Source organism: Microtus oregoni, unplaced genomic scaffold, assembly GCF_018167655.1.
Source record: "Microtus oregoni isolate MIOR12 unplaced genomic scaffold, Mior012 000006F_ref0000085, whole genome shotgun sequence".
NCBI lineage: Eukaryota > Metazoa > Chordata > Mammalia > Rodentia > Cricetidae > Microtus > Microtus oregoni.
The window spans coordinates 51136669-51199504 of NW_024543065.1; the positions used below are offsets into that span (position 1 = coordinate 51136669).

Sequence of the window (62836 nt, forward strand, 5' to 3'; positions counted from 1 at the left end):
TTTAATTTTAATTCTGTGTCTATGTCAGGGTATGTATGACGAGTGTGGGTGCCCTCGGAGGCCAGAGGATGTCGTAGAAACCACTGGACATGAAGTGACAGGCGGTTGTGAGCTGCCTGAAATGGGTGCTGGGAACCAAACTCAGGTCCTCCTGAAGCAAGTGCTGTCAACCACAAGCCATCCCTCCAGCACTCCTCAACACTTCTTGCTTTGTTTTGTATGAGACAAGGTCTTCTGCATTCAAACTGGCCTCAGTTTCACTTTGTAACTGCGGTAGTTTGAATGTAATTGGCCCCCATGATCTCATAGGGAGTGGCACTATTAAGCAGTGTGGCCTTGTTGGAGTAGGTATGGCCTTGTTGGTGAAAGCGTGTCACCGTGGGGGCAGGCTTTGAGGTTTCCTAAGCTCAGGATACCACCCAGCATGTCAGACCACTTCCTGTTGCCTGCAAGATGTAGGACTCTCGGCGACTACTCCAGCACCACATCTGCCTGCACACTGCCATGCTCCCTGCCATGATAATAGACTGAATCTCTGAAACTGTAAGCAAGTCACCTCAATAAAATGTTTTCTTCATGACAGCCAGCGTGGTCATGGTGTCTCTTCACAGCAACAGAAACCCTAAAACAGTAGTCAAGGACGACCGAACCTCTCATCCTCCTTGAACCTCTCATCCTCCGGCCTCCACTACTTGAGCTCAGGGATATAGGCAGACACCACCATGCCCAAATAACAAGGTGCTGGTGACCCACCTGGGGGCTCTGTGCACATTAAGCAAGCACTCCACCCTGGAGCCACACCCCCAGCCGTACAATCTCAATTTTCTATGTGAAAACAACTGTCACCTGAATCATAACTGATCACTGGCATTCAAAAGAAGGTCTGAAGGCCAAGCACCCTGCACATACGAGGCAGCCCGTCCACAGCCTCTCACCACAAACTCTGGGCAACAGAAAGCTCCCGGTCCTGATGCAGGTGCCTACCTGGGTGAGGGCCGACTCCAGCATGTTACAGAAAATGCTGAACTGTTTGAAGTTCCCCGTCTTATGAGTCAAATCTTCAATGACTGGGTGGGAAGAAAAGTTCCTCCTGAGATCTGACCACCTACCCAGCCCAAAGGCAATATGCTCAATTGCTCCATCTCTGCCCAGCCCTCATTGTCTCTGGCCAGCTCCATGGGGCCCACACTCCTGCCCCACCTTGGAGAGCTTCAGAAGAGACAGGAGCACAACTGAGCTCAACCTCAGCCCTAAGCCTAAGAGAGAGCTGGTCTCAGGGGAGGGGAGGGAAGCCCACCCCAGCGGGCACACTCACAGCTGGCATCGAACTCGCCACGCCACTGGTCAGCCGTCATCCGGTCCTCCACCTCCAGCTCCAGCACCTGCCCCGAAACCACCACCCGCACAGCATGCTCCACACCCCGGAAGATGTAGTCCACCTGCAGGCCAGCTGGCTGGTCCATGGCCAGGGTCCCTGAAGAGGAAGAACGAAAGAGAGACCTAGAGATGGATGTCCAGTGTCTTCAGAGTACAAAGGACTGAAGTTACAGACAGTTGTGAGCTGCCGTGTGGGTGCTGAGAATTGAACCCGGGTTCTCTGGAAGAGTAGCCAGTGTTCACAACCACTGAGCCATCTCTCCAGCCCCTCAAAGCCCCTCAACCTTGGTCTCTCTGAGACTGGGTCTCACTCTGTAGCTCTGGCTCAGAACTCAGGATTCTCCCCCACAGCCTCCAGAGTGATGGGATTGCCACGCCCAGCAGTTCTTTGAGCTTTTCATGCGTTATCGGGTTTAACCCTCCCAATAGCTCTGGGAAGAATGTGTCAATTTTTAAACTCATCTTTCAGATGAGGAATGAGGCGCAGAACAAAGAAGTCATTCTCCTGAGATGAACAGTGGATCCAGGAAGTAGCTCTCAGCTCGCCATGGTGGTGTACCCAGTTACCCCAGCACTCAGATGGAGGTAAGAAACGTAGCCAACAGAGTGAGGCCAGCCTAAGCTACGTAATGAGACCCCATGACAGAAACCCTGTCCTCCAAACAAAACGCGGCACAGCACAGAGTTCCCACTTGGGGTTTTGTGGCGGGAGTTTGCATTTTGGTTGTGGTTTAGTTTGGTTTGGGGACAGAAATTTTGGGAGCACACAAGCAACCCATGCTGTCTTGGGATTCAGGTTTCTGGAACGTTTTGGAGGGCTCCAGAAAACCTAAAAGACCCCACCAATTATGCTTCCATTTTCTAGTTCTTAAGCCTGAAGTACTAATTAATCTCTGGTGCTGCCCTTTCTAACCCACAATCCAGTGCCAGAGCTCCAGGCCTCACCCACAGACCCTGCCCCTCAGCTCCGCACACCAGTCAGGGCCACCACAACATGGTTACTAGGACACTGGAGGTGGAATGCCTGGGAAACTGTGCTCAAGGTACTGCCTCCCTTGTCCCCACTGCCAACCTGGCCTAGTCCTCCACCCTGTACCACCTAGGCCCCATATCCCTGCCCAGCACCCTGTGCCCACTCCCACCACCACCTCGGTCCCAGACATTCAGCCTCTGAATAATAGACCTATAATCGACTCTTCCCCCAATGCACGCCTTCCTCCCAACGCCTCTTGAAGGCATAGAAACCATCCCTTAGCTATTGCCAGACATGAATCCCACAAATCCTACACTCATTCCTCCCCTGGACTCAGGACGCCCTCCCCTGTGCAGACCTCCACTTCCCTGGTCCGTGTGCTCCCTGTCAAAAGCAGAAACCAACCCCCATCTCCACAAAGATCCCTGCTCCATCCTATCCTCCCAGCACACAGCTTCTCCCTACATTGGCCCCCACTTTCACAATCTCCTAGGACCCCATCCCCTGCATTTTCTATCTGGATTGTCATGCCCCCCTTTATTCTGTTTCAAGTCAGCTCACATGTTCAAGGTAGCCCACGTACACCCTACTTTCCCCGTGTTCCATCTCCTCCATATTTCACCTGGATTCTGCCCAAACTGTCTAACACCCCTGTCCCATCCCCACGCTCATTTCCCACCTCTCTTCCCTTGGACAGCCTCCCTCTGAGTCTCTCGCTCCCCTCCAGACCCCCTTCCTCTATTTGCTCACTAAAGGACCCACAGTTCATCCTGGTGGCTGACTTCAAGCCGTGTCCCAAGTCTCTCCTTGCCCCTCTTCTTCTACTCAACTTCTGACCAGCATCCTAGCATAGAGGCTCTACCCCCGACAGCCCTTGATGCCACATCCCAACCCTACACAGCACCTGGAACACCCCAGTCACCCCTCCCCTGGCGGCCATAGGACACTGAGGTACACACACCTGGAGCACCCCAGTGACCCCTCCCTCTGCAGACACTGAGGTACACAGCACCTGGAGCACCCCAGTCACCCCTCCCCTGGCAGCCATGGGACACTGAAGTACATACACCTGGAGCACCCCAGTGACCCCTCCCTCTGCAAACACTGAGGTACACAGCACCTGGAGCACCCCAGTAACCCCTCCCTCTGCAGACACTGAGGTACACAGCACCTGGAGCACCCCAGTGACCCCTCCCCTGGCAGCCACAGGACACTGAGGTACACACACCTGGAGCACCCCAGTGACCCCTCCCCTGGCAGCCACAGGACACTGAGATACACACACCTGGAGCACCCCAGTGACCCCTCCCCCGGCAGCCACAGGACACTGAGATACACACACCTGGAGCACCCAGGTGCCCGCTCCCTCCGTAGCCACGGGACACTGAGATACACACACCTGGAGCACCCAGGTGCCCACTCCCCCCGTAGCCACGGGACACTGAGATACACACACCTTGAAGACCCCGGTGCCCACTCCCTCCGTAGCCACGGGACACTGAGATACACACAACTGGAGCACCCAGGTGCCCGCTCCCTCCGTAGCCACGGGACACTGAGGTACACACACCTGGAACACCCCGGTGCCCGCTCCCTCTGTAGCGACGGGACACTGAGGTACACACACCTGGAACACCCCGGTGCCCGCTCCCTCTGTAGCGACGGGACACTGAGGTACACACACCTGGAACACCCCGGTGCCCACTCCCTCCGTAGCCACGGGACACTGAGATACACACAACTGGAGCACCCAGGTGCCCGCTCCCTCCGTAGCCACGGGACACTGAGGTACACACACCTGGAGCATTGCAGTGGCCCACATTCCTCCGCAGCCGTGGGAAATTGAGGTCACCCTCACAATCGCCAAGCCTCCAGCCCTCTCCTTACCATCTTTCACTAAGGGAATCCTAACTTTTTTCCCAGGGCTAAGTCACTGCCACTGGCTCCTCCTCCCAAACTGTGCTCCAAACTTTCAGTCTTCACCCAATGCAGCAAAGAGAACCCTCCACACTGGGCTCCCCAAAGAACCGTCATATCAGCACTCCCCACCATCACCATGGAAAAATCACTGTCCCCAGCCCACCAACCACCTCACACTTCCCCATCTCTAGCCTCACTGAGCTCACAGGACTATCACACACTGTGACACAGAGCCCGACTTCCGCCCCCACTCTGACTCGACCTCCCAACGCCGGATGAATAAAAGCTGGTCAGAGCTCCCTCCTCCTTCACCCTGTTCTTCCCCTTCCACTGTCCCCCAGGAGTATACAACAACAAAAGCCCTTCAGGCCACTGAACATGATATCTCTGCCTTCTGCTAGAATCAATTATAGGACACCCCACAATCTAGACCTCTACGGTAGACCATGCAGTTCCCCCAGCACACCCGGTGTGTTCCGAAAACACACTTACCAATGCCTCATCCTAATTCTGCACTCTGGTAGGTATTACAATCATACCCCATTTACAGACCATGAAACTGAGGCTCCCACAGCTAGGCACAGCAACCATCCCCTCCTTCTCATGGTCCAGCTATGCATCCCAACACATCCCTTCCCTCCCAAGGTGCTAGGACATTGATTCACTCCTGCAATCAGGGCTGCAGGCTGGGAACTCACAGCTTCAGACCAAAGCTCCTCACTCCCCAGTGTATATATTTATATATATTGTGTGTATTATAAATATATTTATACACACACACATAAAATTGGGAAAAAGTATGATGACCTCATAGGACTATCATGAGGACTGAGTTAGTCAATGCACCTAAGGTGCTCCCTACAGGGCCTGCCACTTCCCCTTACCACCACTCTTAGTTAACAGCCCAAAGGCCACTTAATCTTCATCCCAAAAGCCTGCAAGCAAGGCTCAGCAGAAGGCAGCTAGCTTGCCTAGAATCCACTAAGAGGCTGGGGCAGTGGTGGTAAACGCCTTTAATCCCTGCACTCCGGTTAGAGAGGAAGAGAGGAAGGTGGATCTCTATGAGTTCAAGGCCAGACTGGTCTACAAAGTGAGTTCCAGGACAGCCTCTACTACACAGAGAAACCCTGTCTCCAAAAACCAAAAAAAAAAAAAAAAAAAAAAAAAAGTCGGGGCCAAGGGTCCGTCATACAGCACTAGCCCATGTTCAATTCCTAACAATACAAATCAAACAAAAGCAAACTTTTCTAATTGTCGTTCTTACTGTCCCTTCAGTGCCAATCTAAGGGACACCAAGAAACAATGTCTTGGCCCAGTCATTCTCACTCTCCAGGCTCAGCTCTAAGGCCCCAGGGGAGATACAATGTGTCCAGTTTATTACTTCACCTGACCCAGGCCACCAGCTCACGGTCCACCATGGGAAGACCAGAGGAAGGGTAGTTAACTGTAGCATGGTATCTATTTCCATACCTTTGTGCTCTTCGGGAGCACAATGGAACCACATGGAACCCAATACTAGTGGGCAGATCTGAGAAGCCCACAGGTGGAACAGAGGACTTAGTGGCTTTGACAGAGACAAAGGAAAACCAGGTGACTGGACTGGCGGTCAGCAAGGGCTTATAATGCTCCTACCTGAACTGAGACAGATGAGGCGGAGAGGGTAGCCACTCAGACAACTGAGGGAAGCCAATCCAGACGGAAGGGCAGACAGCAGTAGGAAACATGTATTTGCAATGTCCAAAGGACACCAAGACTTCATGGCCCCAATAGCACAAGCAAGGCCCTTCCAAAGGTATGGGGCCATGAAGGGGGAGAGCGACAAAGCTCCAGACAACCTGGAGATCCTGTGAGCAGATGGAGACTATGGAAGAGTGAGTAGGAGACAGGAGGGGGTAAACAGAGGAACATGATCTGACCTTTTGCTAGCTTGCAAAGAGGTCTCATATAACCCAGGCTCTCCTTGAATTCCTGATCCTCTACCTCCCAAGGTCTGGGATTATAGGGGTTCATCACATACCTGGCCTATCTGGAGCTGGGGATCAAACCCGGGACTTCACACAAGCCAGACAAGCATCCATCCTTGGAGAGACAGGTTCTCACCAAGTAGCCAAGGCTGGCTTTGAACTCACAGTCTTCCTATCTTAGACTCTGGTGTGCTACGATTATGATAGGTGTGTACCACCAACATCAGTACCAGACGAGATTTACTTTCCAGACCATGTGTGTGTGTGTATGCACACACACACACACACACACACACACACACACATTTAATGGGAGGGAAAGGAAGGAGTGATGGACAACTAACTCCTAAGTACCTGAAAGGAAGGGTCTGCCATGCTGAATGGGGACAGCAAAGGATTGTTTGGGGATAATTGCATGTCAGCTGGGCTTTCAAGCAAAGAAGGGCTGGTCTTTGGATACAGCGTAGTGTTCAGGGCAGAGATAGATGCTGGAAAGAAACATCAGGGAGTCACTACTGAGTAAACAGGGTGATGGAATTGGTATAGAAAAAGTGATTCCACACAACATGAAGTTTGAGCTCCAACAGATTAAACAACTTGCCCAAAGTCATAGTGATTTCAGTGGTAAGAACAAGAGAGAACCAGAACTCCAACTTGGGCAAACAGATACCAGACCCCACATTCTTCTCATTTTGTTTTGCTTTGCTTTGTTTTGTTTTTGAGACAAGGCCTCCCTATGTAGTCAAGACGGGCCTCAAACTCACTCTGTAGCCCAGGCTGGCCTCAGTCTCTCTAGTACCTGGGACTACAAGTGGGTGTCACTGCACGGTTTGTCAAGATGTTTCAGAGTTCCTTAGGGGCTGTCCACATGACTCAATGGATAAAACTCGGTACTGTACAAACCTTGAGACCCAAATGTAACCTCAGAATCCAGGGTCTAGGGTAGAAGGAGAGAACCAACTCCACAAAGTTGTCCTGACCTCTACACCCATCCTGTGGTACGAATCACCCCCCCCCCATCACCAAACACACAGTTGAGTACACACACAATTTTTATGCATTCGAGACCTGCCTGCTCTAAATTGGGCTCCAGGCCGTCCAGGCGCTACATAGTAAGACTCTGACTCAAAACAAAAGTTTATTCTTGGGCATGGATATAGCTCAGTAGTACTGTGATAACTCCTGACTAACACGCACAAGGCTGGATTTGATATCCAGCACCGAAAAAAAAAAAGCGGGGAAAGTTAAAAGTGACTGCTCGTAAAATAACTTGCTCAGCGCACACTGGGAACACTACTTGCCCGTAGGACACACCCCTCAACCCTGGAGAGCTCCTACCCCCACCTTCCAACCCGAATCAAGTTCAGAATCCACGGCATCACGGGTAGCACCCCCTTCCACCCCGCGTGGTGTGCGCATAATAATGCTCTACCTCACAAACTCGGGTGCAGTATTCGACACGGGACCTCTATGTTCTAATCGCGTGTCTCGCGAGTGACAACATGACTGGCACATGAAAGACCCTGTGAAATCTCCAGCTTGCACAGGACCAGGCGCGCACCTGTGTGGAAGTGGCGCTCCGGGGGTCCCCACTGCCCCCGCCTGGCGCCCGCACCTGTACCCGTGCTGCCGCCGCTCACCTTCTCCGCGGAGTCCCCACTTCACGAGCGGTTCAACCGCCGAAGTTTCAGCTCCGCCCCAGATCCGGCCTTCTCACTTATGATTGGTCTGACCTTACCGGCAGTCACGTTTCCATAAGTCAAAAATGACGCCCGTCACTCTATCCCGCCCCCACAGGAGAACCCGCCTTCCCGAGCTTGCTATTAGTCTATTTGCGAGAGGCGTTCCTAACCAGTGTAAGGAGCCCTCCATAGCGTCAGTGCCCTTTCTGGTGGTTATTGGCTATACCTACTGCCAATCATATAAAAAAGGGTGGTTCCTGCAGTAGACGGAGGGAGGATCCCGGAAGTGGCATCTTGACTCCGCCTACCATGCCCTCCCTTCCCCTCGTGGCCACAGGGAAAGTTCTTGCGCAGAGGATGTCCTAACCTCCGAGTCCGGAAGCTCCAAAGATATTCTCAACTCCGAGAACAAATGTAGATTTTTCAGCGCTCAGTGTATGCCTAAACCTATCCTGATCATTTTACTAGACTTGATTTTGTTAGTGCGTGTGTTTGGTGGTTTTTGAGACAGAAACTCAAGTAGCCCAAGCTGGTCTCCAACACTGATCCTGCTGCCTCCACTTCCCCAGTCCTGGGATTACCGGAGTATACCAACATGCCCGGCGTGGCACTGGCTTCTTTAAAATTCAAACAACATAGCAAAGTAAGCATTTAAGTTTTTAATATTTTTAGATTTATTTCTTTTATGTATATGAGCCTTATGCCTGCTTGTATGTCTGTGCACCACGTGTGTGCCTGGTGCCTGCAGAGATCATAGAGAGCGTCAGATCCCCCTTGAACTGTTGTAGTTACAGATAGTTGTGAGGCACCATATTGGTGCTGGAAACTGAACCCCAGATCCTCCAGAAGAGCAGCCAGTGCTCAGTGCTCTGAGAGTTGTGTGTGTGTGTGTGTTTCTGGTGTTATTTAGCCTTGGCTAGCCTCAATTTCACTATATAGATCAGGCTGTCATCAAACTCACAGAGATCCTCCAACCTCAGCCTCCTGAGTGCTGGGATTAAGGCACATGCCATCACCTCAGGCTCAAGTAGTTTGTTTTTATTAGTTTGTAAGTGTATGTTTCTGTGTGTGAGTGTCTACCACAATCACAGCATTTATAACCCTAGGCCTGACAAGGCAAAAAAAACAGAAAGATACCAGGAGTTCACTAACCAGGCTACCTAACCAGTCAGTGAGCTCCTGGTTCAAGGAGAGATACCATTCTCAAAAATTATAGTGTGGAGACACTGAGGAAGGTACCCAACATACACCTCTGGTCTGCACACACACATGTACACATATACTATATGTGCACAATAAAATAAGTAAAACTAAAATAAAACAAAAGCTCAGTGGTAGAGCCCCTGCCTAGACTCCCCAGTGAGGGGCTGGCGTGTGGCTCAGTGGTAGAGCCCCTGCCTAGAATCCCCCAGTGAGGGGCTGGAGTGTGGCTCAGTGGTAGAGCCCCTGCCTAGAATCCCCCAGTGAGGGGCTGGAGTTTGGCTCAGTGGTAGAGCCCCTACCTAGAATCCCCCCAGTGAGGGGCTGGGGTGTGGCTCAGTAGTAGAGCCCCTGCCTAGAATCCCCCAGTGAGGGGCTGGGGTGTGGCTCAGTGGTAGAGCCCTGCCTAGAATCCCCCAGTGAGGGGCTGGAGTGTGGCTCAGTGGTAGAGCCCCTACCTAGAATCCCCCCAGTGAGGGGCTGCCGTGTGGCTCAGTGGTAGAGCCCTGCCTAGAATCCCCCAGTGAGGGGCTGATGGCATGTCTTAGTGGTAGAAAAAAATGTAAAGAAGACTCTGACATCAGACCAGATGCCTAGAAGAAGCAGAAACCAGCCAATTTGCCTGGAAGAGGCATAGATCAGAATTAATAGGGAATGACACTCTCTAGCCTATGGAGCTGCCTGCAGGCTATGCTGTGTGCTCCAGGTTCCCAGCTTTGTGAGCTGTCACCCATGCTGGGGTGAGCTTTGGTGGAGTCATTTCTGCTCCTGTAAACAACCCTAGTAAAACTCACTGGTTCACCAAGTTGGACTTTGGAGGTACTCATACTTTGGTCTGTCGTGGCTTCCCTATCTAGGTTAAATAAACATGTGTGTTGCATCTCCCCAGAAAAAGTTTTGTCACACAACATCTCTGCATATGCACGTTTGTGTGCTTACACTACACACATACACACACACACACACAAACACAAAAATTTTACAAATAGAGCCAGCCGGTTGTGGCGCACGCCTTTAATCCTAGCACTCGGGAGGCAGAGGCAGGCAGGCCTCTGTGAATTCGAGGCCAGTCTAGTCTATAAAACAAGTTCCAGGACAGGCTCCAAAGCTACAGAGAAACCCTGTCTCAAAGAAAAAAAAAATGTTGCAAATAGAATAATCCCATAACGCAGCAATTCTACTCCCAGGACTGCACCCAAGAAAGTTGAATACAGACGGACAAATATTGATACATGAATGTTCACAGCAGCAGCATTTATTTCAGCCACAATATGTAAAGAACCTGAATGCTCATCTAAGGATGAACATGTGAACCAAATGCGGTATATCTTTACAATGGAATATTATTTGGTCATAAAAACGGAATACTGATACATGCCTTAAAATAGATAAACCTTGAAAACAGGATGCTATGTGAGCGGTGTGACACACAAAACGTCACATGGTCTATGAGCCCGTTCCATGAAATGTCCAGAGCAGGCAAGTCCTCAGAGAGAAAAGGTGGACCCTTGGTGCCAAATGCTGCAAGGAGACAGCGATGGAAACACCTTAGAACCGAATGGCCTTGCAGAACATGTTCCCATGCTAATACACTTCAGGATGACTCGTTGTATGCTGTGGAAACTTCACCTCAACAAAATGATGTTAAGCGAAGGACAAAGAAATAATTCCAAGCCAGGCTATGGTGGCACACGGCTTTCATCCCAGCACTTGGGAGGCAGAGGCAGGTGGATCTCTGTGAGTTCTAGAACAGTTGGGGCTACACAGAGAAACCCTGTCCCAGAGAGAGAGAATTCCAGTGAGAATGATGGTGGCTTTTGCGGAGGTGGCTGCGGTGGAGATGGCTGGAATCTGCACATATTCTGGAGGTAGCAATGGCAGAATTTACTGAGGGATCGCATGTTGGAAGGGAGAATGAGAAAAGTCAAAAATAATTCTCAAGGGGTTTTTGTGTTTTGATTGTTTTTTTTTTTAATCTGGAAAGTAGCTGTCAGGATGAAACTTCCACTTTGTGAGATAAAAGGAACCTGGAGGGGGAGGCAGAGACCAGACATGAAGACATGGGGAGAGCTGGGGTATCTAGTAGATTTCCAAGGAGAGTCACAGAGACCAAAGTGGGGATTTGAGTTCTGAGGTGAGGTCCAGCCTAGAGAGAGAGAGATGAGACGGAGACGGATGATAGAGTATATGGAGAGATTACATAGAAGACAGATAATAAACTTTAAACATATTAATATATGAAAGATGAGATAGACTGATGATAGATGACAGGAGAATAGATAGATGACTGATTGGATAGATTACTGACGATTGATTGGTAAATGATGTATGGTAGATCTAAGAACTAGGTAAGAGAGATATATAATTGATAATGGTAGGATATATACTAGGGACGGATGAATAAATAGGTGAATTGTGAAAGAGGGAGATTGCCAAGATGAATGGAGAGACTAGAATGGATAGACTGATATGTGGGTGGGCAGATGGAAAGAAAAGGATTGGAAGGATGGGTGGGTGGTAGATGGATGGATTAGATGAATCAATATTTGATACAAAGATAACTAACATTGGGACTGGATAGACAGTCCAGTAGATAAAATGATTGCAATCTAAGTATAGGGACCAGAGCTGGATCCCCAGTATGCACATAAATACTAGGCATGGCAGTACACACGCACAGTTCCAGAGACCAGGTGGCTGAGACATTAAGGTCCTCAAAGGTTGGTGGCCAGCCAATCTAGCCAACTTGGCAAGCCTCGGAATCAGTGAGAGACCCTGTTTCAAAGAAATAAGGTAAAGATGGCTCACCAGTTAAGAGCACAAACTGCTTTTGCAGAGGACCTGGGTTCAATTCTCAGCAACTACATGGTGGCTCACAACCACCTGTAACTCCAAATCCAGGGGATCTGCTATCCTCTTCTGGCCTGCATGGGCACTGAACACATGTGGTGCACATACATACATGAAGGCAGAACACCTTATACACATAGAATAAAAATAAATCTTAAAGAAAACATAAGGTGGAACATGATAGAGGAATTCACCCAAAATTGACCCAGCTTATATGAATGTGAAAACATACATGAACATACACACACAGTTAGGATCAGCTGGGCAGTGGTGGCACACACCTTTAATCCCAGCACTTGGGAGGCAACCAGTCGATCTCTGTGAGTTCAAACCCAGCCTGGTCTACAGAGCAAGTTCCAGGATAACCATGGCTACACAGAGAAACCCTGTTTTGAAAAACGCACAAAACAAAAGATATGATCAATGAACAGACAGATAATAGGAGAGATAAATGATACGTGGATAAATTAGATAACGATAGATGGATAAATATGAATAGATGATGACAGAGAGTCCATCACTAATGAAAGGAAGGAATGAAGACAGGAAGTAGCCAGACGCTGCCCCAATGCTGAAAGACCCCCAAGGACAAGGTGGCAACATCAGAGAAGCCTGCAAAGGTGCTAAAAGGGGGTTTTGAGTTTGGGTGTCTCAGAATCCGAGGGAAAACAGTACACCAAGGAGGAAGGCTGCACAGAGAGCTTTCCCCTGGGATTTGTAGCTTGGCAACATTCTTTTGCTCACATATGACACTGAGGTAACACAGGAATCTTAATAAAGAGTCGAGGACTGAAAACATAAAGATTAAGCACTCTGCAGGAATACCTATGGAATGCACACGAAGAGAAGAAGTTGCTAAAATTAAATTTACCAGGGCCATCAAGATGGCTGAAGTGGTAAAAGTGCTTGCAGCCAAACCTGACGACCAAGAGTTCAATCTCCCAGGCCCACATGGTGGAAGGAGAGAACCAACTCCCAAAAGCTGTCAGCAAAGATCATAGCATAAACTAAACATCCATGGGTCCTTGCCAGGGAGACAAGGAGGTCCACCAAGGGGAAAGGAGACTGAGGGGACAGGACCAGAAGCAGGGACACTGTCTCTCCTGCAGTCAGGAAGAGTCAAAGGTTAATTCTGCAGGTGCCTAATACACCAGAGACCCAGGTTCAATCCCTAGCATTGCAGAAGGAAACAGAAAAGAAGGGAGCTGGCCTGCAGGGGAGCGTGAGGGGGGTCAGGTGGTAGTGTGTTTGCCTAGCGTGCACAAAGACACGGATTTGAATCCAAGCACTATAGAAATCTGGCATCTTCCTTTGCTTTCTGTTACTGTGCTAGACACTGTGACCAAAGCAGCCACACACGAAATGACACAGCAAATATACAATGGGATGCCAGTTAGAAATGTGAGAAGCAAAATCCAGGGCTGGAGAGACGGCTCTGCGATGAAGAACACTCACTGCTCTCGCAGCAGACCTGTTTGGTTCCCAGCGCCCACGTGGCAGCTCACAAACGCCTGTCACTTCAGTTCCAGGACATCTGAATGCACATGGTACACATCAACTCACGCAGGCACACACCCCCACGAATGAAAACTAAATAACCCATTGAAAAGAAGAAAGGAAGGAAGACCTAGGTATTATGCCACAAGCCTGTGATCCCAGTATTTGTCAGGTGGGGCCAGAGGACCGTGCAACAAGTTCAAGGTCAACCTGGGCTTCCAGAGACCTGGTCTCAAAAAAAAAAAAGCAAACAAGAAGAAAAAGATGAGTATGGCTGCAGCCTGGGACTGGTGGGCCAGCGTGGAAATAGTCAGCCGAAGGAGAAGACTCCTGGCAGTGCCCGTGGGGGAAGGTACAGAGGACCTGACGCTGTGAGGGAAGTAAGGAGAAGGGAAATGTGTGACCTTAAGGCCCAGCAGCAAGGGTTTGTGCTGATGGCTTGGCTTTGAGTATGGGGAAAGCGGGTGTCTAGGGCAACGGCCTGGCCTGAGCAACTGGCAGAGTTTGGAATTGATCCCAGTGGCAGTTGCAGAGTCCCGGGGAGATGTTAAGGCTGGGATGGGGGTGGGGACTCAGTCAGATGCCAAAAAAAAAAAAAAACGAAGGTGGCAACCAGCGCTGGGACACAAGCTTAAGAGATGAGAGACAAGAGAAGGATTGGAGCTCTGGCTCTGCCTCCAAATTCCTGTGGGCTCCAGGGCAAAATAAGACCCTCTACTCAAGCCTGTAACCCCAGCACTTGGGAGCTGGAGGCAGGAGGATCAGGCATTTAACGCCAGCCTTTGCTGTGTATCAAGATCCTGCCAGCCAAAGCTGTGTGAGACCTTGTCTCTCTGGACCCCAGTTTTTCCATCTTACAAATAAGACATTAGGACTAAAAGACCCATGGAATAGGGCCAGCGTTTGACTACAATCCACTTCAATAGTAACGATGTTTGTCTGGTATATGCAAAGCCCTAGGTTTCATCCCCAGGACGATTTAAGGAGATGGACGCTGAAGAGATGGCTCACCCATTAAGAACACCGGTTGCTCTTCCAGAGGACCCAGACTCAGGGCCTTGCACCCACAAGGGGGCTCACAAACATTTGTAACTCCAAATCAGGGTATCCGCCCCCCTCTTCTGGCCTCCTTGAGCACTCCTTGCCCTTGGTGCCCAGGTACACATGCCAGCACACACCCATACAAAAACAATTTTTTTTTATGTATACAATATTCTGTCAGTGTATGTGCCTGCAGGCCAGAAGAGGGCACCAGACCCCATTACAGATGGTTGTGAGCCACCATGTGGTTGCTGGGAATTGAACTCAGGACCTTTGGAAGAGCAGGCAATGCTCCTAACCTCTGAGCCATCTCTCTGTGGTTTTGGAGCCTGTCCTGGAACTAGCTCTTGTAGACCAGGCTGGTCTCGAACTCACAGAGATCCACCTGCCTCTGCCTCCCGAGTGCTGGGATTAAAGGCGTGCGCCACCACAACCCAGCCATACACATACAATCTTAAAACAGTCAAAGAGGAGCCAGGCGAGAGCGCGACGGCTAAAGTGCCTGCTGCGCACGTGTGAGGGTCAGAGTCGGATTCCCAAAACCCACGCAAAATAGCCAGGTGTGGCTGTGCACATGTGAGGGTCAGAGTCGGATCCCCGAAACCCACGCAAAATAGCCTGGTGTGGCCATGCACATGTGAGGGTCAGAGTCGGATCCCCGAAACCCACGCAAAATAGCCAGGTGTGGCCGTGCACGCGCCTGCTGTGCACGCGTGTCAGAGTCGGATCCCCGAAACCCACGCAAAATAGCCTGGTGTGGCCGTGCACATGTGAGGGTCAGAGTCGGATCCCCGAAACCCACGGAAAATAGCCAGGTGTGGCCGTACACATGTGAGGGTCAGAGTCGGATCCCCGAAACCCACGTAAAATAGCCAGGTGTGGCCGTGCACGTTTGTAATCCTAGTACTAGGGGGACAAAGGCAAGAGGATCCTTGCGGCTTGTGGAGCAGCCGGCCTAGACTAATCATAAAGCTCCAGGCCAATGGGAGACCCTGTCTCAAAAGCACAAGGTAGATAGCTCCTGAAGAGGAGGCAGCTGACCTTTGGACCACGCACACACACACACACACACACACACACACACACACACACACGACAAAATCAGTAAATGAATTTTGTCTTAAAGGTAGAAACAGAAAACCGGGCAGTGGTGGCCTATGCCTTTAATCCCAGCACTCAGAAGGCAGCGGCAGGTGGATCTCTGTGAGCTCAAGGCCAGCCTGGTCTATAGAGCTAGTTCCAGGACTGCCAGGGCTACACAGAGAAACCCTGTCACCAAAAAAAAGTAAGACAGAAATTCCAACCATTTCTGAAGCAGCCCCAAACACACTTCCATCACTTCATTTTCTTTTGCTTTTGGTTTTAGAAAGGATTTCGTGTAGTCCAGGCTGGCCTCCAACTCACTATATAGCCAGGGCAAGCCTAGAGCTCTTGATTCTCCTGCTTCAGGCTCCAAATACTGGGATTACATGTCTGTGCCCCACACCTAGCTACTACTTATATTTTACAGTACATACTTAAGCTGAACAACATTCTGGGCATCGATGATAATAAAATTAAAACATCAGTCAACTCTGAAAAATGGTGAAGATACGCGATCTAATATTTGGTCAAGATTCATTATGTAAAAATAAACAAACATGCCGGGCGGTGGTGGCGCACGCCTTTAATCCCAGCACTCGGGAGGCAGAGGCAGGCGGATCTCTGGGAGTTCGAGGCCAGCCTGGTCTACAAGAGCTAGTTCCAGGACAGGAACCAAAAGCTACGGAGAAACCCTGTCTCAAAAAATCAAAAAAAATAAATAAATAAAAATAAATAAATAAACAAACATGTCCATGTCCTCAGTATATGAATTTGCTTTCATCTTTAATAAGTGGTAAAAATGATATGCATTATTTTGAAATAATCAATTTTAGAGTTTAGTATCTGTAAATGTTTACATGCATATTTTATACTACTATATTTCCAAGAACACATAAAAATTCCTCAAACCCTGTAATCCCAGCACTTGGGAGGCAGAGGCAGGTGGATCTCTGTGAGTTCGAGGCCAGCCTGGTCTACAAAGAGAGTTCCAGGACAGGCTCCAAAGCTACAGAGAAACCCTGTCTCGAAAAACCAGAAAAAAAAAATTCCTCAAACCTTAAAGCATCACTAGTGTTAAAAGTTTTGAGAGTCTCAAGACTGAGCTGGGCATTATAGCTCATGCCTGTAATACAAGGGCTGGGAAGCAGAGGCAGGCTGTCAGTCTGAAGCCAGCCTGGTCTACATGATGCCTGTAATCCAAGGGTTGGGAAGCAGAGGCAGGCTGTCAGTCTGAAGCCAACCTGGTCTACATGATGAAACTATGTCTGAAGAAGAGGGGGCAAGAGAAAGAGGAAGAGAAGAAAAGGAGGAGGAGGAAAAAGAGGAGGAAGAGGAGCAGGAGGAGATGAAGAAAAGAAAAAGAAGAGGAGGAGGAGGAAGAGAGGGAGGAGGAGGAAGCATCTCTAGACTAAACTAGATGTAGTGGTACATAAACCTGTAGCCCCAGATTGAAGGATCTGGAAGTTCAATTGTCATCCTCAGCTATATAGGGAGATCAGGCTGGTCTGGGCTGCATTAGACTCTGTCTCAAAAATCAGCACACACACACACCTGGGATAAGGTAGAAGGGACCTATGTCTTCATGGACAATTTTTGTGTTCAGTTTTATGCCTTGCATTACAAAAAAAAATAATTCCTTGAAAATTTTTAAATTAGGGTGTGGAGCGATGTCTCAGAAGTTAGGAGCATTTACTGCTCTTGAAGAGGACCTAAGTTCTCCCAACACCCACAGAGTGGCTCACAACCATTCCTAACTTCATCCAGATCCACGGGCACCAGGCATATATGTGGTATACATACATACAGGTAGGCAAAACGTGATGAGCATAAAATAAATATTTTTAAATTAAAGATAAATGCATTTGTGTGAAGTGTTGGGGTTCGTGGAGATCAAATGACAGTCTCGGGACTTGGTTTTCTCCTTCTGTCGGGAGAGTCCAATGGATCACACTTGGCCACCAGGCTTGACTACCAGCGCCTTCGTCTGCTGAGCCACTTTGCAAGCCCAAAAAACATAATTTCTTACAGCGAGTTCAGAAAGTTTGCAAAACCCTGCACCACACAATCCTGCCTCTCCTAAATCCCGAGAGGATGTGTGCAACTCAGATTGAGCTCTTTTGTTTTCGTGGCTTGGACCGGTGGAATCCTCACCACACCCTCAGCTCTGATTCCCATTTGACAGATGGTGACAGACTAGAGACAGCCCAGGCTGGATAGAGGTCACTCAGCTGGGAGGGAGGGGTAGAGGGCGGGGCCAGTCTCTCCTGAGCCTGCGCACTTGATACCTGCCTACTTACCCACTGGTCCTGCAGCTCTCTATCTGCTTTTTTCCACCTATGCCGCCTTGCGAGTGCTCAGAGTCAGCCAATCCTTAGATGTCCCCCAGAACTAGTGGCACACCCTCCTTACCCCCGGCCAGCGACGCCGTGTCAGCACCCTTTTTGCTAGACACAAAAGCTGCAAAGTCTCTCCAAGAATCCACCACCACGTTACCCCCTCCTCCAAACTGCCTCGTTGAGAAGCAGAGGGGAAAGATGGTTAAGAATGCGTCCTTGACTTCCTAGGTTCAAATGCCATCTTTCAATACAGGCTCGACGGGACCTGGTGGCACAGGGCAGTAATTCCAGCCAGGTACGTAGGAAGCAGAAGCAAAGAAGGATTGTGAGTCTGAGGCCAGCCCGGGTAACTTGGTGAGATCCTAAATCAAAACGAAAAGGAAGCTGGGCATAGTGGCTCATGTCTGTAGTCCCCACACTAGAGAAGCAGAAGCAGGATGCTCTCTGTGAGCTCAAGGCCAACGTGGAAGAGAGAGAGAGAGAGAGAGAGAGAGAGAGAGAGAGGCTGTATCGAAAAAAATAAATAAAAAGTAAAATAGGGATAGAGATGGTGGCCACACTCCTTTAATTCCAGCACTCAGGAGGCAGAGGCAAGGGGATATAAATTCGAGGCCAGCATGGTCTACAGAGTGAGCTCCAGGACAAGCTCCAAAGCTACACAAAGAAACCCTGTCTCAAATAAATAAATAAAATAAAAAATAAAAGCCAGGCCATGGTTCCACAAGCCTTTAATCCCAGCAGAGGCAGGTGAATCCCTGTGAGTTCAAGGCCAGCCTGGTCTACAAGAGCTAGTTCCAGGACAATTAGGACTGTTACACAAGGAAACCCTATCTAAAAAAAAAAAAAAAAAAATGGAAGTGTCATTCAGCTATAGAGTACTTGCCTAGAAGTCCCCAGTGAGAGGCTGTAGGTATAGTCCAGTAGTGGAGCCCCCGCCTAGAATCCCTCAGTGAGGGGCTGGGGTGTGGCTCAGTGGTAGAGCCCCTGCCTAGAATCCCCCAGTGAGGGGCTGGGGTGTGGCTCAGTAGTGGAGTCCCCTCCTAGAATCCCCCAGTGAGGGCTGGGGTGTGGCTCAGTAGTGGAGTCCCCTCCTAGAATCCCCCAGTGAGGGCTGGGGTGTGGCTCAGTGGTAGAGCCCCCACCTAGAATCCCCCAGTGAGGAGCTGGGGTGTGGCTCAGCACTAGAGCTCTTGGCTAGAATGCACAAGGTCATAGATAAACTCCCTAAAAAAGCTTTAGTATCTAGGTGACAGCACACACTCCAGGCCTGTTTCCTTTTCTGCAAAAGGGAAATCATAATAATAACCTAACCATACGGCTATGGTTAAGTCTTAAATTAGTTAGTACCTACAAAATTCTTAAAGCAGCGAGCCATGCCTCTCAGTGTTGGGACATGTTCCCAGCAGCCCTGTGTGATTGGACTCTTTACCCCAAGTTTGTTTCAGGGAAAGACAATCCATCACATTCAATCATATTAAGTCAGAAGCTGGGAAGGTTAGACTGCCCGCCTATACTTTTATTTTTTAGTTATGTTTCATTTGTGTGCAAGCGCACGTGTGTGCTGAAGGTCAAAGGACAACTTGAGGAGTCATTTCTCTCCTTCCACAGTGCGGGCTCCAGCGATCACATTCAGGTCCTCAGCTGGCTGGCAATACCTTTACCCGCTGAGCCCGCTCACCAGTCCAGACATGGACCTCTTGCCACTGAATCACAGAGTGATTCTTCAAGGAGTTAAGCGTGAATGGGACACTTTCTGAATTAATAGCGTAAGACTCAGAGCAGTAAGGATATGCCTAAGTCACCCCGCATGTAAATGACAGAGCCAGGATTCAAATCCCGGCTCCTGTGTGTCCAAGTCAGAGCCTACCTGTGCGACAATGAACTCCCGCACACAGCAGTGGAGAGAGAGAAGGGGTGAAGCTGCCCTTCTTTGCATGGGCTGGGTCTCTGGTGGCCCTGGTCCTGGACCCTGTCCAGACTGAGCCATCCCCCTGAACACACTGGGGTGGCACGGATGAAGGGAGAAGGTGCAGCCCCCTCCACCACCTCTGATTGGGGCCTTACAATCCCCCAGGATTTGGTGCTTGGAAAGCTGACGTTGGGTTGCTATGGTGATGGGTTTGGGGCGGTTGCCATGACAGCAGAACTAGCCTTGGTTTAAAAATATCTAGGAGGAGGTTTGTGTTTGTGTGAGTGTGAGTGCCCGGCCGACCATGCTGTTTGGTGTGGGTCCAAACGGGAGTGTTTGGGAAAGCTGGGTGGAACTGGGGCTGCAGGCATGACCTGGGGAGAGGGCTGGGAGCTTCATAACACACAGCAATCCAAGTGTGTTGTGCACTTGCCTCTGAGTGGCCCTTGAAGTCCAGTCATCGTGGGTGCCAGACTTTGCTGGTCCTGTGTCTAACCACACGCAGTACCCAGTTTATGTTGAGCTATAATGAAGGCCACTCAGTTTAGACTTCCCATGTCACCAACCATGTCTTATATAAGCGAGGTTGTATGTTTCTTGTGGCTTTGATCACATATGTGTAACTTCTGGGAGACGAATTTGGAACTGTGAGTCTAAATATGCCTTCGTGGGACATATTTGGATATTAGATGTCACTGCTTTGATATTAAATACACATCTATCTATTTGTGTGTAGGAGCCTGTGCTGTGGTTTTGGTCTGAATGACCAAGTGTGCATTTTAGGGGCGTGTGCGTGTGTGTGTGTGTGTGTGTGTGTGTGTACACAAGCGTCTCCTTAGTCCTCTCCTGTCAGTCTTTCTAAATCAGCATAAAATGTGTGCCCCATGTGACTGTGTATGTATTTAGGGAAGAACTTTACATGCAACTCCATGGATGCCGGGAGATGTCACCTGTGTACCCTGGGTCTGTGACATGCTAAGTTCCTAAGGTGTGGATCTGAGCCCAACCTCAGTATTTCCCTGCATCCCCTCTTGCCTCTTCTCTGTCTCCATGGCAACCAGCTCCTCAGCTCCCTCCAGGAAGATAGAGGGGGAGGATCCAGACTGCAGTGGACCACAACCCCCTCCCATCCCCCTTGGCTGAAGGGACAATGGGGGGAGGGGACAGATGGGCATCCACCTCATCCACCCTAGGCCATCTGCTGCCTTTACTGTCCTGGGGACCTGAGAGCACAGCAAGGGAGGGGCAGGTGGAGTGGAGCAGATCCTAGTGTCACAGACCCCCCCCCCCCCAGCTGCCACAGCTACCCCTTCCTGAACCCTTCTGTGACTAGACTTGCCTCTGACCAAGCTAGAAAGGAAGAAAGCCCTGGAGACCAGACAGCTAGGGAGCAGAAAACGCATATATCTGAGAACACAGAATATTGGCAACAACCCACTCCAACGAAGCGCCTCCTATCTCCTATGGCTTCAGGCTTTGGAATTAGGCTTGTCCTCCGTCCAAATTCCAGTTTTCTCCCTGTCTATCCGTGTGCCCTTGGAAAAGCCTTTCTGAAAGCGGCCTCCACTCTGTCATCTGAAAATCAAAAATTTCTATCTAGTGACCAGAATGAAAATACTTACTCTACAAAGCAGTAAGGCTGTTTTGTTCCGTGCTGTGTCCCAGGGTCTAGGGCAGTATCTGTCACTCAGTGGGTGGGCCATCAGTACTGTTGATAGAACTGAGTGCCAGTTGGCTTCTGTGACAGCTACTTGTTTTAACTTGATTTCAGTCCTGTGAGCCCAACAGTAGCCTTATATCCATTCTTCATGGATAGATGGACAATCCAAAGGGGAATTTTCTTACTGACAGTCAGATGGCACTTGAAGGGACATTTCTTGTTGTGACCAAGTGATAGGGACCACTTGCCATTGTTCCCTTTTCTTCTTTCTTTTGTTTTGTTTGTTTGTTTCGTTTCTTGTTGCTTGGGTTGTTGCTTGTTTTTTAACAAAAGGTCTTACACTGTAACCCAGTCTGACCTCAGACTCAAGGCAATTCTCCTGCCTCCTCCCATCAAGTGCTAGGATTATGTGAGTGAGCACCCACGCTTGGCTGTTTCAGGTCTTTGAGGCTCAGTACCCTCAGCTGTAAGACAGATTAATAAATAAAAGTACGTCCCATCTTTGTTTCCCTGTAGGATTAAATGAAAATTAAGAAACGCTCTTTAGAAGGGGCAAGTAGCTAGGGTTGTCACGCACATCCCCCTAATCCCAGCACTTGAGGGATGGAGGCGGGAGAATCCAGAGTTCAAGGGTAGCCTGAGCTACAAAGTGAGTTCAAAGTCAGCTTGGGTTACATTTGACTCTGTCCTGCCCTGCCCCTCGGCAAATAAAAGGGTGAAGGGTAAGGAAGGAAGGCGTGGAGGAGGCTCACGGTCCTTATTATACCCTGCAGGGGCGGGAGTCAGGTCTCTCGCGTCTAAGAGTGATAGGCGTGGCCAACCCGGAGGACCGTGGCCCAGGCTTCAAAAGTGGACCAATGAGGGTGCCTAAGGGCGTGGCCCTGTCTGGCATGGGCGTGACCTTGCGCGAGTGGGAGGGGCCAGGACGCTGTGGGAGCCTAGGCTGAGAAGATGCTCGGGCCGGCAGCCACCACCACCAGCCCCGTCGCCGCTGCCGCCCGCGCCCGCAGCCCCCCAGGCCCCCACTAGCGGCCGCCTCCGCTTCTTATCTCCGGCCCCCCACCCTGAACAGGGCCTTGGGAGGGGGGTTCGGCCCTCCGCATCTGTGGGGAACCACCAAGAAAGGGCACAGAGAGGGTGTCCTGTCCCCTCTGCACCCCACTGGCTCAGCCAAGTGCCGGCTTCGGTGATCTTTGAGAGACCAGGACCCCACCCCTCAGTTCTCCATCCCATATCCCCCCCCCACACCCTCTCCACCCTGCTCTTCCCCGTCCTCCCAGCTCTGTCAGCGCTCTCCCCCCCTCCCGCTTCCCTCCCCGCCGCTCCCCTCCCCCTCCTCACCGCCCCCTCCCCTCCCCCCTCCTTCCCCTCCCCCTCCCCCGCCCCCCCACCATGAGGATGATGGCCGCCGGCGCGGTGCACGGCCTCTTCACGGCCTCCGCGGCCCCGCAGCCGCCGCCGCCCCCGCCGCCGCCGCCGCCGCCGCAGCCCCAGCCTCCCCAGCAGCCGTCCCCGCCGCCACAGCAGCCGCCGCCGCCGCCGCAGCCGCCGCAGCAGCAGCAGCCGCCGCCCCAGGCCCCCCCCATGGAGCCCGAGGCCCCGGATTCCCGCAAGAGGCCCCTCGAGACGCCCCCCGAGGTGGTCTGCACCAAGCGCAGCAACACGGGAGGTGAGGCAGGGCTGCGGGACCGCGGCGTGGGGCGTGGGGGAATCGCGCGCCGAAGGGGGCATCGCCGTCCTCCATCATCCCCCCCCCCATCCCTGGCTGGCAGGTGCAAGTGCTCCGGAGAGGGGAGGGGCGGTCCTCCGCGAGGAGCTGGGGACCAGGACGGACCCCTTTCTCTTGTCGCCGAGGCCCCTGGGGCTGAGAGCTTTGTCTGCGACGAGAGGGACTGGGGGGGAGGGGGGTGGTAAGTGTCCTTGTGGGGTGGAGGGGAGTCAAGGATGAGGGGCGTGGGTCCCTTCTGGAGCCAGTGTGTCCTTGAGGGGTGTGTGATGTGACCCTTTCGGGACAGGGGTGTTCCCCCGGGTTTGCGTATCCCGGTTGGGGGAGGGGAAGGAGTAGAGACAGGCCTGTGGACCGGGAGCTTCTGAACCTCCCTCCCTGGGGATGTCCTGAGCAAGGGCTGTCCCGGAAAGGGGCGGGTGTGGACTGTATGCGAGACCATGCGTGGGGACAAGCTGGGTGGGTGTGTTGGGTGACATGGAGGAAAGGGTGGGTGTGTAAAACTGGAGGGGAAAGAGATGAAAGGCCAGGACAGGTGTGTGTATCTGTGTGGGTCCTGTGGGGCCTGGATATGCGACATTAAGAGACCATGGATATGACAGGGTAGTGGGTGTGAGTGTGTGTGTAAAAGACACGGCTGGATATGAGACCCTCCAGTGTGGGTGTGTGACACGGGAAGGTATGTGCTTGTCACTCCGGAGGGGGTTCTTGTACTGTGACACATGAGTGAGAGGGGTGTGTGTGACATGCAAGGGGGTGTGTAGGGAGGCAGAAAGGATGGACTCGGAGTGTGAACCATGGGAATATGTGTGGATTGGGGAAAGGTGCTACATGTGGGTTACCGATGCGTATGGGGTGGAGTGGGACCAGGAAAAGCTGATGCGGGGATGTGACAAGGAAAAGGGTGTGGGTGTGACTCCAGAGAGGCTATGGTTGGGTGTGACACATGGAGGTGTGCAACGGTGACATCAGAGGGGGTGTGTGACTGGGGGTGGTTGAGGGTATGAAAAGAGAGCTGGGGCTTATGGTTCAGTGAAACCCATTGAGGGTGTGTTCACAAGGAAAGCCAAAAATGGACTTCCAAGTGACTAGGGATGTGTGCTTAGGACAGACACCCTGGATCTGGGAGATGATGTGTATGTAACACAGGGAGGTGTGTGTAGCATAGCTGGGTGTGTTACACCAGAGCTGCGGGGAAGATGTGGGGTGTGACAACGTGTGTGCGTGTGTGTGTGAGACAACACCTCAGAGACGTGTGGGCAACGCAGAACGGACAGACCCTCTATGTGTATCATCTGCGAGAGGTGTGTGTGCAGAGCAGAAAAGGCCACGCTAAGCAGGGGACTCGAGGTGCTACCCTTGATGCTAGTGGGTGCAGGAAACGTGGGCCATGAGAGAAGGGGGATCCTCAGAGCTCTCCGGCTCTCTGATCGGAAGGAGACCCCAAAACAGATAGATTCTCTCACGTGATCTTAAAATCCCCTCTTCATTTTGTCTTGAGCAAAGAGTGTCTATAACCTTCCTCTAGCTTGGCTCACTGTCAGGTGCCGACTCCCCACTGCCTCCCCTGGAATACAGGGAGCCCCCACTTCTTTCTCTCAACCCAGGCCACCTCACCTCAAGTCAGGTGGGTCAGGATTCCAAGATCCCTTGAATGCCTGGGAGGGTGCTCAGCAGAAATTGAAGGAAAGGGAAGTTGGGGGAGGGTGGGAGAGAATTTCCTGCCCAGTCTTCCTGCACCCACCCCCAGCACACACATGAAAATGTCCAAAGCCGGCTTCCTTTCTTCCTTCCTGCCTGCTGCTGTTGCCAGTCCCAGAAAGGATCAGGAACCCAGATTTGGCTAGGCGGCAATTGTCATGAGTGACTGCTAACGAAGGTCCCTTCCAGTGCTGCTTGTGGCGCTCACTCCCACCAGGCAGGCTCTGAGATCTGGGTGGATTTCTCAATACAACCCCTGAAGAGATTATTGAAGGTGTGTGGGTCTCTCTCTCTCTCTCTCTCTCTCTCTCTCTCTCTCTCTGTGTGTGTGTGTGTGTGTGTGTGTGTGTGTGTGTGTGTGTGTGTGTTGACCAGTGAGGGAAACCGAGGCTCAGTGAGATGAAACAGCTTATCCAAGGTCACAGGGCTCTTAAGTGGCAGATCCAGGATTTATTGAACTCTGGACTCACCGGCTGCAGGTCAGGGAGACTTGGGATTTCATGTTTCCTTCTACAGTGGCAAAACTAAGTGGAGTCTTTAGGGATTATAGCCTGCAGACCCTTCTCCACCTCCAGACTGTATTTGGGGAAACTGAGGCCAGGAAATACAAAAGAACAGTTCTCTATTGAGAAAAATACCCTAAAGCAAGGCAAGTATTGGTGACTTTGATCTCAAAATTGCCGGTTCTTTTTTGTTTTGTTTTGTTTTTCGAGACAAGGTTTCTCTGTAGCTTTGGAGCCTATCCTGAACTCCCTCTGTAGACCAGGCTGGCCTCGAACTCACAGAGATCTGCCTGTCTCTGCCTCCCAAGTGCTGGGATTAAAGGCGTGCGCCACCACCACCCAGCTCACTGGTTCCTTTCAATGGAGGACAGTGGTGACTGTGAAATGCTTGGCTAACCCTTTCTGAGCTTCTGTGTCCCCAGCTTCCAAATGCAGACTTAACAATAATGACACTGATGTCATAATGGCTAGCATATCATTGCTTAATGCCTGACATGCAATTCCATCTCATTCTCCCCACATGCTATGATGCAGAAATATCAATAAATTATAGTCACGGCTAACATTTATGGTGCCAGGAAGTATTGTGGAAACTATTGGGCATGGGTCATTGGATACTTACAATTCCGATACCCATCTTTCAAATGAACGGCTGAAGCATAGAAAGGCTTGGGAACTTGGGCAAGAACACTCAACTAAAAAGAAACAGGATTATGACTTGAACTCGCGAGGCTGGCTCTGCTGTGTGGACAGAGTCTATGGCAGATACCCTGTTAAAGAGGACACTAAGGTTCACAGAGGTGAAGGGCTCGACCAGGGCATCACAGGTGATAGCAGACCAAACAAACCTCGTTAGGGCAATGGGGGTGGGAGGGACAGGAGCTCCTCTGACAGGTGTCTGAATACCTGGCTGGGTGACAAATGCCACTGGGAGGAAAAGGATGTTACTCAGGGCAAGAAACTGGAAGAAAATCCAACCTCGGGAGTTATTTGAAGACGTTAAAAAAGAAACTGCCTGTAATCCCAGCTGTAGAGAGAGAAGTTAAGGTGAGATGATTGAAAGTTCAAGGCCATCCTGAGCTGCATAGCCAGACCCTGTCTCAAAAATTAAAAAAAAAAACAGTAAAATGAATAAACAAATAAAAATGGGTCTGGGGATGTAGCTCAGCTATGCAGCCTTTGCCTAGAATCCTCTAGTAGGAGCCTCGGTGCATGCCACTATGGTAGAGCTCCTGCCTGGAATCCCCCAGTGAGGGGCTGGGGTGTGGCTCAGTGGTAGAGCTCCTGCCTGGAATCCCCCAGTGAGGGGCTGGAGGTGTGGCTCAGTGGTAGAGCCCCTGCCTAGAATCCCCCAGTGAGGGGCTGGGGTGTGACTCAGTGGTAGAGCTCCTGCCTGGAATCCCCCAGTGAGGGGCTGGAGGTGTGGCTCAGTGGTAGAGCCCCTGCCTAGAATCCCCCAGTGAGGGGCTGGGGTGTGACTCGGCAATCAAATACTTGCCTAGCATGTCCAAGGCACAGAGGTTTGGGGCAGGGGACCTGTCTGGTAGACTTTAGTGCCCCCACAGAAAGCCTCAAGTGGCTCAGCTGGTACAGGTGCTTGCTGCATAAGCCTAATCATGTGGTTGTGATCCCTGTATCCCATGCAAAGGTGAAAGGAGAGACACACCTCCAAAGAGCTGCCCTCCGCCCTCCATGCATACATCATGGCCCACGGGCCCACACATACATCATGTGCACACACAATAATAAAAAATGAATTTAACAGAGTGTCACTTGTAGCGCAGACTGTAATTCTTCAGCACTAACTATAGTGACCTGATAATCTCGTCTGGCCCCCCATCTGCAGGCACAGACCTAACTCATACTCCAGGAGCTCCTCACCCAGATCTCAACCCCAGAATCCCTCCCCACCACACACGCGCGCACACACACACACACACACGTACGCACACGCCACCAGGACAAGAGCTCTGAGCTCTGGGTGGATGCGGACTGGAAAGATGGCTCAGCAGTTAAGAGCACTTGTGTTCTCACAGAGGACCCTAGTTCAATTCTCAGCACCCACACAACCAGCTGTAACTACAGTTCCTGGGGACCCACTGCCCTCTTCTGACTTCTGAGGGCACTAGGCTCACATGTGGTCCACATACCAACAGTGCCAGCAAACTTTTTTTTTTTTAAGATTTATGTCTCTGAGTGTTTTTCTCGCATGTGCTCCCTTAAGCAAATCACTTATACATATAAAATAAATAAATCTAAAACTTAAAAAGAGTCGTGAAAGGAAACCTTGCAAGGTTCAAGGCATTCTGCCACGGTGTATTTGGCATGGGACTCTCAGCAAGGGCTATTAATGCTCCAAGCCTCAGTCTCCCCTCTGGAAAATGGGGTCAGTAGGATTTACTGCTCTAGATAAACTGACTGAACTGGGCGGAACTGGGCGGTTCTGTCTAGTTACTGAAATTCCCTGTGAGCCTAGACATGATAACTGCCCCCACATCCGTGTGGGTCCTGGGGATCCAAACTCCAGGCTTCTTGCTGGCGTATATTGTCACAAATGAGCCACCCCATCTATTGTGCTTGTGATTCTACCTACTGAGAATGTGGAAGGATAATCCTTTTTTAAAAAATAGCTTTATTGTTTTAAATTGTGTGTGTGCATATGCTTGTGTGTGTGTACCCTCAGAGGTGTGAGATCCCCCCAGAGCTGGGGTTGCTAGCAGTTGTAAGCTACCAGATGTGGGTACTGGCAATGGCATTCCAGACATTTGCCAAGACAGAATGCCCTCTTAACTGGCTTGCCATCTCTTCAATCCCAGAATAGCCATTTTTGTCTGGTTTTTTGTCAATAAAGGGAAAGTCGCCTAAGGGGGCTTCACTGTTGCTTTTTGTTTGATTTGTTTTGTTTACAATCTTATTATATTTATTCGTTCAAGTGGATGGGGCACATCAGGTCAGCTTGTGGAAGCTGGTTCTCTCCTTCCACGGTATGGGTCCCAGGCATCAAACTCAGGTTGGATTTGGTAGCAGGCTTACCTCCATTTGGTAAGCCATCCTGCCAGCACCGCCCTTCTTCCCTCCGCCCTCCTTTCTTCTGTTTTGGTATGCTATAGAATTGGACCCAGGACTTCACATACGCTAAGCAAGTGCCCTACCCCGTGTCTCCAGGCCCACTACACCGGTCTCTTGGTCTCTCTGATAGTGTCGCATCTTCTGGATGTCACTCTGAGCAAGTACAATCCAGATAACCTGCTCTTCTGCACAAATTGGCACATGATTGTGTATAAGGGGACCCCTCCCTAGCACATGCTTCCATACCATAACCTTGATGTCACTTGGCTTTCCCTGGTAACATCCTCTCCTGATGTTTCCAGTGACATTCCCAACCCCCACCAAGAACAGGTACCATGAGGACAACACCCCAACTTCGGTTCCCTCTAGACCTGGTATCACCCAAAACCACCTCTCTAAGATGTGTGCTTCTTTGTTTTTGTTTTTGTTTTTTTTTTATTTATTATGTATACAATATTCTTTCTGCATGTATGTCTATAGGCCAGAAGAGGGCACCAGACCTCATTACAGATGGTTGTGAGCCACCATGTGGTTGCTGGGAATTGAACTCAGGACCTTTGGAAGAGCAGGCAATGCTCTTAACCTCTGAGCCATCTCTCCAGCCCCAATGTGTGCTTCTTTGATACCATGTGCATGCTATGTGTGTGCATGTGTGCGTGCTTGTGTGCACATGTACATGCATTTGTGTGTGTGTATGTGTGCATGTGTGTGTGTGTGTGCGCGCACGCGCGCGTTAGAGGAAGATCTCCAATGTCTCCTCTGTCACCTTCTGCCTTATTCTTTTGAGCTAGGGTCTTGCTTGAACACGGATCTTGCTTTTCTCAGCTAGGCTAACAGCAGGCAAGCACCAGCAAGCCTTGCATCTCCACCCACCACAGCACTGGGTTGAAGGCATACTGAGTGTGAGACTTTTTGTATAGGTGCTAGAATCCAGACTCGGATTCCCATGGCTGCACAGCAAATACTTTTAACCACTGAGCTGTCCCTCTCAAGTCTCAAAAGCTTTTTGGCTTGTACACGTGTGCATGTGGTGTTTTCTTTTGTTTTGTATCAAGACAAGAGTTTTGTGGCCTTGGATAGTCTAGGTGTGTAGCCCAGCCTGGCTTTGAACTTGCAGCAATCCTCCTGCCTCTGTCTCTTGAGTCTTAAGATTAGGAATGTGTAGCACTACCTCAGCCTGGGCTCTAATTTTGTCACTGGTGATCCCCTAGGGAACTAAGTCACCTTACAGGATCCACTCTGTGACAGTGAGTTCACTCTTATCTCTCGGGTAGACAAACTGTATTTGTAAGGCAGTGGACTGGTTGAGTGGACTGGAAGCATCATGGGGGGGTTGGACATGAAGGGAAGAGTTGGCCAGGGGCATAGTAGACAGGAGTCAGCTGAACCAGCTTTGTCTTGAGGTGGCCATGCTTGACATTGCAGCCCTGGAGGAGATGGGTGCAAAAGAGGCATGGAGGCTTTCCTCCTCAGCTTCCCTGTCACTGGGCTCTGGGAACTGCAGGAATCCCAAAGGAGCTACTTAGAATAGGCTGGGAGTGGACAAGGGCAAGCTCTGGCCTCTGGCAGAGCTTCCTCGCAGGCACAGAAAGTTCAGCGTTGGCTGTTCAGACAGGGAAAGAAAGGCCTGTGAAGTCTGGGGGTTCCAGGTTCAGCCAAGGTCAACGACTCTTCCTTTGTGGTAGCAAACAGAGGCCTGGTTCCTTCCCAAAAGAGGTGGGACTCCATGGTGTGACACACCCCAAGCAGGAAGGCTAGGTGGAAATTTCTAGAAAGGACAGGTGCTAGCCTGAGGTCCACAGTGGGAACTCCTGGAGTTAATGTTTTTGAGTTTCTACAGTCAGGAGGGCTCATCACCCGCGAGTGCTTTTATTTTCTTTTTGACTATTGTGAGTTATGTTGAAAAGAGGAAAAGCCATTGCCACCTGCACAACTGTAATTATTGGCAGGGGTTTTAAAATCTCATCCCAACTACTCTTTCGGTGGATTATTTTCTTTCAGGTTTTTTTTTTTTTGTGGGTGAAGCAATGAGTTTTATTGTGAATTTTTAACCTTTTAAATTTATACTTTCATTCATTTTGTGTGTGTGCACATGTGCACACATGAATACTAGAATGTGTGTGGATATATGTGCGCATGTGGAGGTCTGAGAATAGCGGTTCTCTCCTTGCATCTTGTGGGTCCCAGGGATTAAGCTCGAGTTGTTAGGTTCGGTGGCAAATGCCTTTACCTGATGAGGCATCTGACTGGCCCCTTGTTGTGACATTTTCATAAGTATACCGTTGTGCTCTGTTCATTCTTACCCTCAGTTACCCTCTCTTGTCCTCCCTTTCTTCCCCAATACCAATGGTTCTTCTGACTTCATGTCTTACATGGATGATGGATGTATGGATGGATCATACATACATCCACACATATATACATACATACTCTTTTGAGACAGGGTCTTATGTAGTCCAGGCTCCCCTTAAGCTCTGTAAGTAGCCCAGCATGACCTTGAACTCTCGATTCTCCTGTTTCCACCACCCAAATGTTAACATTACAGGTGTGTGCCACTGTGCCCAGCTTCCATAGTGCTGGGGATTGAACATAGGACATCATACATGCTAGACAAGCAATTACCTCTGAGTACATTCACAATCCCAATAATTAGGTGGATTCTGCATCTGAGAGAAACTTGGCTATATTTTGTTTCTTTTGGGTTTTGTTCTTGTTTTTCTTTTCGGAGACAGGGTCTCATGTTGGGTAGGTAGGCCTGCAGCTCTCTCTGTGGTCCAGGCTTGTGTTATCCTGACTCTCCTGTTAATGGTTCTTGGGTGCTTGAATTACAGGTGTGTCCCATCATGCCCTGTTGTGCTGTCTGTGTCCCTTCCACCACCATTGTTTGTTTTCATTACATTTATTTAGTTAATTAGATATTCACTAAGGATGTGTGTGTGTGTGCACGCGTGCGTGTGCATGTGTGTACCTATGAGGTGATGCACAAGCGGGGGTCAAAGAATTCAAAGAACGGCCTGAAGAGTCGATTCTCTTCTTCCACACAGTGGAACTGAGGGATGGAACCCCAGTGGTCACGTTTGGGGTCAGCACCCTTACCCACTGAGCCATCTTGCCAGCCCAGGTTTCTTTGGTGGGTTTTTTAAAACAGAAACTCTCTCTGCAATCCAGGCTGGGCTGGACATTTCAAATACTTCAGCTTCCTGAATACTAAGATACAGGACATGCACAGCCATACCTGACTTGAAATCTCTTGAGCCATCTTGCTGGTCCAGAATTTGCCCCTTTAAATAAATGTGTTTCTGTGTCTTAAAAGTTTAAGGAAAAATGATTTGTCTGTGTGGGTCTCCTGCTCTATCTCCAGGATCTAATGCAAGCATGGGAATTGGGCAGCTGTTCAAGGGTTGCTCCTTGCAGAAAGTGGGGGAAAGAAGAGGAGAAGGAGAGATGTCGTGACTCGGGAGTGCATAGGAGGGCAGAAATCAAGTATATGGCAGAAGAAAGCTAGAGGGCTGGTGAGATGGCTCAGCAGATTAAAAACAAAACTTCCTAATAAGCTTGATGATCTGAGTTCACTCCCCAGGACCCACATGGTAGCAGGGAGACAATCGGCGCCCCAAAGTTATTCTCTGACCTCCATACTCCTGCCGTGGCACCCATGCACACGTACACACACATGCACACACGCACGCATGCACACATGTACAGACACACACACACAGGTGGGGGGAACAAACAAACTGTAATGACAACACTCTACAAAGGGAGGTACTAGAGAGGTTCCAGACAGGAAACTAGGTGTGGAGTTTCCCTTGTATCAAGAGGCCATCCCCAGGCATGGCGAGAAAGCACTGGCTTGTAATTCCAGCTGCTCTGGAGACTGAGGCAAGGAGGTTTGTGTATTGAAGGTCATTCTGGATAATTTAGAGCCTATCTCAAAAAACTAAAAAGAAGGCTGGAAAATATAGCTTAGTGGTAGAGCACTTGCTTAAAATCTACCCACGTGGGGGTTAGGGGCATGGCTCAGTGGTAGAGCCCCTGCCTAGAATCCCCCAGTGAGGGGCTGGGGTGTGGCTCAGTGGTAGAGCTCTTGCCTAGAATCCCCCAGTGAGGGGCTGGGGTGTGACTCAGTGGTAGAGCATCTGTCTAGAATCCCCCAGTGAGGGGCTGGGGTGTAGCTCAGTTGTAGAGCACTTGTCTAGTATATAGGAAGCCCTAAGTTCAATTCAATCTTTAGATCCACAGAAAGAAAGTAAAAGAACAGGTGAGATGACTCAGCTGGTAAGGCATGTACTACTGCCTGTGATGTCCTAAGTAGAGGGAAAGAACTGGCAGCCACAGATTATTCTCTGATCTCTATGTGTGCTGCATACATACATACAGAGAGAGGGTGGGCTAAAAGAAATCATTTCCCTTCCAAAAAGTGGGGCACAGGGGCTGGAGAGGTGGCTCAGTGGTTAAGAGCATTGCCTGCTCTTCCAAAGGTCCTGAGTTCAATTCCCAGCAACCACATGGTGGCTCACAACCATCTGTAATGAGGTCTGGTGCCCTCTTCTGGCCTGCAGTCATACACACAGATAGAATACTGTATACATAATAAATAAATAAATATTTTTAAAAAAAAAACAACAAAAAGTGGGGCACAGTTTGGGCAGACAAGATGGTAAGGGAAAGAGTTCCCCCTCTTTCTCCTACCTCCCAACAAAACCCCCCAACTTCAAGCATTGGTTTTCTACCCAGAGAACACCCATTCTGTGCTGAGCACTGAACAGGACTTTACTACAAGCTCTTGAAAAGTTGAGGCAGGAGGATCTCTGGGAGTTGGAGAGCTGGTTTACAGAGTGAGTTTCAGGACAGACAGCCAGTCTCAAAAACAACACATAGACAACAAAGGGTAGTGATGATAGGTGGTATATGGTGTGTGTAAGTGCTGTGTGCCCAGAACATTCCAGCTACTTCCCGGTTCATTGTTAAGCGCATGATTATGTCCCCTGAGAGTCAGTGCTACTGTGTCCCCAATTTTACTGTTTGGAAACTGAGGCCAGAAAAGAGGTGGGATGAAGTATCCAAAGCCATACAGACTTCCGTTTCTTTTCTTTTTGTTTTTTGTTTGTTTGTTTGTTTTGTTTTTAAAGTCAGGTTATTCTGTGTAGCTTTGGAGCCTAGCCTGAAACTCGCTTTGTAGACCAGGCTAGCCTCAAACTCACAGAGATCTGCCTGTGTCTGCCTCCTGAGTACTGGAATTAAAGGCGTGCACCACCACCACCCAGCTGCCATCCAGACTTTCAATAACAAAATTCACAGTTCACTTGGGATTGCCTGTCTGCTCTGTATGGAAGTCCCCAGCTGGAGCTTGAGGGAATCCAGGACAGAGGGAATGAGGTGTGGACAGCCCAGCTTTCAGAGATAGACACTTGAGAGCATCCAAAGGGAACCTAGGAGAGATAGTCATCTTGATGTAGCCTGTCAATGCAGCACCTGAGTGACTGAGGCAGGAGGATTATGAATTTGAGGCCAGCCTAGGATACAAGGCTAAGCTGCATCAAAAAAAAAGTAAGGGGGGGGAGATAAAAGAAAGAAAGTGAATTGAGCAGGGGTCCAATGATGGATGAGAAGTTTCCCTGGGCTGAGGAGGGGGGTTAATTACCTAATAGGCTTAATGGTCTGATTAGGCCATTTTAAGAGGATTGCCTTGGGCTCAATAAAACCCATTTATTCTTGACTTCCTCCTTACGCTTAGAAGGCTAAGTCCAGCCACTGTACCCCACACCACTATACAAAACGTAGTAGGAACCCAGAACCCTCACTCTGAAGGACCCATGCTGAGGAGGAAAGAATTTAACACCTACCCATCCAGATCAGCTTTCTATAGTTTGTGCAACACTAGGAGTGGAACTCAGGACCTGGAACATGGTAGGCAGATGCTCCACACTGATGTACTCTAGGCATGTCTCTGAGCCATGAGCCACTGAGTCATGCCCCAGTCCCTCACTGGGGGATTCTAGGCAGGGGCTCTACCACTGAGCCACACCCCAGCCCCTCACTGAGGGATTCTGGGCAGGGGCTCTACCACTGAGCCACACCTCCCAACTACAAATAATAGTTCTTTTATCTGCTCTGGGAGGCAGCTTTGCTCACCATACTACCAGTTGAGGTTTCATGTTTGATGGTAAAATTAGACATCCTATACTTAAAAGAAAAAGTTGAAATCCCTGGGGAACAAGTAAGGCTCTTAAGCCTTAGAAGCAGAATGGCTTCCTTTCTTTTCCCACTTTTATCCCCAGCCTACTGTGTGCAAGGGACACAGAGGTGCGCTCCGTTGATGTGGTTCATGTTGGCCCTGTGTGACAGAGGGTTCTGGGTATATGAAGCAAGGTGTGTGTGTGGGGGGGGGGGGACTCTCCATTCTCAGTGTTCCAGGAAAGGTTGTGAGAATAAACAGTGTTGCAGTGAAACCCCCAAATGGCAAGATAGAGAGGAAGTGCCAGGCAGAGGACATCCGCAAAGGCCTTGGGGTGGGAAGGAGCAGGTAATATTCGAAGAAGTAAAAGAACAGTGACTCTGGTGCCCATGGGTGATGGGAAGCAAAGTTGAATAGCAGGGTGTGTCACCAAAGGCCTCCCACTACAAAGGCTATAGTTTAGAAGCTGAGAGTTAGGTTAGAGATTTGCCTTAAGGATGTGATCACTAGGTGTTTTATGCATGGCTGCATTACCAAGGACATTGGTCTCTAAGAATGAATGCCCAGAGGTCAGCAAGATGATTTAGCAGGAGCCAATTAATCCCAGCACTTGGGAGGCAGAGACAGATGGATCTCTGAGTTCAAGACCAGGCTGGTCTACAGAGATTGGGATAGCCAGGGCTACACAGGGGGAAAAATGGCCTAGCAGGTAAAGATGCTTGCTGTCAAGCCTGATGACCTTAGTTCAGTCCTCAGGGTTTCCCACAGTGAGAGGAGAGAACTGACGCCCACAGTTGTTCTCTGGTCTGTACAAGGTAAACTTAGCCTACACAATGATTGAGTTTCAAACCAATGAGGCCTCTCTCAAAAAACGACAGCATCCCGTGCTAGCCTCCTGTCACTGCGTACGTGCAGACACACCTGCAGACATGTATGCATTCCCCAACCATGTACGAAGTGAGAATCCTCAGTCCAGCCCTCGTCCATTTCCTTGGTCGTGGCTCCCTAAGTCAGCCCAGTGTCCCTCACCTCTGGTAACACTGTCTCCTTCACCCCTGTCCATGCAATCTGCTCCTGTCACCAACATCACAGGAACATTCTTGTTTTGTCTTGTTTTTGAGATGGGGTCTCATATAGCACAGGCTGACCTCAAACACACTGTGTAGCCGCGGAGAGCCCTGACCTCCTGCCTCCGCCTCCCGGGTGCTGGGATCATAGGTGTGTGCACCACCACGCTTGATTTCTGTGGTATTGGGGGTTAAGCCTAAGGCTTCAAGCATGCTAGGCAAAGCACTCTGCTGTATCCGTAGCCCAAAGGCAGGCATGGTGGCACATGCCTTAATCCCAGAATTTAGGAGAGAGGTGCAGTTAGATGTCTATGAGCCTGGTCTACACAGTGGTTTCCAGGCTATGTAATAGAGAGACACTGTCTCAAAATCATGTTTTTGCTTATTTATTTACCATGCACACGCACCAGAGAACATCTTGTAGGAGTCAGGTCTCTCCTTCCACAGTGTGTGTCCTGGGAATTGAACTGAAGTCATCAAACTTGGCAGCAAGCTCCTTTTGCCACTGAGCCATCTTGCTGGCCCCAGAGAAATGTTCTCAAATCCCAAATTAGTTCACACCCCCTTGATCCTCCCATCCCGCTTGGAGTAAGAGCCAAAGACATTACTGTGGCTCACCAGCTTCCCACTGCACCAGCACCCTCTTCCCTCCCACCTAACCGTTTTTTTTTTTTTTTTTTTTTTTTTTTTTTTTTTTTTTTTTTTTTTTGATCACCTCCTTGATTTTCCTAAGGACTCACACACCATCCTCTCAGGTTCTTCCCTTTTGCCGTGTGGCTCACCTCTTCTATTGTACCTCAGTGATAATAGCCCAGGACATGGACTCCAGAGCCAGGCCGAGTTCACATTCCAGCTCTGTACCCTGCCCAGCTCAGTGACTCCGGGATGATTCTTTATTAACCTCGTTTCTTTATCTGAAGAATGGGTTTCTTTACAGGGCCAGTGTGAGAATCAAAGTAACTGATGTTTGTGAAGTACTTCCAGTGGAATTGTTTGGCAGGTGCTGCAGAGGAATGAAGAGGAAATATGGCTACTCAGACTGGGTCTGATGGCCAGAGGACTGTCATCTCAGTTCAAAGCTGAGGCAGGAGAGTTAATCCCCAAGTCGAGTGGTTGCATAGGTTACAGAGTGAGTTCAAAACCAGCCTTAGGCAACTTGGTGAGACCCTGTCCCAAAAATTTTAAAGGGGACTGGGGCACAGCTCAGTGGTAGAACCCCTACCTAGAATCCCCCAGTGAGGGGCTGGGGCACAGCTCAGTGGTAGAGCCCCTGCCTAGAATTCCCCAGTGAGGGGCTGGGAGTGAGATTTAGTAATAAAGTACTTGCAAGAGGCCCTCAATTCAATACCCAGTACCCTAAAACAGTAAGTGTGTGATAGTGTTAAGAATATGCATTTGGGGGAAGGCCTTTCCTGGCTTTCCTCTCTGATCTTGCACTCCTCTATCCTCCCCGCCCCTTTTCCTGCTTCTTTTTGCTCGTACTACTTCCTCCCATCCTGCACAAACCATAGAGTCTCTGCTCTCCAGAAGAACATGATTGTCTGAGCTTTAGCTTAGATTACTCAAATTCTCATGGCCTTATTTGCACACAAAATGCAGGGAGCTTGGCCGGGCGGTGGTGGCGCACGCCTTTAATCCCAGCACTCGGGAGGCAGAGGCAGGCGGATCTCTGTGAGTTCGAGACCAGCCTGGTCTACAAGAGCTAGTTCCAGGACAGGCTCCAAAGCTACAGAGAAACCCTGTCTCGAAAAACCAAAAAAAAAAAAAAAAATGCAGGGAGCTTTTGCTGTTTTCTTCATGGCTGTTTCCACACACTCGTGCCAAGTATTTACACAAGCAGGTGCTCAGCCATTGTTGAATGAAGGAATAAGTCCTGGGGACGCGCCTCAGTCGACAGAGTGCTCGCCTGGCAGGCGTGAGGCCGTGAGTTCCATCCCCAGCACCGTCTGAATTAGGTGTCATGCTGAACTCCTGTGATCCCAGTACTTGGGAGACATAGACTTGGGGAATTCAAGGCCATCCTCAACTACATAATTTGAGACCAGCCTGGCCTATGTGAGAGTCTGTCTCAAAAAAATTAAATTGAATGTGGGTCAGGCATGGTGACCTTTAATCTCAGCACTGGGGAGACAGATGCAGGCGGATCTCTGTGATCTTGAGACCAGCCTGGTCTGCAGAGTGTGTTCCAGACCTGCCAAGGCTGCACAGAAAAACTTGGTTGCAAAGAAGAAAAAAAAAGATGGAATGAGTGAGCGAGTGAAGATGGTTCTGTGCTGTCTTTCTTCGGCTGTTGTCATGGTCATTGTGATTTCCTTGCTGGGGCCCATGCTGGGATCTTCCTGGAGGTGCCTTCCTAAAATGGGACCCTTCCCTCCCTCCCTCTCTCCCTTCCTCCCACCCTGTATGCCCTGCAGAGGAAGGCGAGTACTTCCTGAAGGTGCTCATCCCCAGCTACGCAGCCGGCTCCATCATTGGCAAAGGTGGCCAGACTATCGTGCAGCTGCAGAAGGAGACAGGAGCCACCATCAAGCTATCTAAGTCCAAAGACTTCTACCCAGGTAAGCCCCAGACACGCCAGTTACCTGAGCTAGACCTCTCTCCTCTCCGCTTTCCTGAGCCCTGGGTGTGAGGAAGGTTGTGTTAGAGATAGTTAGAGTAACGGAGGGGGCCTGCCTTTCCTCCCCATAAAAAGTCTGAGCTGCCTGCAACCCAAGGGGCCTGGCCTGAGCAGATGGGGGTGGGGGCAGGGCCAGACAATGAGCTTCTGCATATTCATGACCTCATTTACATTATGCCAGGCAGTTGTGTCCCTTCCCACACACCTGCCGCCTCCGGTCAGTTGGAGCAGCCAGGGTAGGGAGGGTGGCAGGTGTCGTTGTACTGGGCGGGGGCAGCCATCCGAATTACTCATACCCCTCTGTCCATTTGGACTTGTTACCCTAGCTTGCATCCAGTTTAGTCTCCTCTGAGTTGTTTTGAAGAGGGGGCACTTTTTTATTTTTTTTCTTTTCTTTCATTTTTTTCCCCCATTGATACGGTGCTGGAACTTCCTTATGTAGCCAAAACTGACCTTGAACTCCTAGTGCTAGGATTACAGATGTGTGCCCCGCCGTGCCTGGTTTGTTTTCTTGGGGCATTTTGAAAAGAGACTGTCTCACCCTGTAGCCCATTCTGGCCTGTAACCTCCAGTCCTTCCCCTATGGCCCAGTGCTGGGATCACAGACACACCCACCACCATGCCCTGCCTGATGCTTCTCACACAGCTGTTTCTGCCCGTCCCATCTTTTATGCCCTTCTGTCTCTCTCTGCTTCGTTCTGCCCCTCTCTCTGCTCTTGTCTCTAGGGATCTGTCTGGGTATCCCCATCTCCTGTCTTCTCTGGTCCATCTGTCTGTCCTTCTGTCTGCCATCTTTTTCTGTCCCCCCATCTCCCTCTGTTTCCCTTCCAAGTATCTCACCACCCACCCCACCCTGCTTCAAAACTTTATTTGAGCCCACTTAACAGCACCCCTCAGTGAGGCTCATGCTTCTGGCTTCTGTCTCTGTTCTCTTGTCTCTGCCACCCTTTGGGTGCCTATCCTACAGAGCCTCAGCTTCCCGTGGCTCTTCTTCACTGACTTCAGCCCAGCCCATTCCCGCCTCTCCTTAGACTCCATCTTAGTCTCTCTCATCCATATTGTTTTTGTTTTGTTTTGTTTTGTTTGTCTTAGGAAGCACTGAGGCCTCACACACGCCCACCACATAACCAAGGATGACCTTGAACTTCTGTTCCTCGTGCTTTGTGCTTTCACACCCCGTGTGCTAGGATTGCAGGCTCTGCTGCCATTGTGTGAAATATGTGCAGTGCTGGGGATCACACCCAAGGCTTCCTGTACACTAGGCACTGACTCTACCACTGAGCGACATCCCCAGCCCACAACCACACGGGTTTGAACAACCCTCTGCCCTCTCTAAGACCCTTCAAGGTCTCTCACCCTCCATTGCTTCCTCCCAAGGGCAGAGCCTGAGCTTTGGCCTCGAGGAATCCCCGGAAGTCCATAGAGTTGCTCTAACACACTGCCCGCCCGTTCTAGTTCATCCGTAATCCTCTTGCATCTTTTTAGGTCAGATGCCAGAGATGTAGCACAGGATCTGGAGCTGGATCTCTCTCTCTCTCTCTCTCTCTCTCTCTCTTTCTCTCTCTTTATCCCTGGCTGTCCCCCTTTCTTCCTCCATCTCTCTCCTTCCCTCCCTCCCTTTCTCTTCCCAACCTTCCCTCTCCCTAGTTCTCTACCTCTCCTCCCCTTCGCCTTCCTCCCTCCCTCTCTCCTCACTTTTATCCTCTCCCCTCCTCCCTTTCTCTCTATCCACCCCTCTTCTCCCATCCTTCCATTTCCCCTTCTCCCTCTCCTTCTCTTTTCCCCCATGCCCGCTCTCTCCCATCCCTCCCTTTCATCAGTACTTGCTCTCTTTCTCTCAGTCTTGCTCTCTTCTCTTTCTTCCCCCATCTCCTCTATCTTCTTCTTTTCCCTGCCCTCCTCCCTTCCCTCCCTGCCTCCCATCTCACTAAGCTGCTTTGACCAAAAGTTCAGAGAAAAATCTAGTGACCCAGGTGCCCCACCTCCTTTCCTCCATCATCCTGGCCCAGTTTCCTCTTTTCCCTTCTAGCCCACACCATGTGGGTGAGACCTTTCTGCCTGGGACATCTCTGGCTGAGGACATTTGGCTCCTTGCCTCTGCATCACATTCTGTGCTATGAGATGGTAACATTCCCTCCTCCCAACTCAGTCCTTCACCCCAGGGCCAGACTGCTGAGACACCCCAAAAGATAGGACAGTCCTTGATACCACATACTTTGTTCACGACCAAGCCCATGTGAGCCACGTCTGTCTGATCTCATAGACAGACCACCAACTCCTGACCTGAACAATCCAGGACTTTCAGCACCTCCCAACCCCACCCTGCTTCTGTCCTTAAGAACCCAGAACTGTTATTTCTACATGAGTCCGGGGTGCATTCCTGAGACCTCCTGGCTGACATCCTTTCATTCAGTCATTCAACACACACTCTCCTCCTCTATGACCAGGATGGACAGACATGTGGACACAACAATAAGGGAATTCTTGTTCTCTTGGATCTCGAGCCAGGGAGACAGAACCCTGGCTGATGATGACCCAGAGTGGCCAGAGCCAGACTAGGAAGGGCAGAGAGAGCTTGGCAATGAGATGAAGTGTTTGACCCAGACGAGGGAGGCCAGATGGGGGAGGCCAGATGGGCCTGCAATAGCAACTTCAGGTGAGCTAGGGATGAGTGCAGAAGGGACCCCACAAGGGCCTCACAACAAATGCTGAGAGATGTCTGCTGTAAGATGAGGCCGACATGTAGGAAACAGGAGAGAACAGTGTGGCAGTGTGAGATTAGGTTAGGCATGGCATTGTGGAACCAGTGCTTCCAACTACTCAGAAGGGTGGAATAGGAGGATCACAGGTTTAAGGCCTGGTAACTTAGCAAGATCCTGTGTCAACGTTTTAAAAAAGAGGCCGGGCAATGGTGGCGCACGCCTTTAATCCCAGCACTCGGGAGGCAGAGGCAGGCGGATCTTTGTGAGTTCGAGATCAGCTCTGGTCTACAGAGCTAGTTCCAGGACAGGCTCCAAAGCCACAGAGAAACCCTGTCTCGAAAAACCAAAAAAAAAAAAAAAGTTTTAAAAAAGAGGATTAGGGTATGGCTTAGAGTCAAAGAGCCTGTCTCAAATCCCCCAGTGAGGGGCTGGGGTTTGGCTCAGTGGTAGAGCCCCTGCCTAGAATCCCCAGTGAGGGGCTGGGGGTGTGGTTCAGTGGAAGAGGCACTTGCCAAGAATATACAAGGTCCTGCAGGGGTTCAATCCCCAATAACAAAAAACAAAAGCCAGTATGGGACTAAGGTTCTCTCTCTCTCTCTCTCTCTCTCTCTCTCTCTCTCTCTCTCTCTCTCTCTCTCACACACACACACACACACACACACACACTTGTCTGCGTCACAAAGCTAAACCTAAAACCTACCCAGCCTTTAACCTCAAAGAGAAGGGGTCAGAACACACAAAAGGTGCCTTATCTCAGTAATGGAGCCCAGAATTTCAAGTTCATTCCTTTTGGGTCTTTCATGATGAAGTGGAGAACCGGAAGGCAATAAATACTGACCCAAGGCCTCAAAGACTGCTGAGCACACCCCTTCCCTTATTAAGCTAAAACACCTTCAGAGTTGGGGTGTCTGTAAAAATCTCTGGATTCCACTCCTAGGAGCAAAGCACAAACACAAATGTGGCCATCCTCATAATTATTATTGATTTATAACATAGCTGCACCAAGGTGTATTTTTTTTGTTTTTTTTGACAAGGTTTCTTTGTGTAGCCCTCACTATCCTGAAACTCACTCTGTAGACCAGGTTGGCCTCGAACTCACAGAGATCCACCTGCCCCTGCCTCCCAAGTGCTGGGATTATAGGCAACAGTGTGCACCACCAACCCCAGGCTGCAAATGTACAATGTTAAAGTTTTTTTCTTCTATCATTTTTTTACAGTTCTAAGAATTAAACCCAGGGCCTCAGGGTAGCTAGGCAGGTCCTCTAACACTGAACAACATCCCCAGCCCCAAAGTGTAAAATCTGAAATGTTTACTAAATGATGTCATTCTTATTCTTCCTTAACATTAAAAGCAAAGCTTCAAAGCTGTAGAGATGGCTGACTGATTAAGAACATTGGCTGTTTTTCCAGAGGAACCAGGTTTAGTTCCCAGCACCCCACATGGTGGTTCACAACCATCTGTAATTCCCATTCTCTGGCATATGACGCCCTCTGCTGACCTCTCCATGAGCACTGCAGGAACAAACACGCATGCAAGCCAGCACTTGTACACATAAAAGGGGGGTGCTGGAGAGACAACTCAGAGGTTAAGAGTACTTACTGCTCTTCCAAAGGTCATGAGCTCAATTCCCAGCAACCACATGCATCCATAATGAGATCTGGTGCCTTCTTATGGCCTGCAGGCATATATGCAGACAGAACACTGTATTCACAATAAATAAATAATAAAAATAAATAAATCATTCAAAGCAAATCTCCAGGGCTAGAGAGATGGCTCAGCAGTTAAGAGTGCTTGCTGTTCTTTCAGAGAACCTGAGTTCAATTCCCAGCACCCACATCAGGTGACTCACACCTATTACTCCAGTTCCAGAGGATATGGCACTCTCTTCTAGTACACACACACACGGATCTAAACAAAACACTAAGTGTTTTTAAACAAATAAAAAATAGGAGCAAAGCTTTTGTTGTGTATGCCTTCCCGTTGCTCATTCTCACATGTGTGCACGCACACGTAGACACACACGCACACACACACACACACACACACACACACACACACACCAGGCATGGTGGTGTCTATCTGTAATTCCAGCACATGGGAAGTTGGAACCGAAAGACAACTCAAAGAATCCCAAATTTAGCACTGGCTGGATTAGGATTAAGAGCACAGAACCTATACTAGGTATAGTGGCATATGTGTGTCACTTCAGTACTTGGTAAACTAAGGCAGGAGGATGGCAGGTACATGGCCAATCTGGACTACAAAGAAAGACATTGCCTCAAAACTGAAGGGAAAAACACTCTGAACTCTGAAGCCAGACAACTGTGTTCAAAATGCCGGATGACGGACCCAGGGAAACAGCTGAGCTGGCAAAGCCCTGGCCATGCAAAAATGGGTACCTGAGTTCAAATCCCAGGAGCCACGGAAAGTAGAGTGCAGGAGGGTATGTCTGTCCTCCCAGTGCAGAGACAGGAGAATCTCCAAATGCTTGTGGGAGAGTTAGTCTGCCTACTACATACGTGGGGGGAGCAAGACACCCCGTCTCAAATACAGTGAAAGGTGAGAGCCAGCCAACATCAAAGGTTGTCCCCTGAATCATGCACACACACAAGCTCTGATGATTTTGTGCCGCCTGGGTGATCTGGGACAAGACCAGAGACCTACCTCTCAGTGTCCTTAGCAGGACATCAAGGCAACCGAGACATGCCCTGGCTCATATGTCAGGTGAACAAGCAGCATGTCCTCAGAACAGGGCCTGGCGCTGAATGTTATGTAACCACCAGCTGTTATTATAGGACACTTTTTTCAGGACGTAGCAGGGTCCCCCTTACCAAACTCCTGTGAACCCCAGTGTAAGAACTACACGGAGGTAGATGCACACAGACTTCCTGAGTTGGAAGGAAGCCATACAGAGATGGTGACCCTGGCCACTTCTCCCACACTGTCCCTGGGGTTTCCCTTCCCCCCCAACCCTCATTCCCAGCCCAACCCACACCCTTTCCTATTTACACCCAGACAGAGGCAGCCTACAGCTGACTCACCCTTGGCCCACACCAAGCTATTGTTCTTGGGTGGAGGGGGACATAAAAGCAAGGACTATGTTGACAAGGGCAAGGGTATGGGTTTTCGGCATCACGATTGGCCAGCAGACAGAGACACCCCAGACACATGGCGGATTTGAAGAACCAGGCGGAGAGGTAGCAAGGGACAGGTCAAGCTTGGACAATGAGCACACTGCACTGAAGTGATCCACAGACAATGACACTCAGCACTAAGTGTCCCAGACACATAGGCAGAGGGCCTGGCACACATTCAAAAACCTTTTACAGACCCAGGGAGCTGACTGTACAAACCGAGTCCCTCCTGAGGACAGAGACATTCACACACCACATTAGTGAGGCCCAGGCACAGCAACGCACTCATATTCTCACACGGAGCAGGCATGGCCGAGGGTTCTTTGTCTGTGATGCGCACACCACTTGGAGATGGGCACACCAGTACACCTGCCATCCAGACAGCCTCATACAGTCGCTTAAGTCTGCCTGTGTCCTCATATCCACACAGCCATTAAAAGGATGGTGACGGGCGTGCGTGTGTGTGTGTGTGTGTGTGTGTGTGTGTACAGATATTTTTGCACCACATGCTCATCACCCAGACAGCTTGGGAACACCTAGAGGCGTGTACACCGCCTTTTTGTCTTGCTTTCACAATTGCAGACGCAGACAGCCAATGGACAGGGCTCATCACTGCACAGCCTCTGTGGCTTGCATGCCAAAGTCTTCTAGCTCCAAACCTTGTTACTCCAGTCGTGCTATATCACCTGTTTTGGGGTGTGTGTGTGTGTGTGTGTGCGCGCGCGTTGCTGAGGATTTAATCCAGGACCTTGTGCATACTAGGTAAGTACCTGACTGAGTTACAACCACAACCCTATTGGGGACTCTAGCCAGGGGCTCTACCACTGAGTCACACCCCCATCCCTTCACTGGGGGATTCTAGGCAGATGCTCTACTGTTAAACTATACCCTCAGTACACAGTATGTTTCTAGTGCAATCTCCTCTGGTCTTTTGCTTAGATACACACCCAATACGGTCATCTTTCCAACCCTGCCCAAGTATACAGATGCTCACATAGCTCCCCACAAGGAGCTTCACAGGTACACACACAGATCGCAATGTAACCCAGAGTCTTTCTCTCCCATGCTTACATTTCAGCATCACCCAGCTTCTCTAATCCCCTTTTCCAATATGCACATACAGAGAATGCCAGGTCAGACCTGCAGCCAGTACCTGGAGGTTCTCCAGAATGGGAAACCGGCCACCCACCCTCTATTCCTAGTCTCTCATTCTCTAAGAGCTGCCTTTGACCTAGCCTGCTCTTCCCCTAGCCACACCCCTGCCCTCCCCCACCCCCCAGACCTCCATCTGGTGGGTCTAGGCTGCACTCTGGCCTCTCTTCTGCCTTTCCCATCCCCCCACCTTCTCCCCATCCTCTCCAAAAGCCCAGAGGCCAGGCGCTGTATGCTTTCAGCGGTTGCCATGGCAACCGAGCCTCATCCCATCCCCCTGGGGGTGGGCTGAGGACCCGGCCAGGCAGACCGATAAGGGGGTTCCAGTTACTGTGGCAACCGTTTCGGGTCTAAGCTCTCCACTTCTGGAAGGGTGGGGGAGGTTGAGTGGCGAGTGAATGGTTGCCACAGCAACCAGGGGGAGCCCACAAGAACTGTGAAGAGGCAGCTGAGCCCTACCTCCCGTGCCCAGGGCTGCTGTGGGCACTTAAGCATCATTCTTCCATCCCCCCAGGGTTGTTTTAGGGGAGGGAGGTAAGTACAGATTATAAAACAGGGATTCCATTCATTCTCTCAGCTAGCTACCCACCATGGATGGACCAGTCACCCACATCAACTGACCCAGACTCACTCCCCAATCTTTGGCTTTCCCTTTCCGTGAAATGGGGCCAGTCTGTCAGGAATGTCTCCATTGCTGTCTGATGTGTGTGTCCCCCTCTGTCCCTTGCTAAACAGGAACTACAGAACGGGTATGCCTAGTACAGGGCACGGCAGAGGCCTTGAATGCCGTTCACAGCTTTATCGCAGAGAAGGTCCGAGAAATCCCTCAAGCGATGACCAAGCCCGAGGTGGTCAACATTCTTCAACCCCAAACCACGATGAACCCCGACAGAGCCAAGCAGGTCAGCTGGGAAATGACAGTGGGTTTCTGTAACGCTGGTGAGGTGCCTGCACAGTGGGTTCTGTAAAAGATCTGATAACGTCTGTCAAACGCCTGCCTGCTAGTGGTTAATACACGGAAGTCAGCTCTAATCGTCTAGAAAGGGCTCTCCACTCCTAGGAGTGGGCTGGATTCAGAGGGATTGAAGATCAAGGCTGGCACTCCCATTCATCCATCCTTCCGGAGACACTCCAGCTCCTTTCCTTTCCACCCTTGTCTCTCAAAGCAACCTGCCTCCTACTTCCTGTGTTCACCGGAAGTGACTTCAGTGACAGCCCAGCCCTTCCAGAATTTTAGAATCAGCCTCTTTATCTTCATCCTCCCTAATACCCATTATGGGGATGTAGTGCTTTGCTTAGCGAAAGAGAGGAGCCGGTCCCCGTCCTACCCACTCGTCTAGAAAGGATGGAGACGAGAAGGCAGCCTCTTGGTTGCCTTAGTTACCAGGAAGCGGTGGTGTAAGGGGTGTGGCAGAGAGCGGACCAATGGTTTCCTGAGCCTCTCCAGTTGCCATGACGATATGGCGCCTGGGACCAGTGGGCTTTTAGGATAGAACTCCTGTTTTGCGGTCTTGGGTTTTTCGTTTGTTTTTGTTTTTTGAGACCCGGACCCAGTCGGGGGAGGGGGTGAGAGGAGGAACGCAGGGATAGATACTAGCGCTCCGGGTTTTCCCTTCATCCCCGTATACACGAGCTCTTGACACAAAGGAGAAGTGTCCAACGCCGGCTAGTAGAGCGCCTGCGAGAGCTTCAAGTCCATCTAGAAAGCAAAGGCTTTGTTTTAAGATACTGGGATTTTTCAGCTCCGGTATTGAAGAGACATAAACCTGAATTCTCCCAAATCCTGGGGGACATAGTGGGCGGAGAGCCCTGTAGGAACACGTTCCTAGTGACCTCTGCCCACCAAAAAAAAAAAAAAAAAAAAAAAAAAAAAAAAAAAAAAAAATGTTGCCGGCTTGAGGCTTTTTGCGCACGGCTGCTGTCCTTGGTGCTGAAGACGCCGGGCTCCTAGCGCCCCGCCAGGTCTCTCCAAAATGCTTTCACACCCAACAGAGGGTGAATTCTACACCGCTTAGAGAGACAGGAATGGCCCCTTTCCTCCGCTTTAGTGGTGGTCACAAGGGAGTGGGATTCATCGAATGTTTGTGGATGTTGCGTGGGAAATGGGATCAGTACAATTTAGGCCTTACAGCTGCACAGGACAGTCAGAAGATTGCAGAACCAGGATCTATCCTTTATCTTGTCATCCTGAGGCGTCAATGAAAGAGTGAGTGGCTGGAGACCCAGGCTGTGGAGTCACATTTAAGTTGCACCCTCAGTTTTTCCCTACTAGTTTTGTGACCCTGAGCAGATGAAAAGATTGTGACTGCTCCTTGCCTGGTTTTCCACATTTGTAAAATGAGATTTATCATGGTATAGATTTGTGAATGGTGGTTAACACATTGGTGTGTGAAAAGCATTTATGTGGATGCCTAGTGCATAGAAAGTTCTAACAAAATGCACTGGGCATGGTGGTCCATTGTATTCTGGCATTGAGGTGGTGGAAGCAGGAAGATGGAGGAAGATTCAGGATATCTTGGGCTACATAGCAAGACTCTACTCCCCCCTTCAAGAACAAAATGGTAGCTGCTCTGGCTTTTGTTTTGAGACAAGACCCATACTGTAGCCAACACTAGCCTTGAACTCACAGTGATCCACCTGCCTCAGGCTTCTGTGTGCTAGGATTAGAGGCCAGAGACACCATACGTGGCTTTTTTCCCTTTTGCTTTTTAGCACATTGTGTGATGTGCTTGTGTATATGGATTAGTTCGCATATGTACAGGTGCACACACGCATGTGCATATGCGTGGGGGGCTGCCGAAGTTACATCGGTGTCTCCCTTGGTCTGCCTTTTAGGAGGTGCTGGAGAGTCAGACTCCTTACGGTGTCTCCCTCGGTCTGCCTTTTAGGAGGTGCTGGAGATTCAGACTCCATCCTTGATGTTTTCACTGAGTCAAAACCTTTTTTTTCTTTTTCGAACATAGGGCAATTTTTGGAAATTAAGGTTGGCCTCAGATTCACTAGGTAGCCAATGCGACCATCACCCGCCTCCTAAGTGCTGGGCTTACAGATGTGCACCCCCATATCCTGTCTAAATAGTGCTAGAAATTCAGTCCAAAACTTTGTGCATGCCAAGAATGAAATCTACCAACTGATCTACAGTCTCAATCCTGTTACAGCAGTTCCTCCCATGCAGCGTGTGCGTGCGTGCGTGAGTGTGTGTGTGTGCATGTGTGTGCATGCGTGCGTGTGTGCGTGTGTTTATGCGTGTGTGTGTGGTATGCATGTGTGCATGTGTGCATGCGTGCGTTTGCGTGCGTGCGTGTGTTTGTGCATGTGTGTGGTGTGCATGTGTGTGTAGGTCAGAGGGCATCTTGTGGAAGTTGGTTTCTCTTTCCACCACGTGGGTTCCAGGGATAACACTCAAGTAGTTAGGCCAGGCGAAGCAAGCACTTTAACCCACTGAGCCTCCTCACTGACCCGTTTCAGGACGTGTTTTAATCAGGACCTCCATCCATTTCTTTGCTACTTCGGACTTGCTGCATTAGGTGTGTTTGCCTCTGTTTCTGCAGGTCTCCGTTTCTCTTCTGTTATGGCACAGCAGCTACATCCACCCAGGGCTGCACGTGCAAATGTTTTCAAGATTCAGGAAGGGACTAAAAAGCATTGAGGGCTGTGTCCCTCTGAGGGGCAAACCCTCTTAACAGGGACAAGAATGCCCATGATCAGTCTCCCCCCCCCCCCCCCCGTTCTTCTCCTGGGTAGCACAAACCATTTCCACATCATGCAGACATCTCAAAAGAAGCTATGATTCTCAGGAAGCTGCTTTCAAAGGTTAATCCCATTCTTAGTTTATTATTTTTATGTTTTTATTACTTTATTTTGACACAAGGTCTCACTCTATAGCCCAGGCTGGCCTGGAATCCCTATGTTGCTCGAGGTGGCCTCAAACTCAGGGTGGATCTTTCTGTCTTAGCTTTGAAAGCGCTGGCTTGCAGGCATAAGCCACCAGGCTCAGCTGCCATACAAAACTTTTCAGAAAATGCCTGGCAAGTGTTGGCTGCCACTGCCGGGCTGTCTGTCCTTGGTGGTTCTGTTTGGAATTTTCCATAAGCTTGTAAATCCCAGAGGCAAATAACAAGAGTTCTCCTGGCCTCTCAGCCCACCTCCAGGACGGTGTGTGCTCTATGACTCCAAGATTCTAGGCACGTCGGGTACCATCTGTAATCCCAGCACCTGGGATGCTGAGGCAGGAGGATCTCATGTAGCAAGACCCCTGACTCAGAAAACGTTTTTTAAAAAAGTCTTTTTCTGAGCATATATTGTTATTCTGAGATTTGGTACCTTTTTTCTTTCTTTTTCTTTTTTTTCCCCCTTTCTTTTGGTACCTGCCTTTTTAAATTCTTTTCACATTTATTGTGTGTGCGATGTTCATGCTGTGACCACATGTGGAGGTCAGGGGACAATTTGAGGGTATCAGTTCTTGTTCTCTCCCTCCATCTCCCTCCCTCCTCTTTCCCTCTGTCCCCCTTCCCCTCTCCTGCTCCCTCTCTCCGCCCCCCATGTGGGTTTTGGAGCTCTAACTCAGGTTTCTCAGCCTTGGCAGCAAGCGCCATTTCCCAGAGAACCATCTCACTGGCCCAGCTTTGCCTCTTCAAGTATGTATTTCAGGACTCTGTGAGTCTACCCCACGGATGTCAAATTCTGTGGTGCTCTAATCCCGTCCTGAAGGCGGCTGCCAGCTTCGTGGGGGTTTATCTTGTGTGAGTTTTGCCGCTATTCTGTCTTCTTGTGCCTGTTTTGTTTTGTGTGAGTTTTGCCGCTATTCTCTCTTGTTGTGTCTGTTTTGTTTTGTGTGAGTTTTGCCGCTATTCTCTCTTCTTGTGCCTGTTTTGTTTTGTGTGAGTTTTGCCGCTATTCTCTCTTGTTGTGTCTGTTTTGTCCTGAGGTAGTCTCACTCTGTACCTTGGACTAGCCTGTAGCTCGCTACATAACCCAGGCTGGCCTGGAACTCTCAGTTATCCTCCTACCTCAGCTCCCCGAGTGCTAAGATTACAGATATGGGATACTATGCCTGCCTTTCCTTTCTTTACAGTAAAAATGTTCAAATCTTTCTTTCTAGTCTTTTGACGTGGAGATACATGGTAGCTGTATAACATGTGTTAGATTTGGCCAGTTTGGGTTGGCAAGATGGCTCAGCCAGTAAAGGCTCTCACTGCCCAGTCTGACCACCTGAGTTGGATTCCCCAGGATGATCATGAGACTCCTGCAAATAGTCCCTCTGATCACTGCCCTTGCACTGTGACGCACATTAAACAAAAAATCCTTATAGAAGGTCAAAATATAATTTTAGATGACTTAGCAGTTTCATTGTGTTTTACTCAGGATTCTATTGCTGTGTTAAAAAACATTGGCCAAAAACAGTTTGGGGAAGGAAGGGTTTATTTGGCATACAAGTTTCAGTTCACCATCAGAGGAAGCCAAGGCATGAATTTGACAGGAGGAATTAAAGCAGAAACCATGGAGGAACACAATTTACTGGCTTGCTCCCCATGGCTTACTTAACTTGCCCAGGGGTGGCACCACCCACAGTGGGCTGGACTTCCCACATCAATCATTAATCAAAAGACTGTCTCACAGGCTTGCCTTCAGGACAGTCTGCCAGAGGATTTTTTTCAACTGAGGTTCCCTCTTCCCAGATGACTCCAGCACCTGTCAAGTAGACTAAAGGGAAAAAGAAGGAGAGAGAGAGACAGACAGACAGACAGACAGAGACAGACAGAGAGAGAGAGACAGAGAGAGAGACAGAGACAGACAGAGACAGACAGAGACAGAGAGGGGGGGCAGGAGGGTCTAAAGAGGGTGTTCAAGGGTAGATTGGGCAACTCAGGGAGACTCTCTGTCAAGAGTGTAAAAAGGAAAGCTGGGGTGTAGGTCAGTGTCAGACAGTGTCAGAGCACCTGCCTAGCATGTGTGAAACCCTGGGTTGAATGTCCACTACCAGACCAAACAGGGCAGTGTGCAGCTCAAAGCACACATCTACCGCCAGTCAGTTTTAGAACACTTTCTCACCTTCCAAATTAATCTTTTTTTTTAAGTTCTTTTTTAAAGACAGGGAATCACTATGTAGACCGGGCTGGCTGGACTCATGCGGATCCACTTCCCTCTGCCTCCCAAATCATCATGCCCAGTTAAAATTGTCTTATTGTTATTTTGTTTTTGTTTTTTTTAAGATTTATTTATTTATTATGTATACAGTGTTCTGCCTCCATTTATGGCTGCAATGCACGCTAGAAGAAGGAACCAGAACACATTACAGATGGTTGTGAGCCACCATATAGTTGCTGAGAATTGAACTCATGACCTCTGAAAGAGCAGGCAGTGCTCTTAACCTCCGAGCCATCTCTCCAGCCCTTGTTTCATTTTGCTGAGTTTTTGTTTGTACTTGATTAGTTTTGCTTTGCTTTGTTTTGAGATGAAGTTTCACTGCATAGCTCAGGCTACCCTTGAACTCATGATCCTACACAGCACTGAAGTCCTTGAATGTCAGTCATATGCCAATATGCCTAGCTTCCAAATGAAACCCTCAAAACACATTTCTACACTTACTCATTTATTGGACAAAAGAGTGTGTGTGTTTATGATCATTGGTTCTCTCTCTCATTCCACCATGTGGGTCCCGGGGACTGAACTCAGGTCCTCAGGCTTGGCGGCAAATGCCTTTATTCACTGAGCCATCTCACCAACTTTCTAAAGAAACCTTGATCCCCTCCCCAACTATTTTTTTTTTCTTCTCCCTCCACTAACCTACCTCCACTAACCTGCTTTCTGTGTCTGCAGATTTTCCTGATCTGGACACTACTAGAAATACAGTCATAGAATATAAAATCAAGCAGGGTGTGGTGACGTAAGCCTGCAATCCCAGAACTCAGGAAGTGGAGGCAGGAGGATCAGAAACCCAAGATTGTCCTTAGATACATAGTGAATTCCAGGCCAGCCTGGACTATATGAAACCATGTCTTAAAAACAAAACAAATCGGCCGGGCGATGGTGGCGCACGCCTTTAATCCCAGCACTCGGGAGGCAGAGACAGGCGGATCTCTCTGAGTTCGAGACCAGCCTGGTCTACAGAGCTAGTTCCAGGACAGACTCCAAAGCCACAGAGAAACCCTGTCTCGAAAAAAAAAAAACAAAAAACAAAAAAAAAAACAAAAAAAAGGAAAACAAATCTGGGGAGCTGGAGAGATTGCTGAGCAGTTAAGAGCAGTAGCTGCTCTTACAGAGGATCTAGGTTTGATTCTCAGCACTCATACATGGCTGTTCACAGCCATCTGTAAACTCCAGTCCAGATCTGATACCTTCTTCTGGCCTCTGCAGGCACCAGGGCACACAGCACGATACACATACATACATAAAAGCAAAACACCCATAGATATATTTTTTAAGTGGAAGAATATGTGGCTAACCAGAGCCACCATCAAATTCCAGAATATTTCCACTATTTATGGAGCTGTCACTCCAAGCCCTGTCTCCTAACTCTGGCACCCACTAACCAGGTTTTTTATGTTTCATGTGAGCAAAGGCCATAGCAGAAAATTGGGTGTCTTCCTCCATTGCTCTCTGCCTGAGGAAACCCTTGAGAGTCTATTACCAAAACTAGAAGCTCACTGGATAGGATGACTGGCCAGCAAGCTCTTGGGGTCTGTCTAACTGCCCACCCAGTGCTGGAATTGCAGCAAGCAGAACCATGTCTGGCTTTTTAATAGGTGCTGGGGAAGCCAGGCAGTAGTGGTGCATGCCTTTAATTCCAGCACTCGGGAGGCAGAGGCAGGTGGATCTCTGTGAGTTCAAGGCCAGCCTGGTCTACAGAGCAAGTTCCAGGACAGGCACCAAAGCTATGTCTCGAAAAACATAGGTGTTGGGGATTCAAACTTGGGTCCTTGGGGCTGGAGAGTTGGCTCAGCTATTAAGAGCTCGTCTCTCTTCTAGAGGACCTAGGTTCAATTCCTAGCACCCACCTGGCATCTAACAAGTGTCTATAGTTCTTAGGGATCTGTTCTTAGGGATCTGTTGTCCTTTACCGACTTCTGGAGATAGGATCCAAAAACACTCATACACATAAAACAAAAGACTATATCTTTCATAACCGGTATAGTGGTGCACACCTTTAATCCCAGCACTCGGGAGGCCAAGGCAGGCGGATTTCTGTGAGTTCCAGGCCAGGAAGGACTATGCAAAAACCCTGTCTCAAAAAAATAAAAAATAAAAAAAATCATAAAATAAATACCAGGACATAACGCCTACAAAAATTCAGTTCTAGACCTGGCAGTGATGGCGCACACCTTTAATCCCAGCACTTAGAAGGCAAAGGCAGGCATATCTCTGTGAATTCAATTCCAGCCCGATATACATAATGAGTTCCAAGATAGCCGGAGTTAAATAGTAAGATCCTGTCTCAAAAAAAGATTTTTTTAAAGCCGGGCGGTGGTGGCGCACGCCTTTAATCCTAGCACTCGGGAGGCAGAGGCAGGCGGATCTCTGTGAGTTCAAGACCAGCCTGGTCTACAAGAACTAGTTCCAGGACAGGCTCCAAAACCACAGAGAAACCCTGTCTCAAAAAACCAAAAAGAAAAAAAAAGATTTTTTTATTTTTTGATTACATATAGATAGGTCTGTGTTCTGCATACAGATATGTGCATATGAATGCAGGTGCCTATGGGGACCAGAGGTGTTGGAGCCCCTGGGGCTGGAGTTATAGGCAGTTGTGAGCCCCCTGATGGGAGCCAAACTTCAGTCCTCTGAAAGAGCAGCAAGTGTTCTTAACCTCTGAACCAGTCTCCAGCTCCCTAACCAATTTCTGTCAGTGTAGATTTGCATATTCCAGACAGCCATGTAAATGAAACCACGTGACCTTTTACGTCTGGCCTTTTTCACTTACTGTTTTCCAAGAGCATCCATGTTACAGCAAGTGCTATGTCAGTACTTCGTATGTATTTATTCCTAGTACTATTCCAGTACATGGATCCACCTCACGTTGTTGTTCTCACGCAACTTTTTAAAATACGGAAGACTAGGCCATGTAGAGGGCTCAGTAGTCAAAGCCCTGGCCCTACGAGGCTGACAGCCGGAGCTCTAGCTGTGAAACCTGCATAGAAAGGTGAACACAGCGGGGTGAGTGCCCGCTGACCTCCACACACACACACAATTAAACAAACCGTAGAAGAGGTGTGTATAGTTGAGCACTGGTGTGGCAGAAGCAGACAGATCTCTGTGAATTCAAAGCCAGCCTGGTCTACACAGCAAGTCCAAAGACATCAGTATGACTCTATCTTAAAACAAAATAAAGATGGGGAAGAAACTAAATACAAGAGAAATAAAAGGAAGCAATTTGTTGTGAGGTGAATTTTAACATGTAAATATTCAGGTGGGACCACACTGAAAAAAAATGATGATGTCACCACAGTTCACACCCAGACTCCAGAAAGCAATACAGTCACAGTCACAGAGGGATCCCCAGACTTCTTTTGGTTTTTGGGGTTTGTTTTGAAAGTCTCACCGCGTAGGCCAGGCTAGCCCAGAACACACCATGGAGTCCAGGCTGTTCTTGAACTCCTGATCCTCTGGGCACACTGGGTGTGCCACAACTACAGACATTCAAAACCTTGCTAACCTTTAAAAAACAACAAAACTGGGCCTCCAATCACAAACACGTTCTGAGGCCCTGGTCGGATTTTGAGGTATGGACTGTGATCTAAGAGTTCAAGGAGGAAATTGACAGGGAGGATGAGGCAGGAGGATCATGAGTTCCAAGCCAGCCTAAGCTGAAGAGGGGAGAGGAGAGGAAATGGGAGGGGGAAAGGAAGGGAGAGAAATTTGTAAAGATTTGAAACTTTGGGGGAGACTAGGAGCCAGAGCACACAAGGACAGAAGTTGAGAGGGGAGGCGCAGGCTTGAGGCAGACACAGATGGGCTCCCAATGTTTACACCATTAATAAACCTTTACCTGCCACGGAAGAGGTGACATTAGCCGTCCTAGGGACGTGGGGCAGGGTGGCTGGGGGACTCCTAAACTCTGGAATTTTGTTTGTTTGTTTTCCCCTGAGATGGGGTCTTGCTTATGTATATATAGCTCAGGCTGACTTCAAACTTAGCATCCTCCTGCCTCCATCCCCTGGAGTGCGGCGATTAAAGGCAGGCAGCACTACACCCTGCCGGGTATTTCCAAATTTTCCTTTAGGAACCAGTAGGGCTATCCTGACGTTTATCAGGTTACTGCAGTGGGCCTGATGATGGACCCTGGAAGAAAGATAAAACATAAAAAAAAAATGGATTTGAGACGGCTGCGCGCCCCGTTCTCCCCCGCGCAGACTCTCTCTTTCTCCTCCACGCAGGCTAAGCTCATCGTCCCCAACAGCACGGCGGGACTGATCATCGGTAAGGGGGGAGCGACCGTGAAGGCGGTGATGGAACAATCCGGCGCCTGGGTGCAGCTGTCGCAGAAGCCCGAGGGCATCAACCTACAGGAGCGCGTGGTGACCGTGAGCGGCGAGCCCGAGCAGGTGCACAAGGCCGTGAGCGCCATCGTGCAGAAGGTACAGGAAGACCCGCAGAGCAGCAGCTGCCTCAACATCAGCTACGCCAACGTGGCGGGGCCCGTGGCCAACTCCAACCCCACCGGCTCGCCCTACGCCAGCCCAGCAGATGTGCTGCCCGCCGCGGCCGCCGCCTCTGCCGCTGCCGCCTCGGGTCTGCTTGGCCCCGCAGGGTTGGCGGGCGTGGGCGCCTTCCCCGCCGCGCTGCCCGCCTTCTCGGGCACCGACCTGCTGGCCATCAGCACGGCGCTCAACACGCTGGCCAGCTACGGCTACAACACCAACTCGCTCAGCCTTGGCCTCAACTCGGCCGCCGCCTCGGGCGTCCTGGCCGCTGTGGCCGCGGGCGCCAACCCCGCCGCCGCCGCCGCTGCCAACCTCCTGGCGTCCTACGCGGGCGACGCCGGGGCGGGGCCGGGAGCGGGGGCAGCACCGCCGCCGCCACCGCCCCCTGGAGCGCTGGGCTCCTTCGCGCTGGCCGCGGCCGCCAATGGCTACCTCGGTGCGGGCGCGGGGGGCGCGGCTGGAGCGGGGGGCGCGCCCCTGGTGGCCGCCGCGGCTGCGGCCGGGGCTGCCGGCGGCTTCCTGACGGCCGAGAAGCTGGCGGCCGAGAGCGCCAAGGAGCTGGTGGAGATCGCGGTGCCCGAGAACCTGGTGGGGGCCATCCTGGGCAAAGGGGGCAAGACGCTGGTGGAGTACCAGGAGCTGACGGGTGCGCGCATCCAGATCTCCAAGAAGGGCGAGTTCCTGCCCGGCACGCGGAACCGGCGGGTCACCATCACGGGCAGCCCCGCGGCCACGCAAGCCGCTCAATACCTCATCAGCCAGCGGGTCACCTATGAGCAGGGGGTGAGGGCCTCAAACCCACAGAAAGTGGGATGAGGCCTGTGGTGTGCGTCCCCACCCCCTCCCGCTCCTCCTCCCTCCTCCTCCTCCTCTCCCAACTCCCGCCAGACTTCAGCTTGGTGTGACTCCTGCTTGGCTTGGGATGGGGCTGGGGTAGGCCTGGCTGCACCCTCCGTTCTGGTAGTCATAGGCAGGATTGAGTGACGGCTGGGGAGGGGGCTTTTGAGCCCCCTTTCCAGCCTTGAACTGACCCCTCCTCCCTCCCTCCCTGTGCTTGACTGGGCCTGACCCGCCTCTCCCAGGGTCCAGGTCTATGTGATATCTGTATATATTGCATTTTGTTGATTTTAATAGAAAACAAAGCGTTATTTTCTCTTTCTTTCCCTCCTTTTTTTTTCCTTTTTAACTTTTTCTTCTTTTTTTGATAAGGATTCCCCCCTCCTTTATAAGATTTTTGTTGACATATGGGAGGAGGGGAGGGAGCCTCCAGATCACCTGGAATGAGGTGCCTCCCCCAGACACAACATCCTGCCTCTCTGATTGCAGTTCCAGATCCTGGGAAAGTGACGCAAGTAGAGGCAGCCATCCAGGAGTCAGATCTGAAAAGAGGGGTTTGGAACATAGCGCCCCCCGCCCCGCTCCGCCCCAGGAGTCCCACGTTTCCGAAGCTCCACTATCTCCCTGCAGTACTCCCTCGGGTGGAAGTGGAACTTTCTTCCTTAAGCAGATGTGTTCCTGCTGGAAATGATGCCAGCCATGGGATGCCTTAGGTTCTGTAAGCTGCAGTGTTGAGAGGCGCAGGAGCAGCCGTTGTGGCTTCTCGTGGCTTTTCCTAGAGAAACGAGGGTCCCTGTTGTGATGTCACTGAATCAAGTATTTATGGGGTGCTTCCAGTAACTCCCTATGATGTCATAGGAAGTATTTCCTCAGAGGCTGCTTCCTGTACTGGTGAGAGAAAAATCACATCCTGTGAGGTCACAACAAAACCCCTTCCCAAAAGGTCACTTCCGTGATGCCAGAGGCAAAGGCATGTACTTCCTATGGAATCTCGAGGTCACTTCCTGTGGCATCATCGGGATGAAGCATGCGCTTCCTGAGTTGGATAGTGGCCAGTCCCTTCATCCCCCTCCTCCTTCCACACTCTTTAGTGGGTGTTGGCCCTGGGGGAAGGGAATCCCTAGAAAGAGACTGAAGGATGGAACTTGGATCTAATGTGGAGGATTCTGAAGAGAAAAAAAATACTGTCAGGGTCATCTGCATCCACATTTACCATCCCTGAACTTGCCTTGCCAGGCACGCATGGGAGATGAAGCTAGTGAAACTGACTGCTAAAGATCCCCTCCCTTTCCCACTCCTGCCTTTTGTGTGCATGCCTGTGTCTACGTGGCTTCATTTCATTGATGGATGAGCCAAATGTATGGTGGCTCTGTCAGGCCAGTGTGATCTGGTGTAGAGTTAAGTGAGCCTTGCAAAGCTTAGGGTATCTTGGGCTGAAATGCCTTGAGTGGTCTGATGAATTCAATTGGCTTGGTGGCTTCCAGGGAGTTGGTAGATGTTAGCAGTGTTTGCTAGGTCGAAAATGTTCAGTGTGCTCAACCTTAGGCTCTGAAGAACTAGAAGATTCTGATGAAAATGTGACAAGCCAGGCTGCCCTGAGAGTTGTTTGGGAGTGGCTCACTTTGCATGGTGGCTCTGATCAACTCCAAAGACAGATGTCAGGGCCTGAAAAACCTATAGGCTAGGATTGCTGAGACATGCCTGTTCCCACCCATCTCCCCATCCCTGTTGGAGAACACCTTCAGTTCCTCCAACCCCAAGCAGGGTCCTCAGAACCCTGGCTCCATCATCAGCATCTGGGGGGAGGGGTACCCTATGCCCACTCCCTCCTCCATCTGCCCTCCTAGGTCTTCCAGACCCTGCTCTCCTCCATGGCTTTGGGGATAACTGGCCTCCTTATTTCTATCCCTACAAATGAGCGGAGGAGAAAAGCCACCCAGACAATGCCTACCGCTGAAGCCTGGGAGGCCCCTACCCTGTGCAAGAGAGCCACCCCCCAAATCAAAATGTGAAAAATCCCTAGAAAGCAATAGCCTTCGAGGTACCTCGCACTGACTCCCCCTCCCCCAGCCCTTCCACCGGAATGGGAGGCTAAAGCTTGGGCACTGGGGTGACTTTTTCCATGTCCTCATCTCCTCAGTGAAGGGCAGGCCCCACTTCCCTCATACACACCCCATCCCCCACCTCTTATCGCTGCTGCCCCCTACCCCTAATCTCCACACTGAGCCCAGATGGAGATTTTAGTGCCAAAACAATTCTTGATACCACTTTGTACATATCTTCTACAGCTAGGGGCTATTGGGATTGGAGGTGGGGGCGGCCCACAGGGCCATTGCTCCCCTCCACCTCTTAAATGACCTTACAGTATTTCATAGTAGCTCCACCTGCATGTGGGTAGTAATGTATCTAGCTGGAATATCCCCCCTGTAAAGCCCTCAGGCCCTATGAGGAGGGGAAGGAGTGGGGATGAAGCAAGATCTGGGATGGGTGGGTGGGTCAGAAAGGCCATTTGCAACTCATTTGCATCTTCCCCTAGATGGCCTGCTTTCTGGGAGCCTGCTGGCTGGAGTCTGGGTTCTGTACTCCTCTCACGCAGACGTAGCTCTGAAAAGCATCCTCTCGGGTGTCTGTGTGACATGCCGGTCCCTATTAATTTCTTGGGGATCCCTCACCCCACCAGCCCAGGCTATCCGAAAGGTAGTTTGCTAGCTTAGGAAGGAGGTCTACTTACCATATTGCTGCGTGAGGAGCCACACACCTTCCCCCCATTTTACCCTGGGGAGTTCCATCCATCCTCTTCCCTATCCCTTGAAAGCCCTTCTGCAGTCTGACCTCAATCTTCCTGTGCTGTAGTTTGTCCAGACAGACACAGATGCGGACCAGGGATGGGAATTACTTTGAAAATAATAGTAACAAAACCCATTGCCTCCTCCTCTACCCATTAGCCAGTCAGATCTCAAAGAATCTGGGCGGCCTCCTTGCACCCCCACTCTTCAGCACCCAGTAGGTGCTTAGTAAATAAGTGTTGCCTGTTCCTCAAGTCCCTCCAGCTTCCCCCAGCGTTTCTCTATTTCTCTGGCTCCCTATAGCCCACTGGGTTTTCCTCCTGTGGTCCCCTCACCGTTCTCTGTCCTGTCTCTATCTTCGTCTGTCTGTTTTCTTCCCCTCCTAAATTCTCAACACTTTCATTTCCCCTTTAAAATCAAAAAGTGCCAAACTTCCTTGGAACTGAGCCGATCTGGGGTGTGGGGGGGGAGGATCTTCGATGCATGGGAGGAGAATACCTCTCTTAGAGGAGGCCCCTTAAGAGGCAGAGAGAACACCTGCAGATGCTGAGCTAAATTGGGTCCCCTTCCTCGTTCCTCTCACCCTGAGTTTTTCTTAGAATCTTTATAAGAAAAAAAGAAAAAGAAAAAAAAATACTCATTTTCAACTAACCCCTACTTTTTTGGATTCTCCTACCCCAAATTCCACCAGCCAAGGAAAACCCCTTTTGCCTCTTTCTGGGCAAGTCTATAGAAATTGGGGAGGGGGAGAAACAGACCCCATCCTCTTCTGCTGGCCCAAGGGGGTGGTTGTTGGGGAGGGACCTCAAAGCACTTATAACAAGAGGGGTTCTAAAGTGCCAAATTCACCTTCTCCATCCTGTCTCGGGCAAGGCTCTGAGCCAGCCTGCCCAATCATCATCTTTGCCCTCTCCTAGTCAGGAGGAAATTTTGCCGCAATAATTAGCTGGGCAGGGATCGGAAGACAGTGATTTTTGCCATCTCTGTACTGGACTTGTAGGTGGAAATTATAGGAGCTTGGCAAGAGTCGTCTTACAGATGGTTGGGAACCTATACTTGGAATATTACGGTACCACTTGTTTTCCCGCGGTATTTTTTTTCTCCACTCTTAGCCAACCAAATCCCTTGGAATCCCACTCCTTTCTGTTTCTTCTACCCGTCCGTCTGTCCTCTGTCCCGTCACATCCCGCCACCCACCCCACCCGCGCCATTCTTATTATTTTATGGTTGGTTGGTCTCCAGATGTTTGACAGAGGAGAGGAGGTTCCCCTTTGCATGGATTCTTGCTGTTCGAGCCCAAGATAAAAGGTTAATTTGCAAAAGTGTTCACCAGAGCAGCGGTGAAGGTGGCAATCTAGGCGTACAAGATTGCTTCACTAGGTTGCACACCTGTCACTTGTAGGACAGCCAAACAGGCCTTCTCTGTGCCCAATGCATCTGCCCCCAAGCGCCATCCGGAATCGAGGCCGGCCGTCGTCAAAGGCTGAATTGGTTGTCACCAATTGTAATACCCAGGTCGGGGGCAGAGAAGCCTGGTTTACGCTCTGTGGAGTCTGGACACCCAGCCTTGCTGTCGGGAGCCCTCTCCACCACAGTCAGCGCGGTCTTGATGTCCCAGCTGGTGTGTCCAGTCCATCGGGTCCCTACTCTCACCAGAGGCCTAGACCCCTCGCTGAGTGGCGGGAGGGAGGGTCTCTGTGGAGGGTGGTGGTGGTTGTGGTGAAGACTGTTGGTTTTTAACCCCTTTTCAGCCAGTCTAGGACATTCGTCTCCTTAGAACTAATATAGGGAGACCCTCCTCCTTCCTCCCTCTCCCCAACCCTCCTCCCACTCCCCAAAACCACCAACCTTTCATCTTCTAAGTGACTCCATCACCACCGGCCACCACTGGAACCTGCGGCCTCATTGCTCCAGCCCGCCCCACTCGACCGTCAGACTCGCTCATCGAACTCTTTTGATTAACCCTTTCTGTGTTCATCCCACGGAAAACTTGTGTGTCCGGCAGGGAGGCCAGGGGGGATGCTAGGGGCAGTTGCTACCTTTCCTCCATCTCCTCCCAGCGCCCATGCCTCCCCATCCCATGCCCCCCATCCCCATCCCTCACCCCTTAGGATCCGCCTCCCCTGGGGGCCCAGGGATCCTCTAGAAATATACCTTTGCTGTTTGGCTTTGCACCCTTTAAAAGGCGGGCCTAGGGGGCGTGGCCTCCCCAGCCGAGCGCTCACTCCGACCGTCCTCCCCGTTGCCCCCACCCACTCCCCACGCCTTCATTGTAAATAGTCACTTTTGTACTTGGTTTGAGCCAGGCGACGTGGGGAGTCTCTCTTTCTCTCTCTCTCTCTCTTTCTCTCTCTCTCTCTCTCTCCCTCTCCTCTCCTCTCCTCTCCTATTCTCTCTCTCTCTCTCTCTCCCTTTTCTTTTTTTATTTGTGTTGGCATCTCAGCTACTGGAGGCATGGTCCACATCCCAGGTCGATTTGGGAGAAGCCCAAGGTGTGTCCCGCCAAAATGCTAAGGATTTCGAGATAACAGTATTAACTCCGACAGGCCTGGGGTGCACAGGTCCCCCGACCGGAGGCAGGAAAGTAAGGCTCTGTTCTCGAGATCTGTGAAATGGGTTCATCCTCCAAGCTCCCTGAAGAACCTCGGTGGAGTTGAGAATTGAATCTCTCCTCCACTTCAACTGTTGGAGACTGACGCGAAAAGAATGCCCTTGAGGATGAGGCCGTCTTTGGAGAACTGACTGCTGAATCCTTCATGGGACCTGAAGTTAACCTTTGCTAGGCGTGTTATCTTGCAAAGAGGTAGTCAGATGAACATCTAGGGTCCCTTTCCAACCATTAAAGGAAAGGTCCGAGTCCGCGGCTGGCCCCTGCCTGCGGCCACTCTGCTGCATTCCAATTTGGAGGTAGGGTGGGAAGTGAAGTGGCCATGCCTCCAGTTTCTCCATTCAACCCTCTTAACTGATTTCCTTCCATCTTCTTCGACCAGCGCCGCCGCCCACTTCCTCTCCGCCACCTCCAGAAGCTCTTGGCTGGGGTCACCGCACTCTCCTCCCCTTCCCCCCATCGCCATGCCTGGGCCATGCCCACCTCTCCCAACCACTCACCCACCCCCAGTGTCCGTTGTGTGACCTAGTGCACCACGTATTAGCTTCCATGGACCCCACCCACCCACTCCCTGCTCCCACCACACCCCTCCCCCCACCCGTTCTCCCTCGGCGACTTCACCTTTT

General features: G+C 50.3%; 2 protein-coding genes across 4 annotated transcripts in view; one reads left to right on the forward strand and one right to left on the reverse strand.

The window, feature by feature from the left end:
• Positions 1 to 7963, reverse strand: part of Ccdc61 (coiled-coil domain containing 61) — an 18676-nt gene extending 10713 nt beyond the window's left edge. For 2 of the 3 annotated variants that reach the window (XM_041653245.1, XM_041653243.1), the window contains exons 1-3: positions 7875 to 7963; positions 1316 to 1474; positions 985 to 1067 (exon numbers count right to left, since the gene is read on the reverse strand). In XM_041653245.1, the coding sequence (XP_041509179.1) occupies positions 985 to 1067; positions 1316 to 1463 (231 nt within the window). In that variant the 5' untranslated portion in view covers positions 1464 to 1474; positions 7875 to 7963. Of the gene's footprint in view, positions 1 to 984; positions 1068 to 1315; positions 1475 to 7666; positions 7686 to 7874 lie in introns of those variants that run through there. The other variant, XM_041653244.1, reaches the window with a different exon arrangement.
• A 14475-nt stretch (positions 7964 to 22438) lies between these two features.
• Positions 22439 to 60417, forward strand: Nova2 (NOVA alternative splicing regulator 2). The gene is made up of 4 exons (XM_041653521.1): positions 22439 to 23161; positions 38151 to 38294; positions 46078 to 46244; positions 55713 to 60417. The coding sequence occupies exons 1-4, from the start codon at positions 22885 to 22887 to the stop codon at positions 56793 to 56795; spliced, it is 1671 nt and encodes a 556-aa protein (XP_041509455.1). The 5' UTR covers positions 22439 to 22884; the 3' UTR covers positions 56796 to 60417.
• Positions 60418 to 62836: the final 2419 nt, after the last annotated feature.

Excerpts from the sequence above, each read along its gene's own strand:
- Nova2 (XM_041653521.1), top strand. The coding sequence starts at position 22,885 with ATGAGGATGATGGCCGCCGGCGCGGTGCACGGCCTCTTCACGGCCTCC. Across the intron at positions 23,162-38,150 it reads CAAGCGCAGCAACACGGGAG|AGGAAGGCGAGTACTTCCTG; the intron begins GTGAGGCAGGGC and ends TATGCCCTGCAG. Across the intron at positions 38,295-46,077 it reads GTCCAAAGACTTCTACCCAG|GAACTACAGAACGGGTATGC; the intron begins GTAAGCCCCAGA and ends CTTGCTAAACAG.